The sequence below is a fragment of the Rhinolophus sinicus genome, chromosome 14 (genome assembly GCF_057876585.1).
Source record: "Rhinolophus sinicus isolate RSI-liver-muscle chromosome 14, RSI-T2T, whole genome shotgun sequence".
NCBI classification, from domain to species: Eukaryota; Metazoa; Chordata; class Mammalia; order Chiroptera; family Rhinolophidae; genus Rhinolophus; species Rhinolophus sinicus.
Genome location: NC_142514.1, coordinates 105657357 through 105729445, shown reverse-complemented (window position 1 = coordinate 105729445; position 72089 = coordinate 105657357). Strand labels below are relative to the sequence as shown.

Sequence of the window (72089 nt, the reverse complement as noted above, 5' to 3'; positions counted from 1 at the left end):
TGGGTATATGGCTAAAATGAATAACAATAACCCATGCTATGAAATGTCAAAACATTTCATAAAACCTCTTTTTGTAGTAACCAGTTTTTTCCTCTTCCTTGGTATAAATTAAGATTCTATTTATCTTGCAATTAGGTGTGGCCAGTGACTGATTTCTAACAATCATATGTGAGCAGAAGTCATTTGTATCATTGTTGGCAGAGGCTTTTAAGAGGCAGTATACCCCTGCATCTGTTTCCTAAAGTTGCCATAACAAATTACCACTACTTGGTGGCTTAAACTAACAGAAATTTATTCTCTTAATTGTGGAAACCACAATTTATTCTCTTAGTTGTGGAAACCAGAAATCTGAAACCAAGGTGTCGGTAGGGCCACATTCCCTCTAGAGAATCTAGGGAAGAATTTTTCTTGTCTCCTCCAGCTCTTGGTGGCTCCTGACGTTCCCCAGTTTGTGGCAGCATCTCTGCCTCTGTCTTAACATGGCCTTCTTCCCTGAGTGTCTCTGTTGTTGTTTTCTGTCTTTTTAAAGGACACTCATTGGATTTAGGGCCCTCCATAATCCAGTATGCTCTCATCTCAATCCTTACCTTAGCTATATCAGCAAAGACCCCATTTCCAAGTAGGCTGATATTCTGAGGTTACAGTGGAACATGAATTTCTGGACGACACTGTCTAGTCCACTTCTACAGCCCCTTCTACAATAAAAATTCCTTCTTGGCAATGGGGAAAATGGAGCCCCCATAAGTCCCTAGTCTAGAGTGATGGTACCCAGGTATTTATGAAGACCCCTGCCCTGGTAATGGAGAAAGTTCTTTCATTAGACACTGGATCTCCTGTCTTGGAGCAATTCCCTTGTCCATTGTACTCTGAAGTCCCTTGCTCCAGCCTCTAGGAAATCCTTCCTTGACTGTTATCTGTCCTGGCCACATCTGAGGTGGATGCTGGGAGTTGAGCCTCCATTGGGACTGCATAGTTTTCACCACCAGTCTGTGCAAATTTGGGGGACTGAGTGTGGTTCTAGACTCCAACAGCCAAAGGCTTTATTAGGCCAGGTTCATGGGTTTTTTGGCAATTCAATTTTTTCAAAAACTTTGGATCTATTTGCTTCCAATCCATTCCTCATGCTAATAACCAAAGCTAAAGTTCTTTCCTAGACATAGTTGTGAAACCTGCTTTTATTATTGTTATTGTGATTACCGTTTTTTTCTTCCTCAAATCCAAGCTTCCCTGTTAGTTACCTTGGGGCCATCTGAAAGAGCTTAGGTGGGAAAGACAACACTCTTAATTTGATATTTGCCACAGGACCGAATCCCTTTGTAAGAGAATTTTTAATCATGAGCCATTATTGCTTGAAGCCTTTTTCAGTCTTAGTTCCTGTAATTTAGGGCATAGAAGCAGTCAGCTTACCTATATCCAAAAAACCACAAATTTTTAGATTCCCCCTATTTTCTTTCATTTCTTCTTGGAAACTTGTCATCTCTTCCCCCAGACCCGTCTCTTAATAATAATATCTTGCTACAAGCACTGGAGAACAACAAACATACACTAACATTCTGGTTCTTTTCCCACAGTTTCTCTTAGAGCTATGACTCAGTATATATTTGGTATGCTTTTCAAGTTACTGCAAACAAGAGTTTTCCTAAATGTATTATTCCTGCCTACCATCAGACTCCATTTTTCTAACTAAGCTGTCCTTGCTGCCAGCAAAGGTCCTAAATAATCTGGCCTCAGTCTACTTCTCTGACCCATCTCCTTCCGCGTTCCTTCTACCACTGTACCAGCGTCACTGCCTTCCACCTGTTCCCAGGCAGGACAGGACTTTGCATGTGCTGTTCCCTCTGCCAGAGCTCTCTGCCCCCTAAATCTTGGCCTGTCTGCCTCCTTTCCACATAGTTCAGGGCCAGCTTAAATGTTACCTCTTACTGGGGTCTTCCTGGCCATCCCATCTAAAGTTGTTTTTTTCATAGCTATCACCACCACCTGATATTATCTTCTTTAGTTGTTGACTTGTCATGCTCCATGTCCCCTTTCCCTGCACGGAGCTTCTGTGAGTGGAATCCTCTGGCCTTGTTTGCCACTGTGTCCTGGTGTTTAAAACGGCCCTTGCCACAGTCGTTATGACAATACGCTGATTCTTGCATAATACCATGTGCCAGACACAGTTTTAGTTCTTTGCTGGAAACTTTTTGAAATGAAAAGTTTCAAAGATATATAAAAGGAGAATATGAACTCCTCGTAAAAACCATCACCCAGATTCAACAGTATCAAGATTTTGCCATGCTTGCTTCATCTATCTTTCTTTCTTTTCTTCCTTCTTTTTCTTTCATTTCTCTTTTCTTTCTTTCTGTTGAATTATTTTAAATAAATCCCAGGCATTCTATCATTCCCGCTACGTACTTCAATGTATGCATTTTAAATGAATTTTTCTCATATAACTTCAATGGCATTCATACACCTCAGAAATAAACAATGATTCCTTAGTACCATCACTCAGTCTATGCTCAGATTTTCCTGATTGCTTCAAAAATAACTTTTTAAAGCTGATCGGTTTGAATTAGGAGCCAAAGTAGGCTCCACAACTGCATCTGTTTGTTATTTCTCTTAAATCTCCTTCCCCCCACGCTATTGACTTGTTGAAGAAAGGGGTGATTATTGTTAACTATTCAGCTATAGGGTGATGACGACCTGAAATGGGGCTGGGTGGTAGGGTTACAAGGAGGAAACAATCTGAAGAGACCTGGTGGAGTCATCTGCTCAGCTTCGCTTTAAGTCAGTAAAGCAGTGACATCACTGACTTCTCTGAGGCATCAGGAGCTGCAAGAACAATAGTGAGTGGGCTTGCTCCCTGTTGTAGGGTCTCTGATGTGACAGCTGAAAGGAACCCTCAGATCAGCTAACTGTATCTTTCGTTCTAGTCCCTTGCCCAGCTTCTGCCAATTGAACAGAATATCTGTACAATTCTCCCACTTCTTCAGAAAATTCCCTCTTTTATTGCATCCTCTGAAGCTTGTTAAGGCAAGGGTCAATCCCCATACACTGTACTTACCTTGGTTCCCAGACCAGCTGTGCACGAAAACTCTTGGAGTTTTGTTCTGCTTCTTTGAAAATACACTCACATATCTGGTTTCCTACCCCAGACTGTCAAATCAGAACCTGTGGGCATGGTATCTGGGAATCTGTATTTTTATACCACTTTTTAGATGACCATGGTGTAGCTAATTCACAGACTCACATCAGAAACCTTGTAGAATTCACAATGGTGTGAATCCTGAAATAAAATTTGTGAAGCAATTTCTGCCTGCAGAGTTACATTTCCTTTGGGGTCAGTCATCTCCCACAATTTTTTTTGTGTGCACCCCTTTCATTAAAAGTTTGAACATGTTCCCCAATATTTGTTTGTTTATGCATTATATATATGTATATATATTACTACTGTACTACCATATTAAGTATAAAACACATTAAAATAAAAAAAATTTAAGATTTTATAAGTAAATAAAATAGAAGTCCTATTTGCTCCTTGGAGCCCAGTGGTTTTTCTTAGACTCCCTCTGTGGGCCACTGCTCTGGGATATTTTCAGCCAGTTTTCCTTTGCCCAAGGCTTCCTCAGGGAGTCCAATTTGAAAAGCTTCCAGATTTCATGAACATTTCTCTTATAACATGTTTTATCAAAACCTCAAATCCTGCTTGGAGAGAGGTTTGACTGGTTCACCTAGGCGGAATATTTTCTCTGCAATATGGCCAGGGAACTTTCCCAAATTAGTTGCTGAGCAGGCAAACAAGTCACGTCAGCAGTCCGGGTTTAGTGAGGCCCAAGTCCTCCATTCCTCCTGTGGCCTTCTTGGATCTCTGGGGGGCTTGGGACACAAAAATTTCCTAATGGATATATTTAAAGCCACAGAGGGAGAAACGATGATTGAGGGCCTGGATGAACCAGAAGGCAAATTGAGGTAAGGAAGCCTAGAACTTACCATTTCTAGAGCTCTTCGTTCCTTCCTGTAGATCTGAGTTTCCATCAGGTATCATTTTTCTTCAGCCTGGAAAGCTTCCGTTAGTATTTCTTGTTGTGCAAGTTTGTTGATGACAAATTCTCTCAGCTTTCATTTATCTAAAAATATCTTAATTTCACCCTCATTTTTAAAGGGTATTTTTGCAGGATATAGAATTCTGGGTTGACAGTTACTTTGTTTATTTGTTTAGAGCCTTAAGGAAGTCATCTTTTATCTCCTGACCTCCACTGTCTCTGATGAAAGCTCAGCCATTATTTGTGTCACTGTTCTCCTGTCTGTAATATGTCATTTTTCTCTGGATGATTTCACAATTTTCAGAAGTTTGACTGTGATGTGTCTTGGTGTGCCTTTCACTGCTTGGGGGTTTGCTAACCTTCTTAGAGCTATAAGGTGATGTGTTTCACCAAATTTGGCAAAGTCTTAACCATTTTTTCTTCATTTGTCTCTCTCTACCCTGTTCTCTCCTGCCTTTCCTTCAGGAATTCTAACCACATATATGTTAGACAGCTTTGTATTTTCCCACAGGTTACCGAGGCTGTGTGCATTTTGTTTTAATCTTTTTTCTTTCTCTTCTTCAGATTGGATAATTTTTATAGCTCTGTCTTCAAATTTAGATTCTTACTTCTGCCATCTCCAATCTGCTGTTAAAATCATCTGGTGAATTCTTCACTTCAGACTTTGTATTTTCAGTCTAGAATTTCCTTTTAAAAGTAGTTTCCATTACGCTGTTAAGATTTCCTGTTTGCTGTTCACGAAGAATGTTTTTTTTATTTAACTCGAATACATTTATTATAACTGCTTTAAAGTCCTGGTTTGCTAATTTCAACATCTAGATCATCTCAGAGTCTGTTTCCATTGATGCTTTTTATTTTAATGGGTAACATTTTCCTGCTTCTTGGCATATCTAGTAATTTTTTTTACTGTATGTTAGATATTGTGGGCGATCTATCTGAAGGTGTCTGGATTGTGTTGTTTTCCTTTAAAGAGTGTTGCATTTTGTTTTGGCAGACAATTAATTTACCAGAGGCTTGTACCTGTCAAGGCTTGATTTTAGGCTTCATTAGGGTGGGTCTAAAGTAGCATTTATTCTAGGGCATGATCCTTCTTCCTAAAGCCTAACTTTTCTGGTGTTTCAGATGAATGTTGAGGTAATGCATGCTGTGACAATAAGATCTCCCCACTCTGGTTGGAATGATGACTACTGGCATGGGTGACCTCTAGTATTTCCATTCTGTTCTCAACTCCATAGCAGCCAATCTCTTAAAAGTCTCAACCTGTGCATGTACAGCCCAGTTCCTGACCAAAACCCATCAGGAACCCCTGTTATTTGTTAAATCATGTTCCTCCCAAAAGATACATTGAAGTCCTAATGCCCAATACTTCAAAATATGACTTCTATTTGGAAATGGGGTCTTCACAGACGTAGTTAAAATGAAATGAGGTCTTAGGGTGGGTCCTAATCCAATAGAATGCGTGTCCTTACAAAAAAGAGGAAATTGAATACAGACATGCATAGAGAGAAAGCCATCTGAAGATGAAAGGAGAGATCCAGGTGATACATCTATAAGCCAGGAATGTCAAAGATTGACAGCAAACCACCAGATGCCAGGGGAGAAGCAGATAACAGATTCTCCCTCAGAAGAAACCAACTCTGTTGATACCTTGATTTCGGACTTCCAGCCTCCAGAGCTGTGAGAGAATAAATTTCTATATTTAAGCCACCCCACTTGTGGTACTTTGTCACAGCTGCCCTAGCAAATGAGTACATGCCTACATAGACTTTTGCCCGCCCCACCCCCATGACTCCCTCCTCCCTGACAGCCAGCCCCATGAGTTCCATTTGCTTTAGAGCTCCAAACTCTGATCTTTGCTTTCTCAGCTCACCAGGGCTGCTGACTCTTCTTGGGTTCCACCTACCTGTGCTGTAGTAAGGAAATTGGCCCCAGGCAGAGAACTGGTGAATGTTGGGCTCACTTTATATGTTTTCCTTCTCTCAGACGTTTCAGTCACACACTGCCTATTGTTGAATGCCTGCAAACAGTTGTGTCATATATTTTGTCCAGTTTTGTAGTTTATGGTGAAAGGCAATTCCAGTATTTGTTACTCTGTCATGGCCATAAGTGAAATATCTGCTCTAAGTTCTTTATTTGAATTAACTTATTTAATCCTCTCAACAACTCTATCGGGCAGGTGATTATATTCATGAATTCCAGATAAAAAACTGAGGCAAGAAAAGATTAAGTAACTTGTTCAAAGATATATCTATAAATGGTAGAGCTAGATTTTAAATCTAGGCAGTTTAGCTACAGAGTCCATGCTCTTAAACATTAACCTATTATCTTACATAGTAGTGCTCAATGAATGCATTTTGAATAAATGAATAAATGGCTGATTTTTCTACCTTTGTTGCCCAGTTACCTTCTGTTTTACCTGCCCAGGAAAATCCCAACATTACATCAATCCAATATCTTCACTTCTCCTGAACCCAGACTTTTAAGCACGCTGGAAAGCACACTTCTGGGCAGAACGCTTATGCTGGGCTTTCGAAAATACCTAATAATTCTTTATTTCCCTAGTTTTTGCCTTCTGTTTACTGTTGGTTCTCACCTCAAATCTCAAACACCTGTACCTCCCTACTCATTATTTTCAGGAAAACACAATTTCCAGCTGTGAACTCTCAGTTTCCTACTCATTCCTGTAAATTTGACTTGTGTTAACACCCTCCTTGCCTTTTCCTCTACTGTCAAAATATTACTGTTTCTCTCTCTAAGCCTCATTCACTTTTAGCTGCTGCCCAATGTCTTTCTTCCCTTTCGTAGCCAAGCACTTAGAAGTGTTGTTTACATTCTGTCTGCATTTCCTTATCTTCCTCTCACCTCCAGCTCACTTTATAACTCAAATCTGGCTTCTGAACTCATTACTTCATGTACTTATTAATGTTGGCTTTGATCTTTATTAATTTCAGCCTTATGCCTTCTTTAAATGAATTTGTTATTGTTTTTTAACGTCTTGATTTGGATGCTTAATACATTTTTTCTGTTTATTAATATAAATATTTAAGATCATGAATCTTCCTCGGCTTTATTTGTGTCTTATAGATACTTATCTGTAAGATTTTTTTCTATATATTTAAAAAATATATGTTTTGGTTTCCTCATTGATCCAAAATGTTTAAGATGTAATTTTAAAATTTCTATGTAGCAGAGTCTTTTGTTTTGTGGTTTTGCAATTAATATCTATTTTATTGCATTTTGTTCAGTGTATGTATTTTATATTATTTTTATTTGGGGAAAGTTTTATAATTTCTCTGTGGTTTTATATACAGTTAATTTTTGAATATCTTTTGGTTTTCAGATTACAGAGTTCAATATATAAATTAACAAAATTTGTAGTATTAATTACATTTTTATACCTTCTCCATTCTTATTTATTTAGGAAAATGTGAACATAAAATACCTATGCCCTTTCACTGAATATGGGCTAGAAAGTGTTGTGACCGCAGACTTGTCCCTACTGTCAACATGGGGCCAGAGGAGAAGAAATGTGACTGTGGTTATTTCACAGTCCAGAGCACCCTGAGGAGTGGGAGAGGGATTTCCCTTGCTCCTGAGTGGGGAATGGAGATGGGGCAGAGAGACAGAGATACAGGCTTGGAGGTTCGTAAAGAGGATGTTGCAACTCTTGTTAATCAGTAATCTGGGACCAGATTATACAATGTAATCTCAGTGGGTGCCAGCAGCGTGGATGCCAGCCCCCATGCCTGGCACCAAGTAGGTGTGTCACCTCCATCCTGCCCCTACCTCACCCCTACCTCTGGTGAAGGAAGACTCTAAGTGATTGAGATTTAATGTCAACCACCCATTTGAATGGGATTGAAGAAGAAATTCAGTTCAGTTATAGAACAGGTATGTTTTGCACACTCATCCCACAACATACGTAGCTCCAGCTCAGATCTCTCAGTGAGTTCTAGATGTGTATTCGGGTTAGATTAGATTTTTCAGCTTCGAGCTGAACATGCTCAAAACTAAACCCATCTCTTCTCATCTTCCCAACCTCTTCACCCCCTCAACTAAAACCTGGTCTTCTTCTTGTCTTCCCTGTTTTACTAAATAGTATCAACATTCATTCAGTTGTCTAGGGTAGAAACCAGGGTGTTGTGTTGGAGGTATATTTCAAAAACACTGAAGATTAAAAGCCATATGTATTATTCATCATACATATTGGGCATTCACAGGAGATTTAGTTTAAAAATTAGGCATCCTTTTAAATCATTTGAAAACCCATGTAGATGGAGATGCAATACAGTGGATGAGACTAGAAACCCTTCTACACCAGCTGAAGCCACTGAAAAGCCTGGGGGCTGGGTAGGGGCAGAGGATGGTGTTTGTTGCTGAAGGAGAGAATTGCAAAGGTGGATGGGAGGAGGTGAGTGCGACAGAGGGAATGGCCGAAGGGAGGAGGGCTCAGGAAACTTCTTTCTTTGGCTGTTCTGGTCTTCATCCAAGTGTTTGGGGGTAGAGGGCGTGTCTAAGCCTGAGCTCCGTCAAGAAGGGTCCAGGGAATCAGATTGCTTGCTCCTTCCTGGATCAAGCTCCCTGCTCTCCTTGGCTTTCCAAGAATCTATGGTGCTTGATGTCTGTCAGGAGGAATTTGAACGTACAGCCGACCTGGGCTAATCCAAGTTGGGCCAGAATCCCGTGGGTGATTAATTCCTCCAATCCCTGCTAAAACACTATGTTGCCACTTTAATGCTGGCCTCCTTCCGCCCTGGGGAAGGTTTGTGGGAGGGGAAACCACGCAAATTTTAAATCAGATGCTTCTCTTCGTCAGCCTTGGGGCTGGTTTAGGGTGGGCATGGGGGAGGGTGGCAAGACAAACGACCTTAAGAGTGTGTGGAACTGCCTTAGAGGAAGATTTCAGATGCATTTGATGGATGGTACCTGGTGGGACACCCACAAAGTTTCTGAGGTCCCTGAGGTCAAGATTTTCTCCTCTCATAAAGTCTAAGAGCTGCGTCTTTGATGGTCCAGGGTGAGCCTGTCTTCTGCCTATCAACAGCAAAAGAAGATACAAGGGCATCAGAAAGTGTAGGAAGCCTTGCTCCAAATTCAGGTGGCCTTCGTTCTTCTGCCTGATTACCACTGTGGCCCATGAAAACATTGTGGGTGAGTATTCTCAGATTTACTACAGGAGAAGGCAGTCTGGACCATAAAAATCAAATAACAAGTATCTTCACAATTTTCACAGGAAAAGGAAAAATAACCCAGTAGCTAGAATTTTCCCAATTAAATATTTCCTGCTATCACATGTTCTTAAACTTTTGATCCTCACCTCAGTTTATCTGCACCAGACCCTAGTGATAAAGCAAACAGGAACAAACTAAATGTAGCCACAGCACCCAGGAACAAATAAGCAAGCTAAGTTCTGTAGCCTGTCAGCTAGTTCTCTCTCCTTGCTGCTCGTTGTTTATCTTGGAAGCCCCTTGCCAAGGTCCAAACGCTACTGGTATCTTGTGTCAACCCAGTCTTTCTGTGGCTGGAGAGAAGGCATGATAGAGAGCAAGCGCTCTGTGAACAGGCCCTATATTTTCCTTTTAGCCCTCACACTGCCAAGCAAGTTTCCTGGAATACAGTTGGTGCTCCATAAATGTTTGCTGATTGATCTTTTGGAATGTTGTGGGTGGTCTCAGTAGGGCCATAGGGCACTTCAGTGAAGAGTACTTGGAATACAGAAGCCAGTGACCTCAGAAATGTGACCAGATTTCTTCTCTGAACAGGTATTTACAGTGGTAAATGGCGGTTGAAATGACAAAGCTGGTTCTCTACTAATTACTGTCCCCTTCCCCCACAACAAGCTCTCCTGCTCTTAACTCTCCCTTCCTACCAAAACTATCCATGTTTAGTGCTGGAGACTGTGCTAAATGGTGTCTAAGGCTGTCAGTGCAGACAGAATTCCTACTCCTGGAGTTTACATTCCCAAGCCAAGTTGTTGACTCCCTGCAGCCTTTCCAAATGGGAGTGGAGTGGAGTCTTTTGGGAAGTACAGACCTCAGAGCCACGCTTCCCACACCGACGACTTAGAATGTTACTGTTCCAACGCAGGCGGACTGGAAGGAAAACTCCTGATTGACATTGGTTCTGAGCACATCATTTATCAAGCTCCTCTCCACTTGTAAGTCTTTCAAGGAGATCATCCTCACGGACAAAAACCACCTAGAGCTGGAAAAGGGGCTGAAGGAGATGCCGGGCATTTGACTGCTCTCCAGTGGTGAAATATGTGTGTGTACTTGAGGGGGACAGGTAACCAGTTTATTGCTTGTTTTTGGATCTCCACTTAGCACTCTTAATCAAGAATGTTCCATGTGGTTCATGTGGAAATGACAAGGCAGATGGAGACTAAGAAGGAAGGAAGTCAATTTGGCCCCAAGAAGAAGAAAAGACGAAAAGTGAGATATTGAGTCCTATATAGACCAAAAAAGGGAACAGAAATAGATGGCTAGAGACAAAATCAGAGCAAGAGAGAAACTGTCATGAAATCCTGCACAGATGCCATGGTATGAGGCCAAGCTGATGTAGACCCGACAGGGCACAGCCAGCCGGCTGGTTGTTTATGGCGGCATCCATTGTGATTGGCGGCTGCTCCTGTTCCAGTTCCAAATTCAGGTGGCTTCAAACTTGCAGAATTTTCCTGTGGGTCGCATGAGATGGGGAATAGAATTAAGACCAACCTTGCACACAGGTGGGGCAGAGTTTACTTTGTGTAATTTCAGGGCACTAGGAAGGTCCACCATAGCACCTCCACTCCCCTAATGTCACCCTCCCTAGTGAGAAAAGATGGTTGAAGTTGTACATTGAATTCTTTTCCTTTTGCTGAAGGCTATGACTTTTTAAAAATACAGAACTGGAAAGAACAAAGGTTTAAGTGTTAGTCCTCATCCATACCGTACTATGAACGAGCCCCACATCCTGAGAACAGATATAGGTATGAAGAGAGCGTAGGAGGCAGCAAGGAGGGGGAGTGGAGTGGCCAGGCGAGTGAGACTGGGGTCCCCGACAAAGTCTGCCAAACTCACTTTGTAGTTTCGCTCGGCTGATTCCAGGCAGACTTTCCATATCTTGTTGCACTTGCCTGGGTTGTGTTAAACATGGACCTAGCGGTAAGAAAATGACTAACTGCCAGGAGTACGTTGTTGGGAGAAGTCCTGCAGGGAAAAACACTCTGACCACAGGGTTGGCAGGTCCTAGGCTTGACTTTGTTTAACGGTTGGCTTTATGACCATGCCTCTCTCTGAGATTCAGTTTCTTTATCTGGGAAAACAGTGACCTGATATTTTGGGAGCCTGTATAAAAGGCAAAGAATGGCCAGGAGTGATGTGTGCATCTCACACAATGAGCATGACCCAGCTGGCTACTCTTTCCTCTTCCCTTCACTCCAGAAACAAGTGGGCTGAGAAGGAGGAGTGGTTAAGGAGAGTTGTTGCCAGGTGCTCAAGTGTGACATTTTGAAAGAAAGGCCTCTGTAATCTGCAGTCCTTCCCCTTGGGGACTGCCTCATTTTCTCAAGGCTGCTTGCCCCATCCTGGGGGGGCACCTCAGAACCCTGCTCAGTCCCAGGGGCTATCTGGTGCTGACTGGGGGCTTTGAAACCAGCTTCTACACAGTGGGGGACAAGAGGTTCTCTTTTCTGCCCCTGGAGGAAAAATTCCTGTGCGAGGCCCTGCAGGAGGTGACGTCATGATTGAGAAGCTGGAGAAGGCTCAGTGGGCTAGCTGAGACCGGCTTCAATAACCACTCAGACTGCGCAGGGATGGTCTTCCTCGGGGCCCAGAGAAGGGACTGATGCTGCAGCCTCTGAAGGAGCTGGGAGCGTGCAGGGGTAGGACTTCCAGCCATCATTCTGCCACCTCAGTTGCTTTCTGCTCCATTAAATCAGTTTTATTTAGAACCTTTACCAGCAAATGCTTTTAGAGTCTTATTATATATGATTGCCAGGTAAATAGGGATGTTTATCTCAAACAGAGAGGTTTATAATATACTCTACTAATGGCTCAGGGTTGGGGAAAAGAATTGGACCAGAGAAATAAAGCTGTGCCTCCCCCAGTTTTGAGGGCTCCTCAGGGTTGCATGGAGTGAAGAGAATAGAGTCCCCCACAATCTTTGATTTTAGGCAATTTTGCCACTGCACAATTCTGTGCTCATTCATCCTGCTAACGCTTCAGCCTGCCCCAGGAAATGAAAAGAACACAGGCTTTGGTGTCCGGAGATGTCAATTTTAGTCCTTGGCTCTCTGGCTTACTTCCTCTTGTAATTTTAGGTGGGTCATTAATATCTCAAAGCCTCAGTTTCCCCCACTCTGAAATGGAAATAGTAACATCACTCCCCAGGGTTCTGTGAGACCCCAAAGATATAACATGAATACACTTGGTAAATCACTACACATGCAATACTCTATGTGCAAGTTTTGGCTGACCTTGTATAGGAGGTCTGACAATTAAGTTCGTGAACTTTGTTGCAACGATGTTGCTAACTTTTTTTGATATCAGAGGGATTATTCATTATGAATTAGTAACAACTGGACAAAAAGTTAACCAACTTTACTATTTGGAAGTGCTGAAAAGGCTGCGTGAAAAAGTTAGATGACCTGAGCTTTTCGCCAACAATTCATGTCTCTTGCATCACGACAATATATGACACTGTGAGGGAGTTTTTAGCCTGTAAACAAATAACTGTACTGGAACACCCTCCCTGCTCACCTGATCTGGACTCCAATGACTTCTTTCTTCACCCGAAGATAAAGGAAATATTGAAAGAAAGACATTTTGATGACATTCAGGATATCAAGGGTAATATGATGACAGCTCTGATGGCCATTCCAGAAAAAGAGTTGCAAAATTGCTTTGAAAGTGGACTACGCACTGGCATCGGTGCATAGCTTCCCAAGGGGAGTACTTCGAAGGTGACCATAGATATTCAGCAATGAGGTGTGTAGCACTTTTTTTAGGATGAATTTGCAAACTTAATTGTCAGACTGCATATGAGTGTAATAATCAGTTCTAAAGAGAGGTAGAGAAATTGTTTTCCTTTATTTGTCTCATGCAACCCACCTAACCCAATTTGGGACAAGGATGGGGAAGTTGGGAAAGGCTTTTTGATGGAAGTAGCAGCAGATTAGTGAGCTCTAAAGGGTAACCAAGCGTAAGCCAGGTGAAAGTACAGGACGTGTGGGGTGAAGAGCAGAAATTTCCAGTAGCAAGTGCCCAGACCCAGAGGGGGAAATAACAGGCTGTGTTTGGTGAACTTCAAGAGAAAAAGTGACGACACTTAGGTACAAAAGGTTAGGATCCTGTTCCTAATGGGCATTGCTCACGCACTGGTCACCTGGCATAATAGGACAGACCAGTGCTTCAAGTGGGCCAAGAAGTGCCCACACAGTGACGATAGTAGGGGCTGGGAGGTGGGAAAGCAAGTAATTTATTAATTCTACAAATATTTTTTTTTTAATTAAATTTATTGCGGTGACAATTGTTAGTAAAATTACATAGATTTCAGGTGTACAATTCTGTATTACATCATCTATAAATCCCATTGTATGTTCATCACCCAGAGTCAGTTCTTCCATCACCATATATTCGATCCCCCTACCCTCACCTCCCCCCCCACCCCCCTTACCCTCTGGCAACCACTAAACTATTGTCCGTGTCTATGAGTTTCTGATTCTCATTTGTTTGTCTTGTTCTTTTGTTGTTTTTGGTTTATATACCACATATCAGTGAAATCACATGGTTCTCTGCTTTTTCTGTCTGACTTGTTTCGCTCAGCATTACTCTCTCAAGATCCATCCATGTTGTCACAAATGTTCCTATATCATCTTTTCTCACTGCCGAATAGTATTCCATTGTGTATATGTACCACAACTTCTTTATCCATTCATCTATCGAAGGACATTTTGGTTGTTTCCATGTCTTGGCCACCGTAAACAAAGCTGCAATGAACATTGGAGCACACGTGTCTTTATCTCTAAATGTTTTCAGATTTTTTGGGTAGATACCCAGGAGAGGGATTGCTGGGTCATACGGCAATTCTATTCGTAATTCTTTGAGGAACCTCCACACTGCCTTCCATAACGGCTGCACCAGTCTGCATTCCCACCAACAGTGTATGAGTGTTCCTTTTTCTCCACAACCTCTCCAACATTTGTTACTATTTGTCTTGTTGATGATAGCCATTCTGACTGGGGTGAGGTGATATCTCATTGTGGTTTTGATTTGCATTTCTCTGATGATTAGTGATGTTGAGCATTTTTTCATATGTTTATTTGCCATTTGTATGTCCTCTTTGGAGAAATGTCTCTTCAAGTCCTCTGCCCATTTTTCAATTGGGTTGTTTGTTTTTTTGTTGTTGAGTTGCACGAGTTCCTTGTATATTCTGGATACTAGCCCCTTATTGGAGGCACTGTTAGCAAAAATCTTCTCCCATTCAGTTGGTGGCCTCTTTATTTTGTCAATGGTTTCTTTTGCTGTGCAGAAGCTTTTAAGTTTCATATAGTCCCATTCGTTTATTTTAGCTTTTACTTCCATTGCCTTTGGAGTCAAGTTCATAAAATGCTCTTTGAACCCAAGGTCCATAAGTTTAGTACCTATGTTTTCTTCTATGCAGTTTATTGTGTCAGGTCTTATGCTTAAGTCTTTGATCCAGTTTGAATTAACTTTGGTACATGGTGACAAATAGCAGTCCAGTTTCATTCTTTTGCACGTGGCTATCCAATTCTCCCAGCACCATTTATTGAAGAGGCTGTCTTTCCTCCATTGTATGTTTTTAGCTTCTTTGTCAAAAATTATCTGTCCATATTTATGTGGTTTTATTTCTGGGTTCTCAATTCTATTCCATTGGTCTATGTGTCTGTTTTTCTGCCAATACCATGCTGTTTTGATTATTGTGGCCCTGTAGTACAGGCCAAAGTCAGGAAGTGTGATACCTCCATTATAGTTCTTTTTTCTTAAGATTGCTTTAGCTATTCGGGGTCTTTTGTGGTTCCAAACAAATCTGATGATTTTTTGTTCTATTTCTTTAAAATATGCCATTGGGATTTTGATGGGGATTGCATTGAATCTGTATATTGCTTTGGGTAATATGGCCATTTTAACTATGTTGATTCTTCCAATCCATGAGCACGGAATGTCTTTCCATTTCTTTGTGTCTTCTTCAATTTCTTTCAAAAATGTCTTATAGTTTTCAGCATATAGGTCTTTCACATCCTTGGTTAAGTTTATTCCTAGGTATTTTATTCTTTTTGCTGCAATTGCAAAAGGAATTGTTTTTTGTATTTCTTTTTCTGAGATTTCATTGTTAGTATATAGGAAGGCAATGGACTTTTGTGCGTTGATTTTGTAGCCGGCAACTTTACTGTATTCATTGATTGTTTCTAATAGCTTTTTGGTGGAGTCTTTAGGGTTTTCTATATATAGCATCATGTCATCTGCAAAGAGTGATAATTTAACTTCTTCATTCCCAATTTGGATGCCTTTTATTTCTTTCTCTTGCCTGATTGCTCTGGCAAGGACTTCCAACACTATGTTGAAAAGCAGAGGTGATAGGGGACATCCCTGTCGTGTTCCTGAACGTAGAGCAAAGGGCTTCAGCTTTTCTCCATTAATTATGAGATTAGCAGAGGGCTTGTCATATATGGCCTTTATTATGTTAAGGTATTTTCCTTCTATACCCATTTTATTAAGTGTTTTAATCATAAATGGATGTTGTATCTTGTCAAATGCTTTTTCTGCATCAATTGATATAATCATATGATTTTTGTCCTTTATTTTGTTTATGTGATGTATCACATTGATGGATTTGCGGATGTTGAACCATCCTTGTGCCCCGGGGATGAACCCCACTTGGTCGTGATGAATAATCTTTTTAATGCATTGTTGTATTCTATTTGCTAGAATTTTATTTAGGATTTTTGCATCGGTATTCATTAGAGATATTGGTCTGTAGTTTTCTTTTTTTGTGCTGTCCTTACCAGGTTTTGGTATCAGGGTAATGTTGGCCTCATAAAATGAGGTAGGGAGTACTGTCTCTTCTTCAATTTTTTGGAAGAGTTTGTGCAGAATTGGTATTAGATCCTCTTTGAAGGTTTGGTAGAATTCACTAGTGAAGCCATCTGGTCCCGGACTTTTGCTTTTGGGAAGGTTTTGGATGACTGATTCAATTTCGTTACTGGTGATCGGTCTGTTTAGATTTTCCAGTTCTTCATGGTTCAGCCTTGGAAGGCTATATGTTTCTAAGAACTTGTCCATTTCTTCTAGGTTGTTGAATTTGGTGGCATATAGTCCTTCATAGTATTCTTGGATGATCCTTTGTATTTCTGTGGTGTCCGTGATAACTTCCCCTTTTACGTTTCTGATTTTGTTAATCAGTGTCTTCTCTCTTTTTATCTTAGTAAGTCTAGCCAAGGGTTTGTCAATTTTGTTAATCTTTTCAAAGAACCAGCTCTTTGTCACATTAATTTTTTCTATTGTCTTTTTGTTCTCTATTTCATTTATTTCTGCTTTAATTTTTATTATTTCCTTTCTTCTGCTGACCTTGGGTTTTACTTGTTCTTCTTTTTCTAGTTCTTTAAGGTGTACCATGAGGTTATTTATTTGGGAGTTTTCTTGTTTCTTGAGATAGGCCTGTAATGAGATAAATTTCCCTCTTAAAACTGCTTTCGCTGCATCCCAGAAATTTTGGTAGGATGTATTTTCATTGTCATTTGTTTCTATGTATCTTTTGATCTCTCCTCTAATTTCTTCTTTGACCCAGTCCTTCTTTAAAAGTATGTTGTTTAATCTCCATGTATTTGTGTTTTTTCCCGCTTTCTTTTTACAGTTGATATCCAATTTCAAAGCCTTGTGATCAGAGAATATGCATGGTATGATTTCAATCTTCTTAAATTTGTTGAGACTGATTTTATGTCCCAATATATGGTCTATCCTTGAGAATGTTCCGTGTACACCAGAAAAGAATGTATAGTCTGATGTTTTAGGATGAAGTGCTCTATAAATGTCAATTATGTCCATTTCATCTAATGTGTCATTTAGGGCTACTATTTCGTTATTTATTTTCTGTTTGGATGATCTATCCATAGCTGTCAATGATGTATTTAAGTCCCCTAGTATAATTGTGTTTTGGTCAATTTCTCCCTTTAGTTCTGTTAGTAGTTGCTTGGTGTATTTCGGTGCTCCCTGATTGGGGGCATAAATATTGATGACTGTTATGTCTTCTTGTTGTACAGTCCCCTTCACCATTATGAAATGTCCATCTTTATCTCTTGTTATCTTTTTCACCTTGAAGTCTGTTTCATCTGATATCATTATGGCTACACCTGATTTTCTCTGGGTACCATTTGCTTGGAGTGTCAATTTCCACCCTTTCACTTTGAGTCTATGCTTGTCCTTGTAGCTGAGATGTGTCTCTTGGAGACAGCATATGGTTGGGTTTAGTTTTTTGATCCAATCTGCTACTCTGTGCCTTTTTATTGGTGAGTTCAGTCCATTTACATTTAGGGAGATTATTGATATGTGAGGATTTCCTGTCATTCTATCTTTAGTTTTCTGGTAAGGCTGTGTCTCCATTGTTTCTTTGCCTTTTTGTTGTTGTCTATTATTTCTGTGTGGTGGTATTCTACGATGTTTCCCTCTGTTTCTTCTTTTATTTCAGTATATATTTCAATTCTGGATTTATTTTGAGTGGTTACCCTTAAGTTTATGTAAAAGAAAGTTTGATATTTAGAGTATTCCATTTTCTTCAGCACGCTTACTTTCTCCATTCCCATATTCCGGTTCAGGCCTTTACTCTCCCCCTTTTTGAGTTTTGGTTGCCACAAATTGTCCCTGTTGATGGTGGTCGAATAGCCTCCTTTAGTATTTCTTGTAGTGCAGGTCGTGTATTAGAAAATTCCCTCAGCTTCTGTATGTCTGGAAAGGTCTTTATTCCTCCTTCATATCTAAAGGATATCTTTGCTGGATATATTATTCTTGGCTCATGATTTCTCTCTTTCAATAGTTTGAATATTTGGTTCCACTCCCTCCTGGCTTGTAGAGTTTCTGCTGAAAAATCTGATGATAATCTAATGGGCTTTCCTTTGTATGTTACCGTCTTCTTTTCCCTGGCTGCCTTGAGGATTCTTTCTTTGTCGTTGATTTTAGACAGCTTCAATACAATGTGCCTTGGAGAAGGCCTGTTGGGATTGAGGTAACTAGGTGTTCTATTTGCTTCTTGGATTCGAGGGTCCAGTTCTGCCCACAAATTTGGGAAGTTCTCATCGACAATTTGTTTGAATATATTCTCTGTTCCCTTCTGTCTTTCTTCTCCTTCTGGTATGCCCATTATTCTTATATTGCTCTTTCTGATGGAGTCAGAAAGTTCTTGTAGAGTTCTTTCATTTCTTTTAAGTCTCAAGTCTCTTTCTTCTTCTCTCTGTGTCATTTCCAGGTTTCTATCTTCGATGTCACTGACTCTCTCCTCCATCTGGTCAACTCTACTACCTAAGCTGGTTATTTCATTCTTAATTTCTTCTATTGAGTTCTTAATCTCCAGAAATTCTATTTGGTTCTTTTTTAAGATTTCAATCTCTTTCGTAAAATGCTCATGCTGTTCTTTGATTGAGTTTCTGAGTTCCTTTAACTGCCTATCTGTGTTTTCTTGCATCTCGTTGAGTTTTTTCAGAACTGCAATCTTGAATTCTCTGTCATTTAAGTCACATATTTCTGTATCTTTAAGTGCCTTCTCTGGAGATTTTTCACTTTCTTTCTGAGCTATCTTGTTGCCTTGGTTATTCATGGCGATTACTGGTTTACTATTTCTCTTCCTAGACATCTACAGGAGTGACTTCTGCAATAGGTTGATAGAAAGCGGTCTTTCTTTTGTTTGCCAGTACTTGTTGGTAGAATGTTTTATTATTTCTCCAACTGCAACTTATTTTTCTTCTCCCACACGGTAGTGCTATGTTTTCTCTGCACTATTCCAACTTCTCACACAATGGGGGGATTCCCTGGGAGACGGGCTTCTCCTCTATTAATAGTTCGTCTAGGTCACAGGGCGCAGTGTCCCGGTGGGTATGCAGAGAGCTTTTGATGTTCGAAAGCTCTTCCAGCTCCTGATTCAGAGCCCGTATATTTCAGCAGTTCTGTTTACTCCTGCAGGGATCCGCCCAGATAGGTGGGGTCAGGGGCGGGGTGAGTTGTGAGAGGTGGCCCAGAGTAATGGCGGTGACCACCACCACAGCCGATCCTGCTTCCACAGCTCTCTCCCCTTTGCCGGAACTAGTTGGGCTGTGAATTTGTGTCTGCGGTACACAGTTCTCAAAATAGCAAATTTTCTGTTGTTTTGATCTGACACTGCTACTGTTTCACTTCTAGCACCGGGCAGGTGGGGGCGGGGCGAGCTCTGGGAGGGGTGGGAGGGGGCGGCTAGTCTCAGTGCCTAAGGCTCCGGTCTCTGCTCGGCAGTGTGGGCTTAAACCACCGTTTTCAGCCTTTTTCCCTCAGTCTTTTCTCCGAGGTCTCTGCCGTGAGCGTTGGGTTCAGCCGTGTTATATGCTGCCCCCTCAGCCCTGTGGAGCCCTGGCGGAGCCCTAGCAGTCCGATCTCCCGCAGCTGCGGTGGTTCCGGGAAGCAGCGAGCCCGGCGCACTGAGCTAGGTCTGCGTCCTCCGCCCGCGCGGCTCCGTCTCCGCGCACTTCTCCCTTTCCTCCTCCCTCCACTCACGCGAATCTCCCACCTGTAGGTGATTTCAGTCGGTAGTGGGCCTCTTCGTGTTGCCTGTGTGCTGTGCAGGGAGTCCTTTGTGGAGTTTTTGTTGTTCGATTCGTTGTAAATTCCAGGGGAGCTTTACAGAGGCCCACCTCACGCCGCCATTTTTCCGGAAGTCCCCTACAAATATTTTTTAAGTGCCTGAGTAAAGCAGGGCACTGTACTAAGTGTCAAGATCTTTCCCCAAAGCTAGTCCTCACACTAAACACGGTGGCAACATCTAAGCCCTTGATCACAATCTACCCCAGGTGTATATCTGTGTATATTCTTAGATGTATATGTGGGTATGTGTGTGTGTGTGTGTGTGTGTGTGTGTGTGTGTGCATGCGCATCTGTGCACTGAGGATATAGTAGAGAGTGGGCAGATCTATCCATGGTTCCACCACATGAGTGACAGGTGAGGTTGACTCATAAAGGTTGGGATTAGACCAGGAGTTAGCATAAGGCAGGGTGGTTGGGCCTAGGAGACGGTGTACAGAGGAGGTGCTCTCTGCAGAACTGGAGTGTCCAATGTGCTACCTTGCTGAATTAAATGTGGGCGTGCAGCCTGGGGTAGCTTCTTTTGGGGTTCTGATGTTAGTTACTCGTGCATTCACATCAGGGAGCTGTTGGCTCCTTTACATGATATTCAAGTTCCTATATACACTTTGTGGGTCAACTATGATGAGTAGGCATTGTGTTTAGCTTCATGGGAGATAGAGAGATTCCAACTTTTGCAAGATGGGCTAGGGACCAGAAAGAGTTTACGAGTCACTGAAATAATAAGCAACACACTTTGTTAAGCACCCATTGTGTAGGCATGGGACGCTACTACAAGACAGAATTTGTTTGGGAGAGAGTTGATGATGGGAATCACAGAAAGGGAAGGGTTACTTCCAGCTCAGGAACTGAGGAAGGTCTCATGGAGGAAGTGGGAGCCAAGATATGTTAAAAAGGAGGATGATGGTTGGAAAGTCATTCCTGCTGGTAGAAGTGATACTGCTAAAAACAAGGCCTTAGTTAAGCAAATGCTGGGTGAATGATGTAATATTCCCTTTGCCTAGAAGGTGGGCTCCCTATGAGAGAGCAGAGAGAGACAAGGCTAAAAACGTAGCTTGGGGCCTTGGGTAAGAAGGTAGCTTGGGACCTTGGAGCCTCTCCAGGAGTAATCATAGTTCATCAGTAAACATTTATTTAGCATCTGCCATGAGCCAGGCACTGAGAATGCAAGAGTAAGTAAATATGACAAAACCCCTGTCCTTGCTGGGCTCATAGACAGTTGTGATAGAAGTATTCCAGGAAGTGAGGGCACACAGAAAGAAATGGCTCATTGGGTGAGACAAGGGAGGCGTCACAAAGAGGTAATGTTTAAAGTATGCCTTGAACTAACAGTAAGTACCACGTTGCATGGAGACAGTGAGGTAGAGGTGAAGGTGGGCCAGGCTGTTGAAGGCATTTCAGGGGTAAGAAACAGCAAGTCCAAGGCAGGAGTCCTGGGTGGACATCAGGCATGTTGAGGGAAACTCAATCAGGAAACAATTATGAAATGGCTACTATATATGTGCTAGGCCCTGTTTGGTAAGCTGGGGATATAGCCAAAGAGTCCTGCCATCATTCTACTTGAAAGGAAAAGGGAAGGCAGATAAGAGTAGACATGATAGGGACACTTCCAGAGTGTGAGAAGCCTTAAGAAGGAAATAAGCAGGGTGATATTGTGGAGAGTGTCTTGGGCAGAAGGCTTGGGAGGAGAGCTCGTGCAGGTGGCTGGGATGGACAAACCTAGACCAGGACCCTACACAGCCAGACAGTGGTGTGAGAGCAGGGGTACGTGGGGGACAGGCACCAAGCCCGCAGCTTCCCTCTCTCTATAACAGTGCTCTCCAAAACTGGAGCAGAGATTGCCTCTGGAAGCAGAATCTACATGCAGACAGGAGCTGGCCCCTTCCTGCTTGTATTCTGTCTATGGGCGTCCCATGGAGAAGCTCTCTTTGAAATGTTTGAGCCCTTCCCTTCTTCCTTCCGGAGGAAGACCCCATGCACTCAGACCTCCAGGGGAACTAGCAGGCAGTGAGTGGGGTGGGCGGTGACACACTCCTAGAGGACAAGGTAGGTCATCTTGCTAAGTGTGTGTGGAAGTGTGCCCTTCAGAAGGAGACATGAGGTGGGCTGGATGGCTCCCTCTGTGCCAGTCCTAGATCTGTTTGGGTTAAGTTTCCCGTGTCCTTTGCTTTCTGGACACAAGAGGGCAGCCAAGCGTTGAGCTTGGCAGGCTGCAAGGCCAGCGAGGCAGGCTGGAGGACTCTGTTCCCTCAAGCTTTCTGGTCCACAGCCTGCTCATTTGCCTGAGGCCTGCTCTCCTAATTTCTGAATGGTGGAGTCAGGAAGAGGAGGGTCATTGCCAGCATGGAGCCCCCTGATTTGCACTGACCTTCGCTCAATCATATGTAATACGCATTGCCCACCTCTGCCTCCACAAGGGAAGCTAAGGCCCAGGAAAGCAAACCCAGATTTATCTGCTCCAGGGCCCCACTAGAGACCAGCCCATAAGTAGTCTGTACAATAGTTCTAGTGAGAGGCATCCCAGCGGGCTTCTGGAGGGGAATTCCTCTGGGCCCTGTCTGCTGTAGTGAAAACCTCCCCAAAGCCCATGAAGCTGGGGCAGACAGGCCAAGTGCAATGGATAGGGCATAGTAAGCCCATCAGATCTATTAAACAGCTGTTAAAGCCAATGCATGTGTTAGGTTCCCGCTAATGCTAGGATCACAAGGGAGTGTTGGATTCAGGCTCTTCCCAAAAGTTCACCATCAGGTAGGCAAATAGCCATTGCAACATTGTGTGGTAAGTTTGAAACTGGAGGCCAACCGAGTCCGGGACCTATGCTGCCTGCGCAGTTCAGCCAGCAGACCGACACAGGAGTTGGATCATAGAATAAGTGTTTATTATCAGAGCACCAGCAGTCTGAGAAGGCAGAGGGTTAACACCTCCAAAAACTGCCGTAACATTCTTAGGGCTTGGGGTATTTAAGGAAAAACCTGGGGTTCCTCCAGAGGCTATGTGATGTTTCCAGGGGTCTGTGTGGAGCCTTCCCTCTGACCACGTATTCTCTGGTGGAGTCAGCAACCCAGGAACAACGAGGGAGTAGCCTTGAAGAATTCTAGACCATTGAGATTGTGACCAATAAGCCCAAGGGTGTTCATCATAAGTTTCAGGGTATTTTCCAAAATGAAACTGGGTGGGACGGGGGACATTCTGAGCGCAAGCCGCAGGGGGATGATCTATTGTTAAGCTATAGGTAGGTCAAGGAAAGGTGAGGCCAGGGACATGGTGAAGCCTCTACTGTGGGGGTCCCAACCCGGCCCTGTTTCAAGTTTGGGCCCTGTTTCAAGTTCAGTGAGAGAAAGGGTGCAGGGTGTTGGGGAGCACAGAAGAGGTGCTAACCTAGACTTGAAGTTGGGGGTTAGGGAGGTCAGAGAAGCCTTCCTGGAGGCAATGCCCAGGTTGATTTTTGAGGATAAAAACGTTTAGCCAAGCAAAGCTAGAGAGGGCTTTTCAGGTAAGGGAACAGTATAAGCATGATGTCAAAATCAAGAAGCAACACGGGAAGGAGATCAAAAATTGCAGTGTGTCTGGGAAAGTTCCAGCTTAATACCCTTCAGTGTTGCAACTTTTAATAGGCACACAGTCTGAGATCTGTTTCTTAGCCACCTCTCCAGCCAGTTCAAAGGGCTTCCTGAACAGTTTTGTACATTTCCATTGGAGATTTGGGGAACTGAGTTTTTCTAGGTTAGGGTTCACAGGATTAGGGTAAACTGGATGCTGGAAGGAAGACTAGGAGGCTTGGAAAATAGTTTCTGGGTGGGCCTTTCCCTCTGGGGATTTTCCATTTCCCTGTGCCTTAACAAGTGACTCCCCAGCAAATTGGGGACTGATGGGGAAATTGACAAAGGAGGTAGTGATAGAGCACATTCAAGAGGAATCCAGAGGTTAAGATTGTAAACAAATAACAAACACAATTTCAAAACCAAAAACCGTAGGCTAAAAATTGGTTAACTAGATTTCATGAAAATTAGATTTCTGATTGATGAAAGACCCCATAGCCACAGTGATCAGGCAGACAGATTGGAAGAAATATTTGCAATGAATAAATCCAACAAGGAGCATATGTTCTAGAATACACAAACAATATACAAAATCAACAATGACAATAGCAGGGTGTACAAAGAAAAAAAAAAAAACAGTGTTACTGTGAAAAAGGTCCGGCTGCTCGCCACTCAGGCAAGGTTGGTGGAAAGAAAAGCAGATTTATTCCAAAATGCCAGCATTAAAGGAAGACAATGGACTGACTCCCTGTCACAAAGACTGCTCTTAATACTGCCAAAAGATTTTATAGGCATGCAAGGAGAGGCAGAACCAAGGAAAGAAGAAGTTGGTCAGGCAACTCCTGGAAAAAAACCCTTCCCAGAGGCTGGTCTGCCCCATGGTCAGGAGTGCATTCCATACAGATGCAAAAACCTCTCCCAAATCAAGGGGGCCAGGCATGCACTGCTGTGGTAAACAGAACCTTGAAACTGGTGTGCATAGTAAATGTATAGTAAACAGAGTCATTAAGGTTTGGCAGGAGCAGAGAGAAGCAAAGGGAAGAAAAACTTTCAAAAAGTCCCAAGTCAAACCACACTGTCAAATCGAATTACACCAGAGGTTTAAATCTCAAGGTCACTGTTACACAACAATGTGATCAGGAAATTTATAGAAGAGGAAACGTCAAAAGTTAGCATGCGTTCTATGGCAGAGATGGTCTAACTCTTCATCAATTTCCAGGTCTTCTCTTCTTTGGCACACAGCTAACCTGCATGTCTCATCCCCCTTGCCTCAGACCATGTGACTGGGTTGTGGCCCGAGGAATGTGAGTGGACCAATGTGTGGCACTACTTAGAACAGGCACCCAAACCTTCTGTGTCATTCTCCAAGGCCTCCCTTCCTTTCCCTGCCGGCTGGATGCAGAGAATCCAGTGGAGGCTTCTAGGCCCTCGGGGATGATAGAGCCACTGGAGCAAGCCCCTGCCTTGACCTCCACCACACTGGACTGTGATGTAAGCAAAAAATAAGCATTTATTTTGTTAAGTCACTGAGATTTGGGGTTTGTTACATCACTTAGTTCACCTCACTGATACACATGTTTTGACGTACTCAAACAGATCAGAGAAGAGCAACATTTAAAAAGTGTACAACTTCACCTATTTTCATTAGACTGGCAAAAATTGGTAAAGCAGGTCATCCCAAGATTTGTGGAAAGGGCTGGAGGTGTGTATGTGTGTGTGGTGATATAGGAGCTCCCAAGCCCTGCCTGTGGGATGTCACGCAGAGTGGTGTAACCTTGCTGGAAGCAATCTGGTGGTTTCTTACTAAAATTAAACATGTGGATATCCTATGATTCAGCAATTCTGCTCCTGGGAATATATCCCTTGGAAATTCTCATACAGGTCTATACAAAGAAGACATAGAAGCTACGAAATATTGTAATGGGGAGTCAGAGGCAATCTAATACCAGGAATGGTGTCCATCACGGAGGGAGTAAGTAAGTGAATGAGGAGGATACGTACAAGTCATGGAGACCTGTGCAGTGGCAAGACCACACATACACATAGCAACATGAATGGGCCTTAAAAGCAAAGTGAAAATGATGTAAATAAAAACATATGCATACAAAACAACAGTACATATTTTACAAAAATACACATAAAGAATCTACATTAAACACCTTAAAATGGTTGCCAACAGGGAGAATGAGTGTGGAAAGTGGGAGGGAGAAAAGAAAATGGAATTGAAAGAATGGCTTCACTTCCACAATACAGATGCTTCATTTCAAAAGCTTTCTGATAAGAGACTGAAGACCAGCAATCATAGATTTTCACTTCTGAAGCTTGGTTTCCTTTACCGAATCTGACTTCCGTGAGGTTATAACATATATCCTCATTTTTTTTAAAGCCCACGTTCAGCCTTCATTGCTCTTTTTCCAATTTCATAAGCTTCCCCTTTTCATCATCTGACCTCGTGCTTTTTCAACAACTAAACAGAAACATAAAAGAGGAACAGAATTACAAGATCCAATCTTAGTCCAAACAGCTTTTACTAAGAATATAAAACTACTTGCTTTTTACATATGTAATAAACGGAGGGAGAAAAGAATGAAATACATTATCCTGATATTTGTACAGTATTAGTAGTGACAAGTGTCCTAAATATATATAATGTACCACCACAGTAATTAGTGGGAAGCAAAATCAGTGGACCGGAAAAGGTAGCTCTAAACTGGATCTTAGTGAGTATTGTAAGTAAGCATACGACGAAGGAGCATCACACTGAGGAGGAAAGGAAACAAAGCAGAAGAAGCCACATAGCACAGAAACCACTCCGGTTCTCAGCTTTCGCCAGGTGGGTGTGTGGAAGCTCCACCCTGATTTTCAGCCTCACTGAGCTTTGCCATGACATCTGCTGGGCACACACTGATCTCCAGCAGCCTGGCCACCTGCCAGAGCAAAGCTGCTTGTCCCGAGCTCTGCCAAAGGCCGTGAATGCCATCTCCCTGCAGTTCACAAACCTGCAATGGGGGTGGGCTGGGGCTGGACACCTCTTGGCCTGGTGTATGGAGCTGGCCGAGGCTGCTTTTTTGACAAGTAGCCCGTAGTCACCGGACTCCCAATATCTTTTTTCTCCCACCACTCTTCTTCCTTTAGCCAAGCAGGTCCCAACATTCTGCCCTGCCTTTCCATCGCCTCCTTGGCATCCTTCTCAAAACTCTCTGCAACCTGGGCAACGGATTCAGTGGCCAATTTAAAATTTGGAGACATGTGACTCTAGGTAACCAGATAACTAGATAACTAAAGGTTCTGTCAAAAGTAGTATCTGTGTGGCTCTGGGTTTTCAACCGAATGCTCTGTGAGGGTTAGAACCACAGGAAGCACAGCTCTTTGGGCACATAGAGTGCCCCTCTTGTAGGTAGTCTGATGGAACAGCCTCTGCTTCCCTACAGGTAGGTGTGACTCTTAACAAAAGCCAAAAGGCCGTGGACTCTAAAAAAGGGCTCCCCACCTCCCTGCAATTAAGACTCAGATTAATTATCCCTGGACTCGCCACACATAGTCATTAAAATCTAAAACAGGCCCTGTGAGATCACATCAAATTTGATGAGTCATCATTTTCCTTATCATTTTGTTTATTTTTTATTAATCACCGAGCACATGAAAGGCTCCCCAGTTGCTGGTTCCTCTGACCCCAGGAGTTGCTTAATTTGGCTGGGCCTTGGATTCTGACCTGGGAGCTCACAGCTGGCCTCAGGTCTGGTTTGAGCAGAGAACCAGGAAGCGTCCAGGAGAGGAGCTTCTCTGCTGCATGAGCGAAGCTTGCCCCATGCCACAGGGTGAGGTGACTGGAGCAGGCTCTTAATTGCGGTGCTGGCTGTACCTGGGTGAACATTTCTTTCTTGGAGATAAGCAGAAGCCATAGAGTGTCAAAGGAGAGACCACTGCCTACTGGCATCTGAATCATATCTGGAGCATCCTGGGGCCTCTGGTCTTAAGCAGGCCTTGACGTCTGAAGCACACGAGGACTTCTTCCAGGATTGGAAAGAGAAGTTTGGAGTGACACTTGAGTTTCTGTAATGTCCCCCACCATCCTTGCCCCCTTTTTGTTGAGATAGTCGTTTATCCTTTAGTGCCTTCGAGTGATTTAACCCCATTGGATAAAACTGAGTAAAAAGAACCATGCTTGGGCCTGCCTCACAGAGGAAACTTGGAACAACCTCTGTGATCAAGTACTCTTGATGTCAAAATCTGTGCTTGTTTGAAAAGTGACTCTGCGTCTAGACATGCAGGATGTTTTGTTTTGTTTATTTTTGAACGTGAATATGTATATCATACATATAGAAATGTGTATAAAACATTTGCATACCAAATAAAGATTAGTATAAAATGAACACCAGGTAACCAACCCCAAGTTAAGAAACAGTGCTGTAGGATCTAAGAAACACGCCCTCTCCCTCCTGAGCATACCCCCTCCTATGCTTCTGATGTCGAAAGTAATCATTTCATTGTTTTTCTTTACATTTTACTATTCATTTATGCCTCACTAAATAATATTGTTTACTTTAGCCTGTTTTGAACTTTGTATAAATGGAATAAAAATGTCAGTCTTCCTTATGACTTGCCTTTTTCACTCTACATCATTTGGAGAATCACGCATGTTGATGCCCATAGCATAATTGGTTCATTTTCATTGTTGTATATTGCTGTATAGGCCAATTTATTTATTTATTCTGTTGCTGGATGTTTAGGTTTTTTTTCTAGTTGGGGGCTATTTCAAACAATACTGCTATGGACATTCACATGTGTGTGCCAGATTTCGTCTAGATATGCCCCTGGGCATGCAATTACTGGTCATAGGGTACGCACAAACTCAACTCTACTAGTTAATGCTGGCCTGTTTTCCAGAATGGTGCCCCAATTTATATGCCCACTAGAAATACATGAGAATATCTGAGATCCAAGTTCTTGGTGCTGGTCAGATGATTTTTGGCAATTTGATGGCAGTGTAACAGTATCTCATTGTGGTTTAATTTGCATTTCATTAACAAGATTAAGCATCTTTTTATAGGTTTATTGGCCACTTGGGTTTTCTTTCTTATAAAGGGTCTGATCAATTCTTCTGTGTTCTTTATCTTCATTTTGATTCACAGAACTTTTTTATAATGTCTGGATCCTAGTGCTTTGTCAGTTTTGTGTTTTGTATTATTTTTTTCCCACTCTGTGGCTTGTCTCTTCACTCTCTTAACGGGTCTTTGGTTGAACACATTCTTAATTGTAATATACTCAAATTTACAAATCTTTTATTTACAATGAATGGTTGCTGTATCTGGTTTAAGAAATCCTTTTCTACCCTCTAATATGAAGATTTCCTTTTATATTACCTTGTAAATCCTAAGAGTTTTGCCCTTCACATATAATTTTTAAATCTTCCTGAATTGATTTTTGTGCATAGTGTGAAGAGAGGTTCTAATACCATTTTCACTCCTATGGCTACTCAATTATTCCGGCACTATTTATTGAAAAGTTTCTTTTTCCCCCCCTGAGCCAGGATATCACCTGTGTTGTATATCAAATGTTCATAGAGGTGTGGGTCTCTACTCAGTTCCATTGGTCTATTTGTCAGTCCTCGGACCAATACCACACAATCTTAATTACTTCAGCTTTATAATAAGTATTATATCTGGTAGAGCCAGTCCTCCTACCTTATTTTTCTTTTTTAAGAGTGGCTACTCTTGGCCCTTGGCACTATCATATAAATTTAGAGCTGGCTTGTCAAGTTCCCACAAAAACCTGTTGGGATTTTAATTGGGATTTTACTGAGTCTATAAATCAATTTGAAGAGATGTGACATCTTTACAATATTGAGTCCTCCAATCCATGAAGTGGTATGTTTCTCCATTTATTTAGGATTTCTTTAATGTCTTTCAATAAAATTTTATAATTTTCTCCGTTAATCTCTTGTACATATTTTGTTGGATTTATTCCTAGGTACTTCACATTTTTTAATGCTATTCTGAGTGAAGACTGTTTTAAATTTTATTTTATAACTGTCACCTGTTAGAAATTAATTTAATTTTTATATTGATTTTATATCCAGAAACTTTGCTGAACTCTTGTATTAATTCTAGTAATTTATTTATAAATTATTTTTTATTTTCTCTCTATATATATCATTACTATATCATCTGCTTATAATAATAGTTTTATCTTTTTTCTTTCCAATCTTTATATCTTTTATTTTTTTTACCTACTGTGCTGTCCAAAACCCATAGTAGTGTTACAGGGTTCTTTGTTCTTCTTGCATGCAGTGAAGAATCAAAGGTCTGCAAGCTGATTAATATGCAAACAGGGTTTATTAGCAATACATTTTCAGGGAAGAGAATGGGCCTAGCCAACATGGGGGAGAGGAAGAGAGGGAGAGAGAGAGAGAGAGAAAGGGGGAGAAAGGGAGAGACAGGGAGGGCCAGAGAGCTCAAGGGCCAGGGAGAGAGAGAGAGAGAGAGAGAGAGAGAGAGAGAGAGAGAGAGAGAGAGAGAGAGAAAGAAAGCTCTTGTCCCAAAGACTTATAGTTTGCTTCGTCAGGTGAGGGAGTTACATATTGCTTTGGTGGGACAAGTGGTGCATGCTCTTCCACGGGAGGGCGTGACCTCCTAAGATGGGTGGAGGTCTGTTGACTCAGATCCTTACCTTGCTCCAGACCACCTCTGGTCATCAGTTGTGCTAAAAACTGGCTGGAGGCAGTTAATCAAAGCTAGTTATGAGTTTCTTCTGTAGGCACTATGGACCCCCTCCCCCCCTACATTTTCTAACTTCTACTTAACTGTAGAATATTGAATAAAGTTGGTAATCGTTAGCATTCTGGTCTTTGTCCTCAAGTCTAAAGGAAAGCTTTTAAATGTATCATGCTTAAGTATGATGTTTGTTGAAGATTTTGTAGATAATCCTTAACACATTAAGGAAGTCCATTTTACTCTCAGTTTGCCAAGAGTTGTTTTTATTGTGAATAGATGTTGAATTTGAGTTTTCTCTATATATCTATTGAATGGATCAGAAGGTCCTTTAATATGTAAATGTAATGATTTACATTAATTGATTTTTAAATGTTAAATTTATTTAACATTCCTGGGATAAACTGACTTTGATCATAGTGTAATTACTGAAAGAATAGGCTCTTGAGTTAGACCACTTGAGTCAGACCTATGAAACCTGGCTATCCTACTATCTAGCAGTGTGACGTGGGCAAGTTGTTTAACCTCTCTGTACCTCAGTCTCCTCATATGTTGAAATGAGGATAATAATAGTACCTAACTCACAGAACTACTGTAAGCTTTAGTAATATGTCCAAAATGCTTAAACCAGTGCCTAGAACATAGTAGGTGCCATATAAGTGCTTGCTATTTTTTGACTGGACAATAATTTATTTAGGATTTTTGTACTTGTGTTGCTGAGTGATTTTAGCTTGTAATTTTTCTTTCTCATAAATGACTTTGGTATTATGATTTTTGCTAAACATGTAAAATTAATTGAGGGGGTGTTTTCTCTTTTTCTGTTCTCTGAGTTTGTGTAAAATTAGAACTAATGATTTTTCGAATATATGTTAGAACTCACTTGTGAAGCCATCTGCTCTAATGGATTTGTGTGGGAACAATTTTCAATTTAAACTCTTTGATGGTTATAGTTCTCTTCAGGTTTTCTATCTATTGTATATTTACTTAGGACCTTGTAAATCTAAAATTTCAATACATTGACATAAAGTTATTCATAATGTCTTATTATCTTTTAAATGTCTGCAGCATCTGCTATGAGGTTCCTTTTTTCATTCCTGACATTGAATATATGTGCTTTCTCTATTTTTTTCTTGATCATTCTAAACAAAAATTTGTGAATTTTATTAGTCTTTTAAGGAAGCCAACTTTTGGGCCTTGTTTATCCTCCCTATGGAATCTTAGCTTTTTATATTATTAATTTCTGCTCTGTATTATTTTTTCTTTCTACTTATGTCTATTTTGCTGTTCTTTTCTTAACTTCATAAGCTCATTAACTTTCAGTCTTTCTATACACATTTGAGAAACAGAGTTCCCTTTAAATACTGTTCAACCCATAAATTTTGCTATGCAGCATTTTTTTTTTATTATTGAGTTCAAAAAGTTTTCTAATTTCCATTATGATTTCTTCTTTGACCCATGGGTTATTCATTAGTGTGTTTCTTAATTTCCAGACAAATAAGGGTGTTCTAGTTATATTTTAATTTTTACTATTAGCTTAAATGCATTGGTCGAAGAATATACTCTATGTAATTTCATTCCTTTGAGATATGTTGAGGCCTGTTTAATGGGCTAGTATTGTAATATTTAATGGCCTCTGTGTTCTTGAAATAAATGCGTAGGTGTTAGATGTAATATTTTATGCATATCCATTCAGTCAAGTTGATTAATCCTGCTGTTCAGAGTGTAGGAAAATAGTCAATATTATTGTAATAACTTTGTGTGGTGCCAAATGGTTACTAGACTTATTGTAGTGATCACATCATAAGAAATATGAATGTTGTGTCACTAGTTATATACCTGAAACTAATATAATATTGTATGTCAACTATATTTTAACAACAAAAATCTTGCTGTTACATATTTTACTGATGTTTTTGTCTTTTTAACTGTTCATAAATGACCTTATTTTATGCTTTTATTTGTTCTGACAGGTCTGTGACTCTTTTTATCTCAGTTTTGCCTTCTTCTGAATTGCTGGTTTTTGATCATTCCATTTCCCCTCTACTAATTTGGAAGTTAATGCAGTTTGATTATATTATTTCTGGGGTGTCTAAAATTGGAGTGTAGGTATTTCACTTTGGACCCCATGAAGCACCGGTGAGTGAATGAGAAAATCAGATGGAGAAAGAAAGCCAATGCAGGCTACATTGATGAACCAGTTACTGCTGTGGGAAGCTGGGGCTCAATCCAGCTGGGAACGTCTGGGAGAATTTGGAGAACATGTTTCAGCATTCCTATCCCAGGTGCAAGGAGGCTGGTATTTTCATTCAGCAACTCTGATCTGTCATTGGGTGAGGGCCTGAGAATAGCTGCATTAACTCCCAGCTTTACTGGCCTGTCCTATGTGGAGGCAGGATATACTCCTGCAACCAGAGATATCCCTCAGGCAGAGTCCCAGGTGCTTGCAGTAGGACAATATTAACATATGTAGGCATGGTACAAGCTGAGGGAATATGGGCAGGGCACCATCATCTGCTTAGAATTACAATATGCACAGCTAACTTATCTAAGTCTGAAGATAATCAATATTTTACCCTTCCTGGATACTATAAAGATCTAGAACTCTTCAACTCCATGTATTCACCATCCCCTGATATTTATAGGCTATTGTTATTGTGTATTTTCATTCCATCTTGCTTATTTTTAACCACATATTGCATTATTTTTTAAATGTCCATTAGAATTACCCACATACTAGCCTGCTTATTTGTTCTTTATTCTTTCTTGCATCTCAGACCTTCCATTTGGGTCCACATTCCTTTTGTCTGAAATACGTTATTTAGGATTTCCATTAAAGAGGACCTACTAATGGCAAGTACCCTGCCCCCTTTTTTTGGCTGAAAATGCCTTTATTTTGTCCTGATTCTTGACAGACTTTTCCTGGTTATATAACTCTATGTTTACAGGTATTTAGTTTAGCACATTGATGATATTGTTCTCCTGTCTTCTCCCTGCAAAGTCAGCTCTCAGTGTAATTGTCATTCTCCAAAGATAACCGGTGTTTTTATCTCTGGATGTTTTCAATATCTTCTCATAGTCTTTGGTGTTTTCTGGATGTTTTTAATATTTTCTCACAGTCTTTCCTGTTCTGTAGTTTTATCAGTAAAATGTCCAGGAGTAGGCTGCATTTTACATACCTTGCTTAGGAGTCACTGGACTTCTAAATGTAATCTTTCATAGAATTGTTACAAGGATTAAAATAAGTGCTCAAAAATATTACTTATTATTGATATCTGTGCCAGTTATGAATTCATTGCTTTACATCTCCAGCCCATCTGTCTGTATTTTGTAATGTGAGAGCTGGACTCTGCAAACCCAATTAATTCTCCTTTGCCAGCTACCTCTATGGTAGGTTCTGTCAATAGGGGGTGCTGGAGGGACACTCAAGGCTTGAGGAAGCCGAAAGGATTTGTTTGGCTTTGTGACCTGCCTCCGCCCCCCCCCCCGCCCCCCCCCCCCCAAGGTCTGGTCGTGGTCTTGCAATACTGTAAACAGTCTTGAGGAATGATTGTCTTCACTGAGCTAGTGGCTCAATGTGTGGCTCATCCTTGCAGTGGCATTTCCTGGGTTCCTGAGGTGGTGAGCATTCCTGCAGCAGCTGTCCTTTTTCATCAGAGCTGTGACTGTCTGTTCTATGAGCCCATACCCTAAATTTCTAAGTTTTTCCTTGTTCTATCATCTCCAGAAGTTTTCTGCATCTGCCACCTCTGTTACACCTTAGAGTTCTCTTTTAGCCTCTTAGTAGTTAACCATTTTTTTAAACTTACTTAATAATTTCTTATATAAATTTTAATTACATTTTTCCAGTTCAAATTACTAGTGTGGTTTCTGTCTCTGGACTAGACTCTACGATATAGTATTGTTCATCAGTGTTGGAATCTTTTCAAATTTTACTCTGATCCGTTCTATTTCTCCTCTACACTGGAGACTCCAATTTGACATATGTTAGACATTTTCACTCCATACTCTATGACTCTTAGCTTTCTCTTTTCTATTTATTTCTTTTTCTTTCTCTGCTGCATTTTGGAGAATTTCTTTAGCCTATTTTTCAATTTACAAATTTTCTTTTTAATTGTGTTTATATATGTGTGTGTGTGTGTATCATATATTATATGACATCTATCTCTATATATCAGCATTTTTAGTGGTTTTCAGGAAGAGGTTATGTCTTGAGAGCTAGTCAGACATATTACTGGAAACTGATATGTTAGATGTGGTATTTTTTTCTAAACAACGTAAGCAATTTTTGTATTTTGGGTTTGTATAGTATATTCTAGAAACTGATTTGATCTAGAAATCTCTGGAGTCTAGAGTATGGTGTTTCGGGAAAGAATGACATACTACCTTGATCTTTTGTGCAGTAAACATAGTAGAACTATTTTCTCATGAGGTCATGACCTGATATAAGGAACCAAATGCTTTACCAGGAGCCCACATGGGAAGAGCAGCCACCAGGGAACCATACTCCCAGGCTATATGGGAATGGTACGCTTTCTTTTCTTCTTTCATTTCTCCTTTCTCTTCTTTCTTCCCTCCTTCTTTCCTTCTTGCTTTTTATTTCTTCTTGTATATGTGCATTCATACATTCATAATCATAATGAACATTCATGTAAGCGTGGGTGGAAGGCCATTAAGAGGGAGCAGATTTCTGTCTATAGTGAAATCTGATTCTGACTACAAATCTTGATGCCTTCTGAAAAGGGTGGAAAAATTAATGATCGAGGAGGGGACAAAGGGTATTACAATATCAAGGTCATATATAAGCTATGTAACTACTATTTTTAAAGTTCCCTGTTAAATTGACACATAAATGGGAATAGGGTACTTTTCCCAAGGTAAGGATTCAACGTAAGGGAAGCCACAATTTAAATTTCTCACTGAATTGAACAGAGAACTTGGAACAAAACGATACTATTGAATGAAACCAAAATGTCATCCCAATATATGTCACTGGCATTCTGATTAGTTTGAATGAAAGGCACTTAATAAAGAATAGATACAAGAAGGATACTCTGACCCTCCTTTTTCTTCCTTAAAGAATGAGATAACATTCCCGTATGAAAGGTACCCTCCCTGCACCAGGAAGAAGGAAGACATTCTTGTCACCAGAAATGGGGAAAGCTGTAAAACAAATGTTGTTAAACTGTCTTATCTTCCTAATTACTTCTTTACCATTTATTATCCCCAGCCCAAACCCCTTTGTCTTGTTAATTCTTCACAAATGTATTTTTTCTTTATCTAAGAGGTACAAAAGCTTCCTGTTTTGGTCACATCTTTGGGTCTTCATTCTCAGGTGAAGAATCTCACGTACACACAAAAAATTAATTGAATTGGTATGCTTTTCTCCCGTTATGTGACATAAGTGTTATGTCGGTTTAATTCTTAGACCCAGCCAGAGGCTCTAAGAAGATAGAGGAGAATCCCCCCCATATACTATTATCCCTATTTTACACATCAAAACTGAGGCTTAAGCATCTCAAAAGTTAGTTTTCCTAACTGCCATTTCCATACAAATTGTTGGTGGCAAATCAGGATGGCAATGTAAGTCTTTTGACTTTGAGTTCTTGATGCTTCCTGTTGTACAGGGCAGTCCGGAGAAGCAGGAAGTGTCAGCATTGCAGCAGAAATGCCTTGGAACTTTCACAGAGACACATTGTTTTGATTCTACATCCTTCAAGTCTGTGGTTTGGCTTTTGAAAATCAAACAGCAGCAGTGACCTGAAACAATTTTCCTGTCCTATCTAAACTCTTGCAATGGGTGCTCTTAATACCACACATGTATCTTTATTCCCTCCACCACCACTTACTGGGAAGGGCCAATGACTGACCCAGCCTGGAACAGGTAGATTCTCTCTCTAAGGAATCTGTGCTGGCAGGACCTAGTCAGCCAGCTGTGAGGAGATGAGTTAGAAGGTTCTGGTATTTCGGGTGCAGAGGCCACCATTTAGAATAGCCAAAATGGAGCCATATGTAGTAGATGAGCAAGAGAGAGAGAGAGAGAGAGAGAGAGAGAGAGAGAGAGAGAGAGAGAGAGAGAGAGAGAGAGAGAAATTAGATGCCTAATGATGTTTTGGTTCATGGGACACAGTTAGATAGCCTGCAATTTGTTTCCATTGTATTCTCCTTTTAATAATTCCCTTTTTACTTGGGGTTCTTTGAATAAATTTCTGTGCCTTGTAACTTACTAAGTCATCACCCATAGAATACTGGGTACTCACTACAATTGCATTTGGTGCAACTGACAACAGTCTACTAATCAACCAGTGTTTTGAACACCTACTAGGTAGACCAACCTATAAAATTGTATAGAGCATATAAAATGTATTATATATGTTGGATTGAGGTTTGCAAAACAAGTTATTTACTAGTAGGGACAGGATTATGACTGCACGTGTGAGACTGATAAGAGAGAAGTAAAAAACATGTTTTTGTGTGAATCTGAGCATAACAAAATTGAGTGATAAGCACCTTTACCTAAACAACTTCTGGTTATCACCTAAGAGGTAAAAAACTCTGGCAAACAACTTCTGGTTATCACCTAAGAAGTAAACAAGTCCAAGGAAAAGAGGACAAAAGCAGAACTCCAGAGCGATGCTGGGAGCAGTCTGGACACTCGGCTAAGACCCTCCAGGAGCCTCTGGATGAGACACTATCCTACAGAGTCCTCTGCGAGTGGCAAGCCGCCACACGGGACTCTCCGAAGTTCTCCTTGCAAGACCAGCTTGCCTCAGACCTGACGTGGGCCCAGTCACCTCTCCTGGACCAGGGACCTTCACCACCTCAATTCACTCTGGGACTTGGTTCTTTATTAAATTCTATTCTACTCTGTATAACCTTCTGTGCTTACCAGAGCATTGGCCTCTGGAGGGACATTGGCTCCCAAATAAAGCTATTACTCACTCTATGTGAACCTTTGTGACAGGACTTTGTTCCCCACTCGCGTCACAACTACCACGCAGGGACGTAGGGCCCTGATGAGGGGTTAATGTCCTCTTGACTTTCAGGAAGTGACTGAAGTTAGCAACTGCCCTTCCAGGCACTCGCAACAGAGGGGCAATAGGGGATATAAGGAGAACTGAGCCACGGTCTGAGCTTAAAGAGCTGGTGGTTCAGCCTGTCATACTTGCAAAATTTAGTTTGGGAAGTGAAATTAGCACAGACAAAACTGGGAACAAATACGTGACTCTACAGAATCAAGTGCTTGGCTAGGTGGCATTAATTCTAAGGGAAATGAGTTCATAAAAGGAAATTTAAGGAGTTCTTATAAGAAATAGAGGGCTTACAGTTCACTTTGAAAGAACTGTCAGGATTTGTATTGACTGAAAGGAGCGGGGAGGCTTGCGGGGACGTGCTTGCCAAATGCTGAGAGATGGCAGTGGTGGGAGAAGCTGCAGACGAATAGGGAGGAGATGGAGGGATATGTGGGGCACGAGGAGAGAATTACAGACTGCGGCTGGCATAGATGTTACAGGAAGCCTCATCAGGTTTTTTTAGATTGCTCTTTGGCCTTGCCTTTTTCCAGACTTCATCTGAGATTCCTTCTTTAACCAACATTCCTCAGCCCTGAACACATTTCCTGTCCTCCTCTTTACCCTCTTTAATTTTCTTTCTTGAACATATTTAGATTTAAACCATTCTTTGTGGCTCTCTTTCCTGGGAGAACCACTGAAAGAAGAGAAGAAGAATGGTGCTGTGGGGAGATGATGCACCTCTCTGAACTTAGTGGTTCTTCTAAGAATTAAATAATTTCCCTGATGAGCCCAGTTGATTTCTCCCACCTAGAATCCCTTACAAACTGAACTTCACCCCTTGGCCAACCTTGTGTGCAGCTCATGGCCCTTCCCTTGCTTTTCCTAGGTTCCCTTCCCCAGAAATTTCATCATTTCCTACAATAGCCAAAACAGTTTTGGTGTATTTTTCTTAGTTAGCGTTTAACCAAACATCTGTTTCTAAGGGGTGGGCTGACCTGACAGAAGAAAAGCTGACAGCCTGAAAGTCAGGAAGACAATTTCGGCTGGGTGACTTCCCCGGCTTCTGGAGAAAGGGAAGTAGAGCAGTGGACAGGTGACATAAGAGTGGGACACAATGGAATCTGGCTTCACCTCCAAGGAGACTTATCTGAGTCATTTTAACCCTCGAGATTACCTAGAAAAATATTACAGCTTTGGGTCCTCGCCTTCTGCAGAAAACCAGATTCTTAGGCTCCTTCTGAAAAATCTTTTCAAGATATTCTGCCTAGGTAAGTTTGTCGGCTGTCTGTGTTTCCTGCCCATCCCTGACCCCAAATGTGAGTCATCTAGATGGGGTCTCACGGCACGACTGGGTTTTTGGAGTTACTGTTACTTGACAGCCCTTTGGCATCACCTGTTTATTTAACTAGGATAAAAACTAATGTTTGTATGGGTATTTTATAGTTTACAAAGTGCTTGTTTTATATGTATTATCTTGTTTCATAATACAAAGGGGAAACCAGAGGTTGGGAGTCCTGCCCTTGATTCTATATCGATTTGCTAGGTGACCAGTGCCAACTTTTTAACCCTCGTGATGGGTCACTTAGCAAAAGGAGATTTTAATACTTATTCTGTTCCTAACTCAAAGGAATGTTGTGAATATGCCTCAGACTTCCCAACATATGAAGAATTGGATGCTTTTTGGATAAAGACATTATATAAGTTCAATTATTTTTTAAAAAAATTAACTTTCCCCAAAAGTATTCTTTAATAGTTTTGACATTCGCTGTGTAGCAATCTTTCTGGTCTGTTCACCAGATGTAGATTACTTTGTCTTTCTCCTAGACCTAAAAATATCCTAGCAGCATGCCTTCACCCTAGATTAGGGAATAGAAAATGGAAAGCTGTTTTAAAAGAAGACTTTGACAGAAGAAGAGTGAGCAGCGCTGGTCCATTAGCATGAGAGGGATGGTCTGTCCTCGGGGCTCTCCTTGGGGCTCTCCATCACAGTCCTGGCAAAGACAGTGCAAATCAGCTCTATCTGCCACCACATAATGCGTGACTCCCCTTCCCCATTTCTTCCTCTAAACCAGATGGTGTGAGGGGAGATCTCCTGATTGACATCGGCTCTGGTCCCACCATCTATCAGCTCCTTTCTGCTTGTGAATCCTTCAAGGAGATCATTGCTACTGACTACAGTGACCAGAACCTTCAGGAGCTGGAGAAGTGGCTGAAGAAGGAGCCAGGGGCCTTCGACTGGTCACCAGTGATGGCCTATGTGTGTGAGCTCGAAGGGAACAGGTAGAGAAACTGGGGTTTACTTCTGGGCTTTCTGAGGGTACTTGAGTGACAGTTTGTTTTTCAGAACCAAAAATTATCCTTTGAGTCCAACTTGAAAAGTAAAGGAGACAGAAAGAGAGAGACCAAAGAGAAATCCAAGTGGAGAATGAGAGAGCAAGAAGGAGATAGATGTGTGTGAGCATGAGCACGTGCATGCACACGCACACCAGAGCAACAGTAGAGACAGGGAGAGAGTTGAAGAGATGGACATGGAACCAAGAGGGATAGATGCAAAAGTTTTCCAGAACTGTGTGTGGGTTCAGTGTGAGGGCCAGGTACATTAGGACCTCGTTTTAGGACAACTTCAAGAGGCAAAACCAGATCCTCACTAGCAGCTTTTGAGTGTCAGTGTTTGTTCCCTGACTGCCATTTTGTTGCTAGCCATCCAAGCGAAAGAATTCTGCTGTAAGGGTGGTGAATGCTGACACCACCAGATACAACAAAAGACAACTATATTTTTAAAATGAGTTTAGCAGCATAAAGGAATTATTGGAAAATAACTTGTTACTCACCATCTATTAGAGCTTTACATACTCACAACTAATGACCCAAATCTGATACTACCCTATCTACAAGTAAACTTATGCAAACACATCTAGTTTAAATTATTATTTCTCCCCACATGAGAAATTGGCAATAGCTTACCAGCCAGAGGTGACCAGTTCTGCATTTCACTGTCATTCTTTTGTCCTGCTGTACCTCCAACTCTCCTGCCTATCTAAACATCAGCTCTTCGGGCATCACGTCTTTGCTGGTAGGCATACTGCCATTCACCCACAGAATTTTTTGCAAACTGTATGAAAAGACGACTTTAGTGTTTCCTAGGATCCTGCTAGCCCTGTCTGCTGCTTCTTATGTGATCAGTTATATTAGATTGGTGCAAAAGTAATTGCTGTTTTTGCAATTGTTTTTAACCCTTTAAACCTCAATTACTTTTGCACCAACCTAATACTTATTTTTTGTCCCCCTGCTCTTTTTTCTTTTTTGTACATTTTTCTTGTCTTCCCACTGCCTTTACCAAGGATTTAATTTTCACATAAAATCTTTCTCTCCTTTCCCCATATTCCTATATTTTCCCCTTTGATCATATACTGCACACTGTGTGTTGCACAACATACTCTGTCTTTCCTTTACTTGTCTTTTCAAGCAAAGCATATATATTTTTGATTAACATGATGGGAAAACATATATATTTTTTATTAACATATCCCGTGATTTGGTCAGGAAAGGGCTCTGATTTCCTGATAAGACAATGCCCCTCAAGAGACAAGTGCTAACACTTTTGGCTCATGGTTAAAGGAGCTAGCATTTGATCATTCATTTAACAAATTTATATTGATCACCTATGATGTGCCACAGTACTAGCTACTGGGATAGAATGGTAAATAAGACAGAGGAGGCCCCTTGTCCCCCAAAGCTTACATCAGGGAATGCAGGCAAGTGCCAGATCATTTGGGGCATCAAGGCCAAGTGAAAGATTGTGAACTTCAAGTGTAACAAGAATGCATTCGAGGTATAACCAAGAGAGTGATGTGACCCAGTTTACATTTACAAAGATTTCTCTGACTACAGTGTGGAGAATGGATTAGAGGGGTTTAGAGGAGAGTGAGAGATGCCCCAAATCGAGCTATGATCTTCCCCAAATCTGCTCCATTTCCCTGAATCTGCTCATGTTCTCATCTCCTTGAATGGCACCATCATATAATTAATTGGATAAACCACACGCCTAGAAGCCAACCTTGTCATCTCCCTCTCAGTCATGTTCTAAAACCAGCACCAAGTTCTATCCGTTTTACTTTCTAAGTTTCTCTTGAACCGTATCTTTCTTCCCATATTTTTCATCACCTTGCTCCAAGCTACCATCCATTCCCTCTTAACTGGCCTTCTACCTCCACTGTCATTCCAATATAATTAAATCAAAATATAAATCTGGTCACATTGCTGCCTTCCTTAGTACTCTTTAATGACTTCCCATTGCTTTCAGGATATAAAGCAAAATTCTTAATGTGGTCCACAAAGCCTTGCTCCGTCTGGCACCTGCTGAGCCCCTTTGCCTCACTTTCTGCCATGCCCTGTTTTGCTTTGTGAGATCCAGCTCATTGGCATTCTCCTCTCCAACTTTCCTCCCACCACATGGCCTTTGCATGTGAGGCGTCGCAAGTACGTGCCTTTACACTTGCTATTTCCTCTTACTGGAATAGCCTCCTCCCCTTCCTCTTCTCTTTGGCCTGATTAACTCCTACTTATTTATCCTCTCTATCTCTGCTTACCTGACCCCTTTTTGGAGGAATTTTCCCTGATACTCTAGACCAAGTCAAGTCCCAACATTTCTCCATCAGAGCCATGTCCCTCCTCTCCCTAGCATTTACCACAACTTTAACTTTTCATTTTTGTGGATGATCGTTGGATTAATTCTTTCTCCCCCACAAAACTGTATGCTCCATGAGGATGAGATCTGTTTCTCGTTTGTTCCACCCTGGGGTCCCATTACCCAGCACTCTTACTGGCACATAACAGAGGTTCAAAAAATATTTGTAAAATAAATGACTGCATGCATTTTGCTTTCTAGACTCTCCCTCCTAGAATGTCTTTTACCTAATTTATCTGTGGCCTGTACCAAAGGGTTACCAACCATTATTCCTTGCTCTTAGAATTCTTACATTGACATCCAAGCTTATTTAGTTTTTTTTTATTTCCATTACACGTTTTGATGGTTCTCCCTCAGGAGGCCCAGCTGGAACCTCTGGGGATGGGGTTTGGGGGAGGTGAGTGTAATCGAAAAAAAGCCTGTCTGGGGGATTCTGATCTACCACCTGCCTAGGAGGCACAGGGCAAGAGAAAGCTCCTCTAAATTTCGGGATAATTACCTGGGATATGGAAAGACATTCTTCAAAGTGTTCTTCCCAGGCGTGCTACTCTTTATCCTTCCATTCCTCCCCCCCCTCCCCTGATCCCTCAGGCTTTTATAGATAGCATATTTATAGAGGAAATAGCTGCCTTTTTTGTATATTGATTCATTTGAAAGAGTAGATCTTTAGAACTAAAGAAATGGCCACACTGCTGTTAGCTTTCTGTAAAACTGCATAACAGTTTTCTAGTGTGTGTTTTACCTACCCCTTGAGCTAAATGTGAGGCTGAGTGGTAATTGCCTGTGTCTCCAGGCAAGTCCATTTCCCTGTGGGTGAACATGCAGTCCCCGAGAAGCCCTGAGGTGTAATCTTTACACAGCTGCCTTGGCAACTGGGTTCACCAATGTTTGCTACACGTCCAAGGACAAGCAGGTATCCACAACGGTGGGTGTTTCTAACAAATTTCCCTCTCAAATTGGCACATTCTCTGTGAGCTTTCTAGACTTCACAGTGTGTCTCACAGTTTGGGAACAATTTCCATCATCATCTGACTGGCAAGTACTAGTTCTGTGATAACTTGTGTCTTTAAATAGCTTAAAAAACGATAGGGCCCAGAGTTCCAACCTGCTTCTGATGTAGTCACTTAAATAAGTACATATCCCCAAAATATTCCCAGTATAGAAGATCATCCTTAAACACATTCAAAAGGACACTCTACTGTCGCCTCTTTAGCTTTATGTGTACACTTAAGTTATCCACATGTGCAGATAGGTTATTTGAATTGTTTCTAGTCTAGATTAATTTATCTATTCAAATCCATGTTTCACACAAACTTCCATAATGTTGAATTATTATTTTTTATTCTTAAAACGTTCTGTCAAATTACCCAATTTCTATCAGGCTGGATGGCAGCTTTGTAAATGATCACTCTACTTTTAGAATGACTCACTTTCCAGTTTTGCCGTAACTGAGTTGGAAAAAATCCCAGGACCTGGGATTTTCAGCGAGAAAACCAGAAAAGTCCAGACCAATCAGGACAAATTGGCTACACTATTACCATTTTTACCCTTGATAGGGAAGCAGGTAGAGCTAATTAAAAGTAATTATTATTTCTTGTATATACCAGTTTATTGGTTGTTAGTAATTCCCTGAAAACTAATACCTTGCTAAGCTTTTTCTCTCTTTCTCAATCTCTCTCTCCCTCTCTCTCTCTTTAATATAACAACTTTACTGAGATAAAATTCACATAACATACAATTCACCCATTTAAAATGTGCAGTTCAATAGTTCTTATTATATTCATGGAGTTGTGCAATCTTCGCCACAATCTTAGAACATTTTCACAACTCCCTACACAAACCCTGTACCCGTTAGTACCCACTCCCATTTCCCCTTTCCTCTCAACACCTAGCAATCACTGGTCTGCTTTCAGTCTCTATAGTTTTGCCTTTTCTGGACATTTTGTATAAATGGAATCATACAATATGTGGCCTTTTGTGTCTGGCTTCTTTCACTGAGCATAATGTTTTCAAGGTTCTTCCATGTTGTGGCATGTATCGTTCCTTTTTATTACCGAATTATATTTCATTGTATAGATATACTACATTTTATTCAAAAGTTGATGGACATTTGGGTTGTTTCCATCTTTTGGCTATTATGAATAATGTTGCTATACATACACACAGTTTTTGTGTGAGCATATGTTTTCATTTATCTTGGGTAAAAACATATGAGTAGACTTCCTAGGTCACATGGTAATTCTATGTTTGAGGAACTTTCAGACTATTTTCCAAAGTAGTTGGACCATTTTACATTCTCATCAACAGTGTGTGTAGGTACTGTTTCTCCACATCCTTTTCTTTTTTCTTTAAATTAAAGTTTATTGGGGAGACAATTGTTAGTAAAGTTACATAGATTTCAGGTGTACAATTCTGTATTACATCATCTATAAATCACATTGTGTGTTCACCAACCAGTCACTTCTCCTTCCATCACCATATATTTGATCCCCTTTACCCTCATCTACCACCCCCCGACCCCCTTACCCTCTGGTAACCACCAAACTATTGTCTGCGTCTGTGAGTTTCTGTTTCTCATTTGTTTGTCTTGTTCTTTTGTTGTTTTTGGTTTATATAACACATATCAGTGAAGTCATATGGTTTTCTGCTTTTTCTGTCTGACTTATTTCGCTTAGCATTATAATCTCAAGATCCATCCATGTTGTCACAAATTGTCCTATTTCATCTTTTCTTACTGCCGAATAGTATTCCATTGTATATATATACCACAACTTCTTTATCCATTCATCTATCGAAGGACATTTTGGTTGTTTCCATGTCTTGGCTACCATAAATAAAGCTGCAATGAACTTTGGAGCACACGTGTTTTATGGATAAATGTTTTCAGATTTTTTGGGTAGATACCTGGGAGTGGGATTGCTGGGTCATATGGTAATTCTATTCGTAATTTTTTGAGGAACCTCCACACTGCCTTCCATAACGGCTGCACCAGTCTGCATTCCCACCAACAGTGTATGAGGGTTCCTTTATCTCCACAGCCTCTCCAACACTTGTTACTATTGGTCTTGTTGATGATGGCCATTCTAACTGGGGTGAGGTGATATCTCATTGTGGTTTTTATTTGCATTTCTCTGATGATTAGTGATGTTGAGCATTTTTTCATATGTCTATTTACCATTTGTATGTCCTCTTTGGAGAAATGTCTCTTCAGGTCCTCTGCCCATTTTTCAATTGGGTTGTTTGTTTTTTTGTTGTTGAGTTGCATGAGTTCCTTGTATATTTTGGATATTAGCCCCTTATTGGAGGCACTGTTTGCAAAAATCTTCTCCCATTCAGTTGTTTGCCTCTTTATTTTGTCTATGGTTTCTTTTGCTGTGCAGAAGTTTTTAAGTTTGATATAGTTCCATTCATTTATTTTAGCTTTTTCTCCACATCCTTTTCCACACTTATTATCTGTCTTCTTTATTATAGCCACACTAGTGAATGTGAAATGGTATCTCGTAGTTTGATTTGCATGTCTCTGATGGCCAAAGATGGTGAGCATCTTTTCATATGCTTATTGCTAAGCTTGTGAAATGGAAAATTATAATAAACATAAAGGATATTTGTAAAAACTGATTATATGCACTAGGTTTAAGATTTTAACTAAATATTTAAATAGGTATCCACAAATAATTGCTATTATCTCAAATTGTTCTACCTGGAAGTAAATCTCCAAGTTTTATTTAAACCATTGACTTTTTGTCATAACCAGAAAATGGTCCCAGAACAGGCTCTCACCTGTTCTGATGTTGGGCCATCCTCTGCTCTCTTCAAGCCTTGTTGCCCAAGTGGCTGTTTTCTCCTGGAGCCAAGGGACTATGTGTTTCCTGAATGTAAGCCTGGATTTGTACCCCCAGTGTTTTGTTGATTAACTTCCTCAAAAGGCTAGATACTCAGTCATCACTCCTATTATCTGGTTCTATGGCCTTTATGGGCACTTTACACATTCATGTCTTCCCTTTCTCTTACCTCTCTGATTTAATGCTCGTTCTTTCTCCTTTGTCTGTTTCTCCAGTTTGTCTTGTGCATTCTATGTTTGTTTAATTTTGTTCATTTGTCAGTTTGTTCCTTCATTCCTTCCCTAAGAAATTCCAAAAGGATCCATGGCACTCTGTTCCATCTCCTGCCCTTGCCTTCTCTGCTCCTTTCATTAACTGATTTTCTCTCAAGGAACCCCATTGATTTGGCAGAAAAGGATAGGCTTCCCAGCAAGGCTACCAAAACAATCTCTTTCAGAAAACACACTCTCTGCAGTGTATTTTGGAGCCTGAGAATGCAAACCTGAAGTTTTTCTCTCTCTCGAGGGGCCCTGGCCACCGCTGTGTGGTAGTGCTCAACAATTTCTAAAAATGCGTGCGGACGACCTCACTCCCTTCATTGATCAGCAGCTACTAAAAATACCACATCAGCATTTGAAACCCACGATTACCTGATCTGTATGGGTCAAATGGCCACTGCCTTGCACTTTGGCAGAGGACAAGGGTAACAATAACTAATAATAATAAATGGGCCAGGCACTATCATAAGCAGTGAAAGAAGAGTAATTTCAGGGGGGCAGTCCAGTATAAGAGCAGGCAGCTAGGTATTTTTATTATCATTTCCATGTTATTATTCACTTTATAAAGAGATCTAACCCAGCACAGGATAATGTGGTCACATTCAGATGCCAAAGTGGTCCCTCATTTCTTCTTTCTCTGCCTTTACGATGGGGATGCCACTGAGGATATAACATTTGTGACAATATAGTCATTTTCAGCCCTGACCACAATGACCTGGGGTTGCCATGAGTGGGGTAGCAAGCTGTTTATTGGTTTTTGCATTTCAGAATGAAGAGGACAGAGAAAGAGGAGAAGTTGAGGCGGGTGGTCAAGCAGGTCCTGAAGTGTGATGTGACTCAGAGGCGGCCGCTGGGTGCTGTCTCCCTGCCCCCAGCTGACTGCCTGCTCAGCACACTGTGCCTGGATGCTGCCTGCCCAGACCTCCCTGCCTACCGCGCAGCCCTCAGGAACCTTAGCAGCCTGCTAAAGCCGGGGGGCTACCTGGTGATCATGGATGCCCTGAAGAGCAGCTACTACATGATTGGTGAGCAGAGGTTCTCCAGCCTCTCTCTGGACCGGGAGGCAGTAGAGGCTGCTGTGCGAGAGGCTGGCTACACCATTGAACAGTTTGAGGTGATCTCTCAAAGTTATCCTCCCACCATGGCCAACAATGAAGGACTTTTCAGCCTGGTGGCACGGAAGCTGAGCAGCTCGGCATGACATCTTCTGATCACAATTAAAGCAATTCCTCTGACTTACCCAGTTGACCTCAGTCATTGTGCTGAGTAGAGGCTAATGGCTGGGGCCCCGATGGTTCATCTAGGACAGGGTTGTAGCCATCAGTCAACCTAGGAACAATTGGTTGACTACACTCTGTGTCTAGTGTTCACTGCCTGTGATTACAACAAATAAACAAACAAATAAACCCCCTTATTTTCCTTAAGCATCCTGATTATGATGGCTCAAGCCCACACATCCTTATAGAGAAGTGTCTGAAATTATTCAGTATTCATTTCCTAGGGGGCCTGCTGCCTCCTACTCTCCCAAGTATAGGCTTCTCCTACTCTTCAACTCTTGCCTTCTTTGGGGACCCTGTCCTCTGCTGGGATCCACTGGTACCACCACCACCTCTGGGCTCAGGGAACAGCTGTTCCCTTTGCTCCTGGGTTCCAAGTATGACGCAGGCCCTTCTCTTACTTTCCTCAACACACATAAGCCAAGTGTGGGGACAGAGCCCCAGAAAGCAGTTTCCAGGCTCTCGGCCTCACATAGAAAGGTGCTGGCTCAGGTAGTAAATGGCCATCAACTGTGATTGCATGGCCATCAGCTGTGGCTAGCTGGCCGTCAGCTGTAACCAGTGAGCCATTGGCCACTAATATAACTGCTGTGGCTACGCTAGCAGAAAATGGGGGCTAGCAAGAAGATGGTGGCTGAGCCTGCAAGCGGCACAGTGAGGGTTGAGAATCGTGTGGCTCCTGTTTCTTGTTTCTCCAACCCAGCCACCAGCGAGAATATAGTGATATGACTCCCCTACTTATGGCTCTGTGGGTGTTCCTTTTTGGCCTCACCATATCCTGCGTTCTCTTGTGGGGAGTGGGAGCAGAGCCCCCCAGGATGCCCCGCACAACACCAAGGCTGTGATTTCTGCCTGAAAAGAAGTTTAGGAGTCAGAAGAGAGATAACAAGCACTATCTTATAGCTGTTATTAGAAACAGGTGTCTTCACAGCCCACATCCTTAGAGAGCCCTGGAAGGTAGCCTGGTAGCATAGCTCATGACCAAGCATCTACTTGGAGTTAGCATACATCCCCAAGGAATACCTACCCTCTCTTCTTCCTAGACTCCATCACCACAATGCTCCAAAACAGAGATTGACAAAATATGGCCCATGAGCCAAATCCAGCCTGCTGCCTGTTTTGTAAAATGTTATTGGGACACAGCCATGGCCATTCATTTATGTGTTGTCTGTGGCTATTTTTGTGCTGTCATGCCAGAAAGGAGTATTTGTGACAGCGAATATATGCATGGCCTGTGAGGAATAGAGTGAAGAAATAAAATGAAGTCACTGTGGTCAAGCTACTAAATTATTAACTCCAAGTTAGCTGAGGCATAGGGAAACAATTATTTTTGTTTTAAGTGACTTTGGGAACTTAAACATTTAAACTTTCCAGTTCTGTGTAAATACCTGGGTGCACATCAGTGCCTTGTGCATTAAAGACTGGACATACACCAAACCTTCAGTTAGCTATCTGAATGACGCCAAAAAGTAAATGTTCCATTGTCTAGACCTCTGGACATATGATGATTACCACAACACATGATGATTGCCATTTGAACCAATCTGGGGACTAAGAATGTAGAACTGAATCTTCTGAAGAATATACTTTTTACTATACAAATTCTCAGTTTTTCTTTTCCTTTCAGAACACTCTGTGTATTGCCTTGTTGTTTGTGTTTCTAGTTTGCAAACCCTAAGACCCTTGAAAAAAATCTGTCATTTATTTCTAGCCAAACCTCCTCACTCTTTTGAGCTTGATTGACATTTAGCTAAGCCTAAAATAGCTACTATCTGGGTCATGAAAAAGTTTGATGACCCCTACCCTAAAGATGAGAGGAGTTTCCCTCCTCACCCCATTCTGAGGCCCATCTCTCCAGCCCTCATTTCTCATCCCAAGGTTTCCCTCTTCCTAGGATCGCTGACAGTGGACATTTCTGCTCCCCACAAGGGAGAGTCCTTCCTCTCCACTCCCCCCACATGCATGGACAATCATATTAGAAAACAAGAGTCCAACATCAGTACATTCTTGTTTACGTGGCTGTTTAAGACAATAGTGTTTTAACACAGGATGTTTTCAATTGTTCAAACTCATAAGATATTCACATCAAAACTCAATATTCTAACCTGATTACAGTTTCTAGAGATTCCATCCCGAAGGACACTAAACAGGCCAGTCCAGGATTGAGAAAGCCAAGTTCAGCTCTGTTCTTTTAGTGGGTGGAGATGATGGGCCTGCATATCCTTTCTGCAAGCAGCTGTTCCCAGAAGAGCATAATTAACCCTGCAGGAGCCAGCACCAAAGTCACCAGGGTCACAAAGAAGTTACCAAGACTTTAGAAACTGGGTTTTCTCAAACATGTGCCATGGTCCTCAACAACCCAGAACAAAGGCCACAGCTTCTGAAACATCTGCCTTTGGTTACCTCCCCAAACAAGATCCCTGGCTTTTATTTGCATAACTGCAAAAAAACCCACAAGTATTCTTTTAAAACAGGATTTTCTGGTTTAAATCTCTTTTAAAAACATGTAATCTCTTTTTAAAACAAGTTGAAAATGACAGATTTTCTACTTTTACCTATGAAAGTTAGGGGGTGGGGTGGGGTGGGGGTGGGGTGGAGGTGGGCAGGGGGTCTGAGACCAGACTAGCCACACAGTTTTAGAATGCAGAGTCCCTAAGCAGACCTAGTTTCTTGTGATTTTTTTACCTCTAAGATGACTATGAGGTATGATAAAAAAATATACGGTGAATGTTTAAATTTTAAAAAATTTATTACAGTAAAGGACACATTGCTATTAATCTCCCTCAAAATACTCCTCCTTGCTTCGAACACACTTATCCCATTGCTCTTGCCACTTTCTGAAGCACTTCTGGAAGTCTTCTTTCAGATTCAGAACATCGAGGCAGCCACAACAGTGCAACTAAAGACACTCACAAAAGAGGACTTCCAGAACTGCTTCAGAAATTGGCAAGAACAATGGGATAAGTGTGTTTGAAGCAAGGGGGAGTATTTTGAGGAGGATTAATGATAATGTATCTTTTACTATAATAAATTTTTTATATTCAAACATTCCCTCTATTGTATTATAATTGTTTATTTTTCTGTTTCCCCCCTAATCTGTGAGCCTTTGGTTTATATTTAGATTCCCCAGCACTTTGGCCAGACATAGTCTAGGCCCTGGGGACAGAGCAATGAATGGTGGAGGTAAAAGCCATGTTCTAGAAGAGTTTATGTTCTAGAAGAGGGAGTGGGGGAATAAGATACTTTCTGATAGTGATAAGAGCTGACTGCCTGCTCAGCACACTGTGCCTGGATGCTGCCTGCCCAGACCTCCCTGCCTACCGCGCAGCCCTCAGGAACCTCAGCAGCCTGCTAAAGCCGGGGGGCTACCTGGTGATCAACACACATAAGCCAAGTGTGGGGACAGAGCCCCAGAAAGCAGTTTCCAGGCTCTCGGCCTCACATAGAAAGGTGCTGGCTCAGAAATATAACAGGATAATAGAATGGAGACTGAGTGACAGAATACCTACCTAAAAGTGGTTTAAGTAATAGGGGTTTATTAATTTCACTGATAAGGAATTGAGGGGTAGGCGCTTCTGGGAGCAAATGGTGGCTTGCTTGCATCATCAGGCGTCTCATCCAGGTAACATCCATCTTTCTCTTATACCTTTGCCCTTGAGTGGGATTTCATGGGAGGAAATCTTTTTCAGAAGGCCCCCGCAGGCTTCTTACATCTTGTTGACCAGAACTGAGTAACATGCCCACCTCTAGACCAGTTACAGACAAAATGGAAAACACATAGGGCACATTCCTTAAAATTTATTAAACGAATGAATTGTTAGACGACAACAAAAAGAAAAAAAAAGCTCATTGGATTCATTGAATCAGCCAGCATGTCTGTCATCTTAGCAATCCTATTTTTTCCCTTCTTTTTCCCAGCTACAAAGATCATCTTATTTTCAAATTCTGGTTCTACCATTTATTATCTGCGTCTCCTTGGGCAAGTTATATAACCTATCTGTGATTCAGTTTCTTCATTTGTAAAATGAAATTAAAATAGTACTTCTCATCAAGAGAATAAAAATAAATTGCTACCTATAAAGGACTTAAAATAATGCTTAGCACTTGATAAGAACATAATATTTATTTATTGTTAACTATAATCATTGTTATCGTAATCTTCTTCTTTGATACTAGTTGCCAAAGCAGCTGAGAAAAGATGTCTTGATCTTCAAACAGGAGAGTAGATTTCAGTCTGGGCTGCAGGCGTCCAGGTTCTTTACTGGCATTGCCTTCCAGAGAGGCTGTGATAAAACTCAGTTTCTATACCACATGCCACCAATTCTTTTCTCATTTAAGAAATAGTCAGCAAACATTTATGTAGCATGCTCCACATACCCTTCCTGCACCAGACACAGAGAAGGCAAATGAAACCCCAGTGTTAGCTTGCTCAAGGGTCCTCATCTACGCAATAACAGTAACTCTCCAAGTGCTTCCAGGTACTTGCAAAGGCAGCACTGCAGCCTGCGGCAGCAGTCCCCGTCCAGCATTGCCCTGTCCAGCCTCTCCTGCTCAGGCTGAACTGCTGCTGGTGTGCGCCCCCAGCCCGCAAATTCTGGGGATGGGATGACATGGGCTATTTTTCCCCCCTCTTTTTCTGCCTCCCCCAGCCCCCCGCTCCAGTTCAAGCTGTTGTTTCTCAGTCTAGTTGTGTAGGACACAGCTGCCTGGCCCATGCTGGTATTATGAGCCTTGCGCTCCCCCCGGCTGAGGCAGTTGGTGGCTGGTCATCTGTTGGCTGCTCACAGTAGCTCTCGCTGGCTGCCGGCCACTGACGATGGCTGCCGGCCACTCACACTGGCCACCGGCCGCTCATGGCAGCACACAGTAGCGACATGGGCTATCTTGAGAAAAATACCACCCATGTCCAGGGTTCTGTCTTGGGTGCTTCACAGCCATGTTGGTTTCCTCCCAGAGAGGTAGGGAATACTGCATCTATACCAGGGGTTGGCAAACTTTTTCTGCAAAGGGCTATATAGTAAATATTTTAGGCTTTGCAGTTCTTACAGTCTTGATCACAACAACTACTCAAATCTGAAGTTATAGTAAAAGCAGCCCTAGATAATACGCAAATGAATGGCCAGGGCTGTGTTACTATAAAACTGTATTTACAAAAACAGGTAGATGGCTGGATTTGGCATTTGGTGCAAGGTCTATAGTTTACTGATTCCTGATCTAGACCCTGAAGTAGCCTTGTTTGTGCCCAAAGTTTTATAAAGCTTCTCGTGGACCTTCCGGTTAGTTTCTAACATTGAATCCTACATACAGGATCTCAAAAAAAAAACAAAAAAAAAAAAACAAAGGATCTCAAATCTAGTCCAAGGGGCTGAAAGGGGACTAGGCAGAACATTGCTTTCTCCATGTTCTATCCATGCTTCATCATTCCTTTCCCTGCTGCATTCCCCCAATCAGAATTCCTTCCTCCTCCCCCAGTTTGAAGTATTCAAGAGATATAGAAAATGGGGGTAGGGTGCAGATGAAGTCAACACACCAATATTTTTTAGACTGAAAGTTGGCATTCATTAGTGTATCACAAAATCAATTTGGTGCATCATAATAAACATTTGGAAAAATAATAGAGAATAAACTAGAAAACAAAATTCCAGGTAGCATTTTGTATAGCATTATTTTGTTGTTTTGTAAAATTACATATATATGTATATATGACATATATGTATGTGTATATATATATATTTGTTACTGGATTCTGATATAAAATGTACTTATTATTGTAGAATATGATAAAAAATGTTTGAAAGCCACTGGACTGGACTCTGGGCTTCTGGGTCTCGTCTCTGATAGCTGACATATTTCTTTCAAACACAGGTGAAAGGCGTGGCCCTGTTTTTAAAGCACTCTTGAGTCACTGGGGGAAATTGACATGCAAACAGTTAAATATGGGGCAGTAAGGGCTGTGACATGACTAAGCACAGGGTGCGATGGAGGAGGTTGTCAATAAAGGTGGCATTTGCTCTGGTTCTTGCGGGTTGCACAGGGATGTGTTTGGTAGATGGGGAAGAGGCGCTATCATGCTCCTTACAGGTTTGTTGTCCGAGTGAAGCTGGGACCTAAGTAAATATTTGTCTGCTGAGCTTTTGTTTGCTTTCCCTGAAATCAAACAGACCAACCAAGTCACTAGCAAACACTGATTAGGGGTCACCCTGGTACTAACTTTTCAATTTCTTTGACCACTGACCCAGCACAGGTTTTTTTTTTCAGTCCACTTTTTGGGAAAATGTTCAACAGTCTCAACCTGAGCAAACTTTTATGGCGCAGGAAGATGCAATTCTGTGGGCAAGGACTGGGGAAGAGAAAGCTATTAAAAAGGCTGTTCACCCATTTGGTGTCCTGCAGCCTGACCAGCCCGGCCTTTGTAATTCCTATCATCTGGCTGTCAAGAGTAATAAGAGGAGATGTCTATGATATGACTTACCAGTCTGATCTTTAAAAGCTATGACTGCTCCTTCTAATTTTAGTCTCAGCTAACTGGAGAATGTGAGATGACCATTAAATTTTATGGAGACTAGAAGGAGGTGGGAAAGGCTCAGGATTGTGGGATAGGAAACACGTGTGACTCTTAGCTTTATCACTTCATTGTTATGAAACATCATTCCACCTTTCTCTAATAATTATTTCTTAGGACTACTGAGGTCAAATGAGATACCTGTGAAGCCATTTTTGTGTCCTGTTAAGTGATATATAGGTACTAGATAACTTTGATGTTATTAACCCCTTCTAGGATAGCCACTACACCACATGTTGCTACATTCATTAAGAGTCCTTTCATGACCTGAGTAAGTATGGCTTTCAAAACCTCTTTTAAGGCTCTTCCAAAGCTCTTAACTGTGTGATGGAGAGGCTCCAGCCATGACTAGGAAAACCTGTTTTACACATGCTTTATATCTAAGTCAGCACTATAGGCACCTTCATAGCTATTCATTTATTTGGTAGATATTTGTTGTGTTCCTGTTGTGTGCCAGGCATTGGGTTTGGAGGCTGAGGATGCTATGCTAAAGGTGACACAGACTCTGGCCTCGTGGGATTATATCCCTGTGAAGGAGACCAGAAGGTAATGTACTCTTACAGAACCTTACAATAAGTACTAGATTTCTTTGGTTCTCAAGTCAGCCAGTCAGGAATCTTTACCCTTTCTGACAAAGCCTTCCAAAAAAGAGACAAATCAGGACTTTATTATAGTTGTACTTTCACATTTATAGATCAGCTTTGCTCAAAAAGAAAGCTAATAGATAAGGTGTTTAAGGACGATTATCAATCACAAAGACAAACACCACCATGAGGTGTATCCCTGAAGCTTTCTACCACGTTTCCCGAAAATAAGACCTATCCGGACAATCAGCTCTAATGCGTCTTTTAGAGCAAAAATTAATATAAGACCCAGTCTTATTTTACTGTAATATAACACCGGGTCTTTAATATAATATAATATAATATAATATAATATAATATAATATAATATAATATAATATAATATAATATATACTGGATCTTATATTAATTTTTGCTCCGAAAGACACATTAGAGCTGATTGTCCAGCTAGGTCTTATTTTCAATGGAAGTGGTGACTTAACCTTTCTGCCATTCTTTCTTCCTTGCTGGCAACAGTTTTGCCCTGAATGAAAATGCTTTCCTTGTCCCTCTGATAACCAGCAGAGAGCGCTCGTGGCTCTCGTTGGAGCTCTTCATTTCTGAATTTGCCTATTTATACAGCAAGGAATTTAAATTGAGTTAAGCCTTTCAAAACAAGAAGCCTTGCCACAGTATTTGCTTTTGTGCACTCCACTCATGAGGCTGCTAGGGAAAGAGGAAGGGTAAGTCAGCCTATTTTTCTTTAACAAAAAAATATGTATAATTATTTTTATAGATATATACATTTAAAAATTTCCCCATTAGGTCTATACACAAAATGCAAATTTTAATAAACTGTACAGAGGCTTTTGGCTAGATTAGCATAAGAAATGTTAAATACTAGATTATGCAGTTAACTCACCGTCATCTTCTATTCCCTATTGACTCAAAGAAGGAAAAATAAGTTTTTGTGCCTTTTCAAAACCCACCTTTTTATTATTTAAAAAATGAAATCTTTCTATGGTTGTTAGCCAAACCACAATGTTTAAAACTTTAATTTTTACTTTAATAGAGTCTGATGAATTCAGGGGAAGAGTTGGGGTTGAATTTCAAACCCTCAACAAATAATTATGAGTTAATATTGCTTTTGTTCTGACTCTTTTGAAGACCAGGAAATGATATCTTCCCTGGTAATTTATTGTCTCTCCTTTTCAGAGAAAAGTCTTTGTACATTTAAACAAAAGAGGAGTTAAATAACTATGAACTAGGAGGCGTTAAAGAACGAGGTTGCTCTTCAGAAAGATCAGTAATAGCAGGAACAACTCACTTGGAAGCCTACCACCCAAGTGACTGATATTCTCCTTAACAGCCATAAGCACTCCAAGTGCAACAAGAGGAAGAGGTTTCTAGAAGGAAGAGGGTAAGCTGTTAGTTTATTGCTCCCTTTCTTCTCTATGGTCAATTTCTGTCCCTTCTCACTATTCTCTAATATTTGTTAAATGCAATGGAAATCCCAGTTATTTGATGTTACCCTTGTCCTCACAGAATTTATAATCTTACTTGTGAGTTAAGATTTACACAATTAAAAGTCAAAATCTCCCAATTTATAGGTGAAGACGTTGAAACTGATCTGGGGCAAGGGACATCACATTTTCATGCCTCAGTCTCTACCATAAAATGAGAGGTTGAATTAGGTACCTATAAAATACCTAATTCATGGTACCTTTTTATAAATTAGAGAACAAGGCTTGTTAAAATAGAATTCTAACACGTACTGCCTAGTTAATTCCATTTTTAAAAGATTCAATTGGAATTGACTCAAACCCCTATCCTTCATGCAACCCATGACTCCTTTAATGTTTCAGGGAATTTGGGGGGCAGTGACTTGTATTTCTCCTGGTGACCCCTGGATCTGAGCTCCAACTGGCACTGAGTTGTGAATCATCTCACTTCAAGCATGTGCTGACCTTTTTCTGTATCATATGACCCCTGACCAGACTCATCCTGATCCCTCCATTCTCTGAAATTCCACTGGTCTTAACATATTTGAGTAGAAGACTTTACTGAAGCTTCTAAACAATGGAAGAGGTTCATGCTTTAAGACCACAGCAACTTAAAATACTGAGAACCCTTGTGCTTAACCTTCTGGGGGATTCCTCAGTGACTCACTTTCTCTACTTAGCCAAACCATGTTGTTCTGCTGTCTCCCCTCCCTTCTCTGGTCTCCAGCCTTATCCTCACTGACTTCTGCCTCCCCTCCTAACTACATGTACCCATCTCTTCATTTCACTTGTTTCTTCAGGGCTAGATCACATCCTTGGGGTTTCACTTCCCTCAAGCCTTCAGGGTGTTTTCCAAAAAGAAACTTTGGTGCCTGTATTTAGAGTTAAAAATTTCAACCCCTCTGCTTAATTAGGGGTTTGGTCCCTGAGCTTCCTAGCACAAAAAAAAAGGGTGGGGGAGGGAATATCAGTTACAAGGTTCACTATACTTACAAATTCAAAATAAACCAGCTGTTATTCAGCATAAGCACAGCTTTTCCTGGCCCTGAAAACTCTCCCATAGTTTATGATAATGGGAGCACAGTGTAGGTATCACTCCCACCTATTTGTCTCTACAGTGGTAAACCTGGCTTAGCTCAATTAGCGATTGCAGATTTTCAAGCCATTTTTTGATTTTTTTTTTTCCAATCAGGATGGTGGAAAAAGTAAATGTTGTGTTCTCACAACCACATCAAAATTACAACTAAACTACAGCACAGCCATCATTGAGAATCACCTGAAGTCTAGCTGAACCAAAGTTCTACAACTGAGGATATACAGAAGAAGACACCTCAAGACTAGTAGGAATGGTGAAGTCATGGAAAAGGCTAGTGCCACACCCACATGTAGAGGTTAAATATTGAGAGGGATATCTAGGCTGCAGAGGTACCCCTGGAGGACTGAGGAGTCCCAGCCCCACACCAGGCTCCCCAGCACAGGTTTCCACTGCCAGGGAGAAAGTCCCCACAGCTTCTGACTGTTAAAACCAGTGGAGAGTGTGGCTGAGTGAGAAGGGGAGCAGCTGCAGTCCCAGGTATGTCTCTTAAAGGGCCTGTGCACGGACATACTCACCGACAGACTCACTTACTCTGAGCTCCAGTGCTGGGGCAGCAGCTTAACAGGCACCAGGGACATATGGGGAGGAACTGAGTTGTCTGACAGGGCTGGAGGGGCAGCTTTTTCCAGACAGAAGTGCTGGCAGAATCCATTGTTTCTTTGTTGAGCCCTCCCGCTCCAAGCACACAGACACAGCCAGCCACCATATCTGAGTCTCCATCAACCTGGCTGGAACTATTTGCCTTGACCTCATGACTCCCTGAAACTGAGCCCCACCCAACTTTCAGGCCCACAGAAGCTACTTCCAGTGGTTTTTCCATACAAATGGTCTTGCTTGGCTCGTGCTGTGGACTTTCCTAAAATGTTTCAAAGGTTCACAAAACCAAAACAAGCAATATCTGGCCTCAGTGTGCCCTGTACCACTTGCTGAGCAGTCCTAGCCCAGCATTAGTGGCAATGGACCTCTTCTAGACACCTTCAAGGCCACCATGGGTGGCCACCATCTGCAAATTGCTGCATGGCTCATGCCAGGTGGCCCCAGACAGGTCACAGGCTATAGCTAGACTTGGCCTGTGACAGTGTCCCACCCAGGAGGCCCTAGATCTGGTATGCCCAGTGGCCAGCTTCAGACTGAGTTGAAGCATCACATGGTTGCCTTGGTGGGCAATACACTCAAACGGCAGACTATGCAGGCACCAGAAACCTGCTGAAGTGAATCCTGCTCCACAGGGTCAGCCCCCGCACAACAGCTCCTCCACTGTAGTCATGGCCAGTCCTTACACTCAATCAGCCTGTCAATTCCTCCCATTAACCTGCAAACAATAACCAAGGCTCAACTACAAAAGGAGGGCACACACAACCCACACAAGGGACACACCTGGAGCACCCTACGCAGGTGACCAGGAAGACTTCACCACTGGGCTCCACAGGACACCTACTACATAAGGTCACTCTCTTAAGACCGGGAGACATAACAGCCCTACCTAACATATAGAAACAAACACAGGGAGGCAACAAAATGGGGAGACAAAGAAACAGGTCCCAAATTAAAGAACAAAGCTCTAAAAAGGGAACTAAAAAAAAAAAAAAAAAAATGGAGACAAGCATCTACCAGATGCAGAGTTCAAAAGGATGCTCAATGAATTTAGGGGAAGAGTAGATGAATTCAGTGAGAACTTTAACAAAGGGATAGAAAACATAAAAAAAGAACCAGTCAGAAATACAGAATACAATATCCGAAATGAAGAATACATTAGAGGGAATCAACAGTAGGTTAGATGAAGCAGAGGATCGAATCAACGATTTAGAAGATAAGGTAGCAGAAAACACCCAATCAGAGCAGCAAGAAGAGAAAAGAATTTAAAAAAAAATGAAGATAGTTTCAGGGGCCTCTGGGACAACACTAAGCATACCAACATTCGCATCATTGGGATACCGGAAGGAGAAAAGACAGAGCAAGCAATTGAATACCTATTTGAAGAAATAATGACAGAAAACTTCCCTAACCTGGTGAAAGAAATAGACATACAAATCCAGGAAGCACGGACAGTTCCAAAAAAGATGAACCCAAAGAGGTCCACACCAAGACACATCATAATTAAAATGCCAAAGTTTAAAGACAAAGAAAGAATCTTAAAAGCAACAAGAAAAAAGCACTCAGTTACCTACAAGGGAGCCCCCATAAAACTGTCAGCTGATTTCTCAACAGAAACTTTGCAGGTAAGAAGGGATTGGCAGGAATTACTCAAAGTGAAGAAAAGCAAGGACGTGTTACCAAGATTACTCTACCCAGCAAAGCTTCATTTAGCATTGAAGGACAGGTAAAGCAAGGGAGTTCATAACCACAAGCCCAGCATTACAAGGAATGTCAGAAGGACTTCTTTTAGAAGAAAAAGAATAATAATTAAAAAAGTATCAAAAATATGAATAATAAAATAGCAATAACTACATATCTATCAACAATTACTTTAAATGTAAATGGATTGAATGCTCCAATCAAAAGACAGGGTGGCTGAATGGATAAGAAAACAAGACCCTTCCTTATGCCTATTATAGGAGACTCACTTCAGATCGAAAGATACACACAGACTTAAAGCAAAGGGATGGAAAAAAAATATTTCATGAAAATGGAAACAAGCAAACAAAACAGATGGGGTAGTAATACTTATACCAGACAAAATAGACTTCAAAACAAAGGCTATAACAAGAGTCAAAGAAGACCCAGTGATCCCACTTCTGGGTATTTATCCAAAGAAACCCAAAACACTTCTTTGAAGGGTCATGTGCATCCATATGTTCACGGCAGCATTATTGACAATAGCCAAGATGTGGAGGCAGCCTGGGTGTCCATGAATAGATAAAACAGAGGTGGTACCTATGTACAATGGAATATTATTCAGCCATAAAAAGAATGAAATCTTGCCATCTGCAAAAACATGGATGGATCTAGAGGGTTTTGTGCTGAATGGAGTAAGTCAAACAGGGAAAGAAAATGTCATATGATTTCATTTATATGTGGAATTTAAAAAGCAAAACAAAACAAAAAAACGCATGCATGCAGAGAACATTTTGATGGTTGCCAGGTGGGAGAGATGTTGTGAGTGGTGGGTGAAAAAGGGGAAGGGATTTAGAAATACAAATTGGTAGTCACAATTTGTCATGGGGATGTAAATTATAGTGTAAGGAATACAGTCAATAATATTGTAATAAATATGTAGGGTGTCAAATGGGTACTAGGTTTATCAAGATGATCACTTCATAGGTTATATAAATATCTAATCACTATGCTGTATACCTGAAACTAATATAATATTGTATGTCAACTGTAATTTTAAAATAAAACAATTATTTTAAATGATAGTTTTTTCACGTTTGAAACCTCTAGAAGAGCATTATTAATTCCTGTGCACAAAAAGCATTTATAGAATGTTAAGAAGAGTTGTAAGTACTGGATAGAAGAATACAAGGCAAACATGGTCTCTGACCTCCTGCAGCTTACAGTCAAGGTGGGCACAAACAAACAGAGGTCAGCTTTACCACGTTAATGTGATGTAGATGGGAAAACAGGAAAATCTAGACTAGTTTTGTAGCGTTGGCAAAGGCTTCCTGGAGGAAGTGAGGCCTAAGATGAGGCTTAAAGGGGAAGTAAGATTTATCTGTGAAAAAAGGAGGGAAACAAGTTCTGGGCAGAGAGAAGAGCATGTACTAAATGCCAGGAGGTGAGAGGGACAATGCACAGGATTAGTGTCTGCGGTAGATGCTGCAGTGTGCCACTCAGATCCCCTTCTCCAGGGCAGCACACACAGCCCCCAGCTTTTATGAGTGTTGTCTGCTAAGGGCTCACAACTGCCCCCTGCTCAGGAGAATTGCTCTTAGCTGGTAGGAGCTCTGTCATCTGGAAAGTCATAGCCATTGCTCCCTCCCTCACCCCCAGGGGCAGCCCACAGCCAATGATTGACTGATACAGGGATGGAAAGGCTGGTGCTCTTGCCAAAATGTGTATGTGTGTGTGTGGGGTTGGGGGGGGGTTGTATACTTGTCAATGCCGTTTACGCTCCAAGCGCCTTTCCCTAGTGAATCAGGCAAAGGCTAGATTTCACGTGAGATTATATCCTTGCTCAGCTTCCTCCTCCCTTCATAAGCAGTTTTCCTGGAAGAGCAACTCCCTCAATAAACTACATGTTCCCAAATCCTTGACCTGCTGTCTCTGCACTTGGTTCAAATTTGAGCCCCATTCATTAGCCGGTTAAGACTTTACCTACTTCATTTACTCCTGTTTTCAATAAAAATTGTTCTGTGATGTATCCATTTAGATTTCTGATTATTAGGATCACAGTTAACAAAACAGCCTTGGCTTAAATTTGTGAATAAGAACACCAAGACCAAATAAGGCATGATATTTGAGTAAAACCTGTCTGAACCTTGGTCTCTTTGAAAAGTGGGAATAATAATCCATGATGTCTCTGCTTTATCAGGTACAGCTAGACTAAAACATACCTCAAAAATATGTACTGTCCTTTGACCTCCTGGGATATGAGGACAGGAAAGCCCTGGGTCACAAGCACCAATGTTCTGAGTCCTGGCAATGCACGCTCCTGCCATCAAGTGAAAAAGACTCTGCTTTCTGCTTATCACTCAGTCTCTTATGAATCTGATTTGTGTGAATCAGTGACCAGAGGAACCATGGACAAATTAAGTTTCTAAACCTACAAGGCCAGACACTGAACTAGGACACTGACACTCTCTGAGACTGGCCTGAAATAGTCTCATGCGTTCCTCCCTGCCTTTATCCCCTAGAGTTCAGAGTGAATGACCTACCATAGTGGAGCAGGATGGGACCTGGACCTTGAAGCATGAGTAGAAAGAACTCCAAGACTCACTGTGAAGCAAAGAAGAGGAACACCTCCCCACCAATGCAATGTGCTTTGTTTCTTGCTCCCAGGCAATAAGTACAATCCATTAATTAAGGATAATTAGTGTCCTTTAGAAAATGCAACTGTAATTATAGACATTTAAGTGCACTTAGTGCATTGGAGAAGAATCAATTGTTTCCCAGTTCACAGAGGGTCCTGCTGGCTGGAAGGCAAACTCAGCTCTCTCGGTAACTTAATCATCCTTAGACATGTAGGGGGCTTAAGGAAACCTGGATCCTGGGGGACGGTGCCGTACCCACAATGGAGAACGGAACATTCGACCTTCAATGCAACGTAAAACCCCACCAATTCATAGACTAGGTGAGCTGGATGCCAAAGTTCCCTGGGGGGAACCTGTTCTCTCCCCTGCCTTTGGGATCACAGGCACCTAGTAAGTGCCAGGCACCAGGTACTAGGGATGCGAACAGGCAGTCAGACTACACATGGTCCCTGCCTCTCAGATTATGGTCTGTTGGGCAAGGATGGGCAATAAATCAATCAAGCAAAACAATTCACTGTGAAAAGGGTCATATAGGGGACATGCATGGGTACGGTTTCTGGGAGAAAGTGACTTTGAACCAGGGACCTACGGGATAAATAGAGAAAGCAAAGCATATGTTGCAGGCAGAGGGGGAGGGGAGGGGGGACTATATTTCAGGCACACCACAGCAAAGACCCAAGAGGAGAGAGAACACAGCTCTTGAAAGAACTGAAAGTTCCATTTGGCTGGTGTGCAAGGTTCAGCTTCTTTGGGTGGTTTAGTCTACTGTGTAAGTGAAAGAAGTCATTTAGTTTTACCTAAGCCCTTCGCTCTCTGGCCACATTGAGTCTCTCCATACTTCTTCCTAAAACGCCTTTGATGATTCTTCATTGCTCATGGATTAATTCCAGACCCCTTAGCATGGCCTCCAGGGCCTTTCTCAATGGTCCCACCTAACTCCATCCCCCACGCATACCTCCCTGACACTTAGGATGCATTCAGTAATATTTGTTAAATATTTGTTAAATGGAAGAATGATGGCCTGCCTTTGGACTTGGATCTCAGTAGTTGGCAAGCATGTCCCTGCCCCACCCCCTCGATCACACTAGCCCTCTGATCCACCAGGACGCTCTCACTTTCCCTTTGCCCAGTCAGCTTAGAAGTTCATCCTCTGAGAATCTGCTTCTCTTGGCAGAGCTGATAGAGCCTCCTCTGGGTTCTCTGGGCTCTTTCTACATACAGTTGGTTCTTGTTATTTGCAGTAGTACATTTTGTAAGTCACCACAAATACTGAACCTTTGCTCCTGATGTAAATACAGGGTTAGTTTCCCATGAGCCTCTGGTCACAACATCTTCCTCCACTGACCAACATATAAACTTGTTTTACATGTGTTTCTATTTAAAGACACCTTATTTAATATGTATTGTTTATTTATTAACATTGAACTCACACAGCCAACAGCACTATAACTTATGTTTAAATGGAGCTGATGTAACACATGTATTTTCCTCGTGAGGCACATCTCAGCCTTTTTGCATGTAAGAACACTAGACAGCACGGCAGCATTATGCTTTGGAACCATTTTAAGCAGCAGAATCACCAACAAAAAGCACAAAAATGCAAAAAATGTGGCACTAAAGAGACCATGAAAAGGACACTTAATTACGGTAGGACAGCTGAAACCAGAAGGCAGAGAGTTGCCTTGTTCAACCCCAGCTAAGAAAGTGCATGTGCATGTCAGACAATTCGAAGTTTTCATTACTCTGTGCATGTTCCGGAATGACCACAAAAGCACTGCAAGTATTGATTTTGAGCTTACAAATAAATTTTAGTAAACAGGCAAATCCACAAATATAAAATCCATAAATAATGAGAATCAAATATATTTTTATTATTGCATTATTATTCTGAATTGAAATTAATAATTCTTTTGGTTTCCTGGACACAATCCCAATATGTGTGTGGGGGGTGGGGGTGGGGGGGAGATTCCCCACATGGACAACAAGCAATGCTCTGGACACCAGCTGGGTAGTCTACAATTCAACTCAATTCTGACACTACCCAGAGATAGCATCTCATTCCACAGGTTGAGGGCTCGGTCCTATAAGACTGCCCTGGATCCCATCCCACTTCAGACGCCAGTCAGAAGCCCAGGTTATTACCTCTACTTCTGACAGTCTGGATATAAATCAGAGGTTTCCATGATGCGCCCCCTGAGTTTGATGAATTTGCTAGAGCAGATCACAGAACTCAGAGAAACATTTTACTTGTTTATTGTAAAGAATATAACTCAGGAACAGCCAGACAGAAGAAATGCATAGAGCCGGGCATAGGGAGAGGGAGTGGAGCTTTCATGACTTTTGTAAGCACTCCACTCTCCCAGCACCTCTTTGAATTCATCAACCTGGAAGCTCTCTGAACCCCATCCTTTTGGGTTTTTATGGAGACTTCGTTACATAGACACCCTTGATTAAATCATTGGCCATTGGCCATTGAATTCAATTTTTAGCCCCTCTTCTCCCTGGAGGTGGTAGGAGGACTGAAAATTCCAATCCTCTAATCACATGGTTGGTTCCTCTGGCAACTAGGTTACCTAAGGACTTCACAAAAGTAGCTCATTAACAGAACAAAAGCCACCTTTATCCTCTTAGCACAGGAAATTCTAAGGGTTTTAGGAGCTGTGAACCAGGAACTATGGACAAAGACCAAATGTATGTGGGTGACCAAATACATATTTTTTATAAATCATAATATTACAGTAATTTAAGTGTCTTTCTCTTCCACTAGAGTCTAGTGACTACATTGTGAACTTTGTGAGGAGTTAGCATACAGTAAGAAATAATAACAACTAACAGAGATCTTACTATGAGGCTTTTTTGTATGCATTTTCTCGTTCAGTTCTCACAAGAACTCTCTGAATTTTTTTATGTACTACCGGGGCTGCCAAAATAATGTACACAAGTAGATACTTCAGTCAACATTGCTCAAGCAGTAGTTTGCCATAATCAGAAGTGTCTGGACACTGATGGTAACCACTTTGAGCACCTCTTGTAATTGCAGCAGTCAAACGTGACTTGTATTCATCTTTTGTTATCGATATATATTGAGTATTACAATTTTAACACAGTTTTCCTTTCTTAAAATGTGTATACACTTTTGGGCACCTTCTATATTATTCCCACTTTACAGATGGTAAACCAAGGGTTAGTGATGATACTACTACTTACCTGTGGTAACATAGTAAATAGTGGAAGCAGGATTTGCACACAGGCTGAGTCAAAAGCCCACTGCTTAATTGCTGTACTATCCTGCCTATGAATTTAAGCCCTTGTGGAGAAATGTCTAGAAAGGCAATACAAGATCTCCAGCATAACTAGCTGGTCAACCTCTGAGAGTGACAGTAAACCCAACTGGAGAGTGAAGGAGGATTGGTTCTAGGAGGAAGCAGAGTGATGGCAGAAGCTCTTTTGGGTGGTCCTCTGGAATGCTGAATTCACTCATGGATTTGAGAAGACAAATGGTCAAGGCTATTGTCTGAAAAGAAAGGTTTTCTGCTTATAGGTAAAACAAGAAAGGTATCTACTTAGCTATGGTACGGGAATTGTCCAGATTGGACCTATTTGCTTGAAGGCAGTGGCATGGGGATAGCAGGGGCCTAGGTGGAGACTTGACAGCACGAGTGTGACAAGGCTGGTACCAAGACAGGAAAGTTTGGGGCCCAGAGGAAAGACATGACCTTGGGGTATGAGGGTCTTTCAGACAGCAGCAGCCTGGCACCTGGTTATGTCAGAAGTGGTAAGATGACGCTTCAGCCACCCGGGATCTAGAAGGCCATGCGTAGCATGAGAGAAGCCCCTGCAGGGCAGATGCCACCGATCATCCCCCACTCTCTCTGCGGTCACAGAGGGTACTCAGACCAGGCCAGAGCTCCAGCTGTGGAGTTATCTGCCATCATCCGGCTGAAAGTGAGCCCTGGTTGCTGACCCTTGAGGAAATGGCTTAGGGAATGAATGACTATAAAGAGAAATGTCACTTCAGGTACAGGGTCACCCATAACTTCTCTGGCCAGAGAGGAGCTCCTTCCATCTCTGAGGGAACTGAGACTCGAAGCCCTGTTTGTGGCTTAGTTATTCTGATTCTGACCATAACTACACTTAGTTCGCAAAACACAGTCCCCATTCACATCATGAGCTGCTCAGAGTCCTCAGTCCACAGGAGACTAGGGGAGCCGGCTTAGAATGTCTGTGGCTGGAAGGAGACCCTGGAATGTCCTCAATGAGAGTAGTTCCTGTACTTTAGAGCAAGTTGTCAGATGTTTCCAGGAACAGAAAGGCCAAGATCTCCAGAAAAGTGACGATGTCCACTGCTTATGCACAAATTCTCTTTCTGCCAGAGGGAGTGGTTGGCATTTATCTCAATACCCCCTGGAAGATGAATAAAGAACATGCTCCACACAGTTTTTCCCTCATGGCCCACATGCCTGGCACTGCTTTGATGATTTTATCTTGGGGAAGACCAACCTCCTCCCCATCACCGGGATTTCTAAAGTAACTGACCCTTTCCAAAGACCATTGCTGCAATTCCCCTCTCATTCTGAGCAGCCATCTAAGTACAGTGACAGTCTCAACACAGACCCAGCGCTGTGGGTAATGTTTTCACCTTTAACAAATTCTCCCTTGACCATAGTTTACATGATTCAGGCCTGATCTAATTCCTCCTAGGCTTTGGCCTATGGACTTGCAATCATTCGTACAACGGGCATGGACCTGGTCAAAATGAGGAAGTGAATGCAGTTTGTGTCCATTAACCCCACGCCGCCCAGTTCTCTTCCTTTGTCAGCTCCTTCCTGCTCTTCAGTGGCTGCTGACTGAGACTCCTCTTTCTCTCACACAGGTTCCTTTTACTGTTATGGGTGCTTTACCTTTGGGACTTTCATTGTTAGGAAATAGTGTGTGAATATGTAACCTAAATAAAACTTTTGGCCAGCCTTCACCAATATTACCTTTAAATGAAATTTTTAAAAAATACCTGACTCCAAAACTATTGAAAAGCAACACAGGTCTTTTCTGAGGTGCCCTGAGGCAGCAGTGTGTTATATTGTACAACATAGAGAAAGATTTCCTAAAAATTCACTTTTTAAGTTTCCTTCTGCAGTCCCATCCCTCTCAACAGGAGATTTTTCTCCTCTCTCTCCCTTTTTCTCCTGCCAAAACTTTTCTGCGCTAAGTACCTGGCTGTCACTTATGCCTCATGGCACAGCCCCCCTACTCTTATGCTCTTTTCTTGCCTCCTGGATATTCTTCCCTCTGTATCTCCAGTTTCTAGGTTTCTTCAGTGCTGCATTTTCACCCATTTTCCCACTTGTCGCACTAAAAGCCTCGTAGTAAAGCAACAGAAAGAAAAGTTCTGAGGTGATAAGGAAGGCAACACGTCATAAATAAGAGGAATGGATCCCAGCGATGGTGTTACCTGGCTAAGATGCTTCTCTTGTTGTGTGTGTTGGGGAGATGCATGCAAAATGTTTTGTCTCACTCAAAATCTAGAGCTACGCTGGTATTTCAGATAGGTGAGTGGAACAGAGATTTCTTTTTAGGAAAATTGCTATTCTTAAACTCGTGCAGTAAGTATGTTGCTTCTAAGGCTTCAAGCTAATTAGCAAATGTTAGTTCAGAATTTGGCCCCTGACTACTGTTCAAGTACCACCACTAGCTACTTGCCCACGTTTCCTCCACTCTAACCTTGATTACTAGCATCCTTTTTAATGTATCATGCCATTTTACGTCAGAATACCCTCAATCCCTCCCTTCCCTGTCCTGTGCTCTCTATAATAATTGCCAGCCATTTCTCTGATTTCCCACCAGATTGTAAACTCCCAGTTCCTAAGATAATGAGTGCTTAAAAATATTTTTTGTATGGATGAACAAAAGAATTAATGAATAAATGAAGAGTTATAAAAAGACCATAGTATATTTCTAAGCTTTGGTCAACATTTATAAATATCATTATTGTGAAAATTACTACTACAAGTAAGCCAGTATGCTGAATGACTTCATTTTACAGTCTAAGGATTTATGTCTGTCTTTAATTCTGGAAAATTCTCAGTTTATTATCGCTTGTAATATTTTTTCTTCCCCATTTTAACTATGCTCACCACTTGAAACACCAATTTTGCAAATTTGGAGCTTCATAGTCTGTCCTTTAGGATTTTATTTTCATTTTTCTATGTATTTATCTTGTTTCATTGCATTCAGAGTGCTTTCTTGTATATTCAGGATGGACTGTGCTATGCTACACAACAAATAACTCAGGAAGCAGAATAAAAGTTTACTTCTTGCCTATGTCGCAACTTGAGGCAGGTGGAGGGCTGTTTGAACAGGTCTCCTCCAAGATACAGCTCTCATCTTGTGCTGCTGCCCTCATCACCATGTGGTTTTTACGATACCCATGGAAGGAAATGATCATCCAGGTTGTTTTGTGACCAGACCTAAATGTGATATGCTGTACCTGCGCTCACATTCCAATCACATGACCCTTAACTCCCTGCAAAGGCACCCAGGAAATATGGTTTTCTTATGTGCCCAGGAAGAAGAAATGGAATTGGTGAATATCTAGCAAATCTGACCACATTTATTTAGTTCTTTTTCCCAAAATATGGATTCTCTTTTACCTTATCTAGTCTACTATTTATCACATCTACTAAGATTTTTACCCAATTTTTTATTTTCAATAATTTTTGGTTCTTTTTTAGATATCCCTTTTGAAATTTAAGAACCTGTTATCATTTTGAATATGCTGCTTCTTTAGTTTGAAGATTCTAAACAAACTTGTTTTCAACACCTTGGCTAATTACACCATTATTTCTGTTTCCGTAGGTGTGATTTTTCCTATTTCTTGGGTCTGCCAATCAGTTTTCATTATTATGGATATCAATATATGCTTTGTGATTTTTGTCTGAAAGCTGATCATACATGGGAACTCTTTCCCATGCCTGCTCCTCCCTACTGAATGATTTCATCATTGCCTCAGCCTAGTCCTCTGAGATGCTCAGCTCTAAGTCTTTGTATAAGTATTTGGGCATTTTGATCAATTATATGTAGTATATCCACCTGATCCAATATTTAACTGGTTATATATAGCCCCATTTTTGGATGCTATATATAGTGTGGTCACACAGCAGCCTAGCCATTTGTCCCCCCCAACCTTTCCCTAAGGAAAGAAGAAGTTGTGGGACTGTGCCTCTATGGGATTGAGTTTATAATATCCTGAGTCTCTCCACCTGGTCTTCAAGAGAAGGGTCTGCGGTCAAGGACGAGTAAGATTCCTCACGGGAGGGACAACTCAAGCCAGACGGGACCCCGCTGAGACCCCAATGAGCTGTAATAAGAAATAATAAAAAGGAGCCTTGCCCCTCCTTCCTCTTGTTCTTGTGGGAAGCTGCTGCTTGGCCCTGCTACTCCCTCTCACCTTATTGTGAGAGAGGCCCATTAGAGCGTTAAGATCTAGCTCTTTCTGCTCAGCTCACGGGACAGTTTCCCGCGAGAGACTCTCTCCCCCAGGGTGGTGCATACCGCACCTTAGTCATCTTGGGACGATATGCTTCGGCTGCTTTGGGACAAATAATTGGGTATTGAAATCATTTTTTTGAAATGGTGTAAGAGTTTCACCGACCCTGCCTCTAATCATGTGATGCTCATTGTTTGTAACCAATAAATCCTGTCAGTGACCCGATTCGGGGCTCCAGTCTCTTGAGGCTGCGAGTCCCTTGGTCCTCTGTGATTTCATTGTATATGAGTCTCTCTCTCTTTATTATAGTTTAACCCTCGCCGCTTCCCTCACCTTCCCACGGCTTGTGTTGTGCAGGTTGCAACAATATAGGCCCAATTCCTGTTTTTATACAAGCACTGCTGCCTCTCACTCCAAACAGAAAGGTTCTGAAAATTTAGTTGGAGCTATCTTAGTCCCGGGCGGCTGGTAGGTACCTTTGACTGGGCTCAGGCTTCAGGCAGAAAGCTGCGTTCTGATTCCCATCCATTCCCAAGATGCTCTTAGGCATTTTTCTCACCAAATGACTGAAGAGCTGGCCTCCACACCTGCTATCTGACCCCAACTTTACTTGTACTAAGTGGCTTCAGCTCCTTTTTTGTAAAGCCTTCCCCTATCTTTCAAACAATTAAATGTGCACACTTCTGTGTTACCCAGCACACATTGTATCATGGTTATTTGTATATAGATTTGTCTGCTTAACTAGATTGTAAGTATTTTGAGGGCGGAGATTATGCCCCACCTATCTTGCTGCCCCAGTGCCTAGCACTATGGGTGCAGATTAGAGGTGCTAAGTATTGGTAAAATTTGATTTGAGATGTTTTAGGGTTTCAAGAAATTCAATTTTTATTGTAATCCAGGAATAAGTCTCCAGTGGTATAGCAGGCTGTTTGTGGAAGATAATTTATAGACATAACCAAAAGGCATATATTTGGGCTCTATAAATGATGTCCTGATCTGCCTGTTTGTGTGCTAACTTGTGCAAGGCCTTTTAGATGCTCTCATTTTGCTCCTTTGAAGATATAATTGCTTCTTGGTTCTGTATTTCTACTGCTCATTACACTGTTCCATACCATTTCACTCTGAAAATAAAACAAAATAGGATATTTAAAATTAATGATGTGGGGCACAGCTTTTTTGCTTTCCCTCCACCTCTAGGCAGAATTAGGAAATGGATTGAACACCAGCCATTCTTTTTATCAGAAGCATCTGGGTTTCATTAGAGTAAGAAAAAAATCACTGATTACAAGGTGAGAGGCCTGAGACCTTCTTTACAAAAGATCACTAGGGTGTCTATCTACTCCTGTCGCTTCCTTCCCAAACCTGGCAGGCTTGTGGGACTACTTCTGTTTCAAAACAGAGTTATCCTCACTGGTTTTGGAATTTGGAGATTCCTAGTACATGGCTTTCTTCATTTGGCTTCATTTTTAAAGACTCAGAAAATAAGCAGTTCCTTGGATGACACAAGGTCCTATGTGGCAGAGCTCTTTATGTTTTGTAACTGTCCTTGTTCTTAAAGAAACTACACTATCAGTGGGGTCTACTTGTCATGTTTTCTAACTTATAAGCGTGACTGAAGGTTTGTTCCTTATTCCCCAAGTACAATAACTAAGTTAAAATGGAATTTGCAAAGACATGCAATGAATGGAGCCACCATAATAGGAGACGGAACATTCAGTGAGAGGTATTACAAAAGTAGTAATAATAATAATATTAGTACTTGGTTTTGATTGTGACTTTATATATTAGGCCCTTTGTTTATTTTATTTCATTTGGATATGTATGTGTTGAAGGAATGTTATTAAAGACCTTTCTGGTTTTTTTTAAGCATGGTTCTCTCTTCCCTCCCATCTGACTGATACAGGAAATCTGACTTCCTCCTCTGGTGATCACTTCTTTCTTTGAAAACTCTACTAGGATTGGGGAAACTGGAATAGGCTCTCTAAATTCACATGCTTATGTGTTATAGTACATATACATTTTAAATCTGCAATTACTGAAAATGCAACTCAAATTGGCTTAAACATTAAAGGGAATTTATTGGTTGACGTGCCTTAAAAGACTAGAAATGCCAGGCTTCAGTCAAGGTTTTATCCAGGAACTTGGGTTGACATAAGGACCCAGTTGCTTTTCCTTTCTTCTCTCTGCCTTCCACAACATGTATTTCCTCCAGTGGCCACAAGATGGCTGCAAGTATCTTTGAGGGCTAAGCATTTCCTTGCTCCTATCCAAAAGAAAGAGAAAGTCCCTCGAGTGGTTTCTAAGGAAGAGTGAAATCATTTTCCCAGAATCTTCCAGAAAATGTGTCCTTTTTTGACCCGAATTAGGTCATATGTTCATCCCCAATCATGGTGTTGATTGCCTTAAGTAAGTCAAAACCCATTCTTGGAATTGGGTGGAAAGTCAGAGTCCTTGCAGGCACCAGCTGTGTGAAAAAGGGATGGCCACCTAAATGGAAATCAGATTACTGAGTCAGAGAGACTAGATGGCAAGTGCTTCAAAATGGTTTATTTCCTCAAGAGAGAAGCATCTTCACATTCCCTTTTCCAGTCTTCGAGGGGCAAAACTTCGGGGCTCAGTCAGTACCGGGATGAAGCCCTGAGGAAAAGAACTATGGAGTAGGCCAGCCTCTAGTCCAGCCCTGGGGTTGAAGAGACAAAAAGCTCACCTGTGTCCTACCAGGTCACCTGGTTAGAACTCTACCTACCGTGTTTCCCCGAAAATAAGACCTAGCTGGACAATCAGCTCTAATGTGTCTTTTGGAGCAAA

The 72089-nt window shown here is 41.5% G+C and overlaps 1 protein-coding gene across 1 annotated transcript; it reads left to right on the top strand.

Moving 5' to 3' along the window:
* The first annotated feature begins 38011 nt into the window (after positions 1–38011).
* Positions 38012–47295, top strand: NNMT (nicotinamide N-methyltransferase). The gene is made up of 3 exons (XM_019753351.3): positions 38012–38367; positions 39172–39379; positions 46654–47295. Exons 1-3 carry the CDS (start codon positions 38214–38216, stop codon positions 47084–47086), a joined length of 795 nt encoding a protein of 264 aa, XP_019608910.1. The 5' UTR covers positions 38012–38213; the 3' UTR covers positions 47087–47295.
* Positions 47296–72089: the final 24794 nt, after the last annotated feature.

Bases quoted from the DNA above. Each gene is read 5' to 3' on its own strand.
- NNMT (XM_019753351.3), top strand. From the start codon at position 38,214: ATGGAATCTGGCTTCACCTCCAAGGAGACTTATCTGAGTCATTTTAAC. The intron at 38,368-39,171 runs GTAAGTTTGTCG...CCTCTAAACCAG, and splicing joins TTTCAAGATATTCTGCCTAG to ATGGTGTGAGGGGAGATCTC. The intron at 39,380-46,653 runs GTAGAGAAACTG...TTTGCATTTCAG, and splicing joins TGTGAGCTCGAAGGGAACAG to AATGAAGAGGACAGAGAAAG.